At 35.3% G+C, this 68871-nt stretch overlaps 1 protein-coding gene and 1 long non-coding RNA gene across 2 annotated transcripts; both read right to left on the bottom strand.

Moving 5' to 3' along the window:
• Nucleotides 1–17132: 17132 nt before the first annotated feature.
• Nucleotides 17133–25282, bottom strand: LOC111813674. The gene is made up of 4 exons (XR_002818867.1): nt 25134–25282; nt 21432–21531; nt 20311–20444; nt 17133–18718 (listed from the first exon to the last, which is right to left on the bottom strand). It is a non-coding gene; the product is annotated as an uncharacterized LOC111813674 (long non-coding RNA).
• Ubqln2 (ubiquilin 2) lies at nt 21943–25261 on the bottom strand. The gene has a single exon (XM_023705030.1). The coding sequence runs from the start codon at nt 25012–25014 to the stop codon at nt 23137–23139; it is 1878 nt and encodes a 625-aa protein (XP_023560798.1). The 5' UTR covers nt 25015–25261; the 3' UTR covers nt 21943–23136.
• Nucleotides 25283–68871: the final 43589 nt, after the last annotated feature.

Raw genomic sequence — 68871 nt, 5'->3', positions numbered from 1 at the left:
TATTTATTTATTTATTTTTGCGGAACCGGGGATTGAACTCAGGCCCTTGCGCTTGCCAGGGAAGCGCTTATTCCACTGAGCCATCTCCCCAGCCCCGACAAATCTTAATAGACATTAAGAATCTAATATCCAATATCACAATCTTAACAAGAGACTTTAACACTCCCGTATCCCAAAAACAAAGGTCAAGTAGGCAAATAGTCAGCAAAGAAGTAACACAGCTAAATGAGAACATGAAACAAATGGACATAGTGGACATGTATAAGTGTTCCACCCAACCATATCTGAACACATATTTTTCAGCTGCACATGTCACATTTTCTAAAATAGATCACATAAGTGTCCATAGGTCATGCTTAAGTATATGAGAGAAAACAGAAATTATTCCATGCATATTAACTGCCCACAGTGCAATGAAACTGAAAATAAATGACAAAACAAAGTAGAAAAAAACATAAATACATGGAACTTGAAGAGCACCCTCCTCAGCAAACAATGCATTATACATGAAATTAAACAAGAAATTAAACAATATCTACAATTCAATGAAAATTCAAGCACAACATATTGGAATTTATGGGATTCTGTGAAAGCAGTTATTCAAGGGAAACTTATAGCTGTGAACTCACATATTAGGATGACAGAACAGGAACAAATAAATACCCTCATGCTCCACCTCAAACATCTGGAAAAGGAAGAGCAAACCAAACCCAAATGCCAAAAATGGAGAAAAATATAAAGATAACAGAAGAAACTAATTCATTCAAGACAAAGAAAATGACTCAAGGAATTAACAAACAAAAAGCTGGTTCTTGAAAGATTTTAAAAAAATTGATAAGCCCCTTGGTAACTTCATCAAAATGAGGAAAGAAAAAACTCAAATGCAAGCAATAAGGCATGGAAAGGGTGAAATTATCACAGACTTAGGGCAATTAAGAAGATCTCAATAGCTACTTTGAGAACCTGTACTCTCACAGTACAGAAGAAACAGAAGAAATGGACAGATTCCTAGAAAGGTACAAATTACAAAAAATGAATCAATAAGATATAAGAATTCTCAATAACTGAATAACTGCCAATGAAATTCAAAATGTAATAAGAAATGTACTGACAGGGAAAAGTCCTGGTCCTCATGGATTCATAGCCTCTAGAAAAAATATAAAGTAGATATAATCCCAATACTCCCCAAAATCTTCAATTAAATTGAAAAAGTAACATCCCTCCCAAAATCATTCCTGGAGGCAAGTATACTGATACCAAAACTAAACTAGAGAAAGATGCAACTAAAAGTGGGAACTAAGGGCCAATCTCCTTCATGAACAAAAAATCCTTAATAAAATCCTAGAAAATGGAATACAGCAAATCATCAAGAAGACTATGCACCATAACCAGGTAGCATTCATCCCAGAGACATAAGGATGGTTCAATATACACAAATCTATAAATGTACTACACTATGTCAATAGAGCAAAATCCAGAAACCACATGATCCTGTCAAGTGATGAAGAAAAGGCTTTTTGACAAAGTTTAACACTCATTTATGTTCAAAGCCTCAGAGAAAATTGGAAAAGGTGGACTCTACCTTAATCAGATGAAAGCCATCTATGACAATCCAACTGCTAACATAATTCTAAATGGGTAAAAAGTAAAATCTTTAATATCAGATCCAGTACAAGACAAGGATGTCCTCTATTACTACTCCTATTCAATATACTTCTGGAATCATTAGCAAGAGCCATTAAACATGAGAGAGAAATAAAAAGAATAAGACTAGATAAAGAAGAATTTAAAATTATTTGCAGATGACATGATACTCTACCTGGAAGGCCCAAAAACTCCACCAAGAAGCTACTAGAATTAATACACAAATGCAGTAGCATAGCAGGATACAAACTCAATACCCAAAAGTCAATAGCATTCATCTACACAGATAACAAGCACACTAGAGGGAAATTAATGACACTTTATCTTTTACAATAGCACCGTAGAAAATGAAATACTTTGAAATTAATCTAAGAAAGTAAAAGATCTGTTCAATAAAAATTACAATACTATGAGAAAAAGAGATCTTGGAGCATTTCAGAAAATGGAAAGATATTCCATGATCCTGTATAGGAAGAAGAAACATTATAAGATGGCCATAGTCCCAAAATTGTTATACAGATTTAATGCAATCCCTATGAAAATACCACCAACATACCTCACAGACCTAGAGAAATCATTCCTAAAATTTATCTGGAACCGGAAAAGACCTAGAATAGCAAAGTCTATCCTGGGTAACATAGACAAAGCAGGAAATACTACATTTCCTGACGTGAACTTATACTACAAAGATTTTGTGATAAAATCAGCATGATATTAGCAAAAAAAAAAACAGACCTACGTCTCACTAGAATAAATTAAAAGATGCATGTGCAACTACAAACACACTGAGCCATATTATCTTCGATAAAGTGGTCAAACATGCTTACTGAAAGATAGATAGCCTCTTTACTCAATAGTGCTAGAAAAACTCGCTCTCTACATGCCAAAAACTAAAACTTGACCCAGATTTAGCACCATGCACTAAACTAAAGTCAAAATGATTCAAAGATCTAAACATTGAAGCAGAAATACTAAATCTCCTGGAAGAGAAAGTGAGAGGAAATCTCGAAGACATAAGAGTAGGTAAATCATTCATGGAAAAAATCAGGCTGCGTGGGACATACTTGAAAGAATTAAGAACTGGGACCTCCTCTTTTGAGAAATTTTGCATGTCAAAAGAAATTACCAACAGAGTGAAAAACAACCCACAAATTTGTAGAAATTCTTAACTAATAAGCACTAAGACAAAAGTCTTCTATTTCAAATTTATAAAGAACTAAAAATATTAGAATCCCAAAATTTAAAGACCAAGTCCAGAAATGGGAATCCGAGTTGAACACATATTTCTCAGAGGAAGAAATTTAAGAAGCTTATAGGGGCCAGGGAGATGGCTCAATAGAATAAGTGCTTGCCTGGCAAGCATGAGGGCCTGAGTTCAATCCCTGGTTCCAGAAAAAAAAAGGCGAAGAAGTTTATAAATACATGAAAAAATGCTGCACATCATAGCCACTGGTGAAATTCAGTAAATGTTGGAGAGGCTGTGGGGAAAATGATACTCTTGTCCCCTGCTAGTGGGAATATAGACTGGTGCAACCATTATGGAAATCAGTGTGGAGACTCCTCAAAAAACTATCACTGGAAACCCTAATTCAATCCAGCATTCACCCTTTTGGGAATTTTCCCAAAAGATCTGAAAACATCATATCATTGTGATATATGTGCACCTATGTTTATAAGTAGCACAATTTGTGATAGCAAAATATTGGAAACAACCAAGGAATGGATGAAAACACTGTGGTGATTTTATATAATGGAATATTACTCAGCTATAAAGAATAAACTTGAAGCTTTCATATGTAATTTGATACAACTTGAAGGTATACTCATAAGTGAAATATGCCAGACACACATGTGTAAATATCATATTGTCTCCCTAGTGTAAGATCTCTAAGAAGAAATAAAAATTGAAGGTATAACACAGCTAAATGGAAAGTGACAACTGAAGGATTAAACAATAAAGAGAGAGCAAGGAGAAAAGTTAGGAAATATGACAGGAGTCAAATCATACCTTTATATAAACAATATGGTTAAGACAATGGTCCTAAGAATCACCATCATATTCTTGAAAATAGAAGTTAATTGGGACAATTCTCACCCTGACCAACTCTATATGCTTATATCTGTGAACTAAGCAACTATACTGAAGATAATAGGATAATAATACGTAACACTAAAACCATGTTTGAAGTGCCTATCATTTTGGTCTTCTAAATGCATACTGTTTCTAATGTTATATCAATTTTTACTATACTCTCTTTAAAGTAAGTATTTATAAAAAGAAAAAAGATAATAAAAGAAAACAAGAGACAAGAACAAAAATGTCATAAGACTGTCCTGTTACAATGTTATATGTGGTTTACATACGCCTACTTTCTTTTAGTGCAATGAGAGGAAAGATTTGTACTAATATTTTTTAGACAAGAGATCATCTATACATCTTGTGCCATGAATAACTACTACAAAGGCAACAATATGCAATGTATTAATAATTGTAACAGTCCTACTAACCTGTTTTGAAACTGTCTCATTGCTATTTCTTTCACATTAAAGTTAATTTTTTAAAAGATACACTCAAAAATTGAGAGAAATTAGTAGCACAATCATAAATGCTTTCATGTGTACATACTTACATGATATTTTCCCATTCCTATCTGTTTCCAATCTTTTTTTCTTTTCTGTATCTCCACTTGCTATTTCTCTGGTTCAGTTTCCTTTTGTTTTACTATACCTATGGTAACTTTGAGATTTTATTTAGTCTCTTAGGTCCTTACATCAGGGAGATAATATAATGTTTACACATGGGGATCTGATTTATATCACCTATGAGAATAGCTCTATTTGCATCAATTTTCCTATAAAAGCTTCAAGTTTATATTTCTTTATAGCTGAGTAATACTACATTGTATAAAAATAACACATCTTTTTAAATCATTCCCCCAGGGATGGGTGTTTGTGTTTTTTCCAAGATTTAGTTATGACAAATTGTGCTGCACATATATCACTATGTTATGATCCTTTCAGTTCTTTTGGGAAAATACCCATACAGGGAACACCTGGGTTGAATGGAACTTCTAATCTTAGGTTACTGAGGAGCCTCCAAACTGATTCCCATAGTGGTAATAATAGTCTACACTCCTAACAACAGTGAAGAAGGGTTCTTTTTCCCCACAACCTCTCCAGAATCTGTTATTACTGGATTTCTTTATAATAGCCATTCTTTCTTGACTGAGATGGTATCTCAGTGCTGTTTTAATTTGCATTTCTTGAATAAAGAGTGCTGTGCAACATTTAATCACATATTTTTTTGCCATTTGTATTTCTTTGAGAAGTTAAAATTCGTATGAGATGCCCATTTTTGATTGTGTTTTTGAATTTTGGGGTTTTGAGTGTTTAGTTCTTTATATGTTCTGGGTAGAACTCCTTTATCTGAGTGACTAAAGAGGATTTCAGAAAGTGGAAAGATATTCTTTGTGCCTGAATAGGAAGAACCAACACTATGAAAATGGTCATTGTTCCAAAATTGATATACAGATTTAAATAAAGCTCAATTAAAATACCATTAGTATACCTCACAGATCTAGGAAAATTATTCTTAAAATTTATGTGGAACCAGAAGAAACCGAGAATACCGAAAGCAATCCTGGGTAACAAAGGAAGGGCTGGAGGAATCACGATCCCTGACTACTGTGGTAAAATCAGCATGATACTGGTATAAAGGCAGACATGAGTATCTTTGGAACAGATTAGGAGATATAGAAACAACTAAAAATGCACTCAGTACCTTATTTTTGACAAAGAGGCCAAACATGTTCACTGTAAGAAACATAGCCTCTTTAATGAATGGTGTTGGAAAAACTGGCTTTCCACATACCACAGGCTAAAAGTACACCCATGTCTATCACTACAGTAAAAGTAGGTCAAATATTTAAACTTTCAAAGAGAAACACTAAATATCCTGAAGGAAAATGTAGGTAGAAATCTTAAAGACATAGGGATAGGTAGAGAATTCATGAACAAAAAGCAAACTGCACAGGAAATACTTTAAAAAAAAAAAACAACAACAACTGGTATCTCATGTTTTTGAAAAGTTCCTGCACTCCAAAAGAAATCAAGAGCAGAATAAATGAAAAACCCATGAATTGGAAAAAATTATAGCTCACAGTCCCTTGGACAATTGTCTTCTCTCTGGAACACATAAAAAATAAAAAAATAAAAAAATCAGGCCTCCAAAGTTCAGAGACTCAATCCAGAAAAGGGCATCTCAGTTTAATGTACACTTCTCAGAGGAAAAAATACAAATGGCAAACAAAAGAAAAAATGTCCAACATCATTGGGCATTCAACAAATGCAAACTGAAACAACACTGAGATTCCATCTCACCCCAGAAAGAATGCCTAGCATCAAGTCAACCAATAACAAATGCTTAAGGGACTTTGGAGGAAAGAAATTCTCTTAAGGGACTTTGGAGGAAAGAAATTCACTGTTGGTGGGAGTGCAGACTGGTAGGACCACTATGGAAATCAGTGTAGAGACTGATCAAAAAACTAGGATAAGGATTCCCATTCAAAGCCCAGCCAAATAGCTCAGCGGATTAAAGCACTTGCTTAGGCAGATGCAGGGGCAGGGAGTGAGGTTCCACTGCCTGCAGTGCTGGCCCCACCTCTGAGGCATGCTGAGATAGCGATTGACATTGGGTGTGGTGGCACGTGCCTGTAATGCCAGAACTTGGGAGGCTGAAAACAGGAGAATCCCTGTGAGTCTGATGTATGCAATGAGACCCTGAAGACCCTGCAGACCCTATCCTAAATACTAAATAAATAAATAATAGAGAAGAGGGGGCATTCAACTCAGGTATTGTACTTCTGGGTATTTTTTCATAACTGAAAACATCATATCACTGTGACTTTTGTGCACCTGTGTTTTTATAGTAGCACAGTATCATACCTAAATCTGGAAAGAAAACCAAATGCCCATCAACTGAGGAATACGTAAAGATGATGTGGTAGTTTTACACAATGGAGTATTATTCAACTATAAAAACAAATATATATGAGGCTTTTATTAGTAAATGGATGTAACTAGAGACCATACTCTTAAGTGAAATAAATCAGACCTGCATGTGCAAACATCACACTGTCTCCTTAGTGTAAGAACCAGAAAGATTAAATAAAATCTGAAGGGTGTAATAAATACTGAGAAAAGGAAATCAACCTGCTCAAAAGGAAGGAATTACTAAAATGTGAAGGTCAATAGACTAAAGGGGGGAGATATATCTATGTATGGAAGCAAGATGGCTTGGATAATTGTACTGTGGATTTCTACTGGTTTATGGAAAGAAGCAATTAATGCTTAATTTTTTGTTTGTTTTCTTGCCTTCTTTCATCACTTTTCTCCCCTATTTCTCCCTTTTTAATTTCTTCCAACTTTGTTTTCATTTTTCCCAGTTTCTTTTTCTCTTTTGCATGCATATATTTGGTAATCTAAACATCTGATCTGAAGACACTATGAAATGCAACAAACACTCAAATTCATATTATTTTGTTTGGTGAAGTTCTGTATGATTTCTATTTTTTTGTCTTTTATATTACTATTCCGTATTGCTTACAGAATAAAAATTAACATAAAAATTCACAAAAAATTACCAGGATTTGAAAGCAAATAAGACAGAGAGAGAGAGAGAGAGAGAGAGAGAGAGAGAGAGAGAGAGAGAGAGAGAGAAGAAATAAACAAGCAATCTCCTGGATTTCTTTGGTCAGCTCAGCCCATTCTGAGGGTGGGGCTGGCAAGGCATGTGGTACTGGGAATCAAACCACGGTTTCCCACATGTACCTAAGATTGCCTAAGCAGGTGTTTCAGACCGCTGAGCTATCTTGCCAGTCCCTCATCTGTTCTTTTGCTTTGTTCTGATAATCCTTCACTAACACTGCTTTCTCAGAGGCTATACATCACTCTAGGCTGAAGGTTTACTGTAATTTCAGAACTTTTTGCAGTATAAAACTTGTTTTTCTTTTGTTTTTGTTTTGTTCGCAGAACAGAGGATTGAACTCAGGCCCTTGTGCTTGCCAGGGAAGTGCTTATTCTACTGAGCCATTTCCCTGGCCCCTGAGCCATCTCTCCAGCCCCAATATACAACTTCTTAATCATGTAGGTGGCCTGCAAGTTTTTTTTCCCACAAATTGTATGTTTTCTGTGCTGTATGGCCATTGAAGTTTGTTTCAACATCACACTTATTATTTTGACAGTATAGTCAAAATAGTAAATCTAAAGTCTCTGGGGTCAAAAATAAAGAAGAAAAAGATTAAAAAAGGAAAAAAGGACACTCTCCCAGTCTTTGCATATTGGCTATACTTACAACTTCACTTGTAATGTTTCCTACATTTTCACATTACACATGCCTGAATCTAAGGGCCTGTTACAGATAAAGGATGAAGTTTTCTCAGGACTTTTTGTGATTAGGTATCCAACTATGAGCATGTCTGTGACTCTTATTATTTACAAAATTTTCAAAATTGTCTTCCCCCAGAAAAGTCTTCTAATTTTTATTGTTCAGAATTTTTTTAATTTGTCTATTTATTCTCTTGAACGTTATCTGTGGTCCCACTTTGCTGGGGTCAGTAGAGGTCAATCCTTTTTCCTTTAAATGATTTCAGCAAGGATTTCCTAGAAATTTACTCCATTCTTTGGAATATTGAAGAGGCAGAATGAAGGTGAACTCCTGTCCTGGGATTATTGATTTTCACCCAATAAACCAAAACTGTCAACTTGAATTTCTTGAGAATGAAGTCTGTATTACTTTTTTGGCAATACAAACCTGGACCATCCGATAATTTCATAGTACCAATCTGAGAATAGAGGATGGTTGGCTTGTAATCTTATTTTCTTTTATGTATTTTGTACAGGGTCTCACTATGCAACTTGGACTCATAGCGATCCTGCTGTTTTCAGCCTCCCCAGCCCTGGGATTATAAGCATACACCTCCATGCCCAGACTTGGTCACCAGTTCAGTGTGCCTGGGGGCAGGGCCAGCAGAGCATGTAGTACTGGGGGTCATATAATGTAAAAATGACAAAATACAGAGTTACCACTATGCACCAACTTTTGTTTTCAACAGGCTTTCCCTTGCATGTTATAATTTTTTACTAGATTATAGTTTTGCAAAAGCCAAACCTGACTATATTTTTTCTCAGCCTACTAATTATTGTTATAGATGATCAGAACTCTATAGTTCCCTACACTGCTTATTTGAGACCTTACTTCCTAGAATTCACTGCCTTTTAAAACATTTTTATTAAAATGCTTTTCCTAATGCTACATTTAAATTGGTTTTGTGGATTTGCATAACACATCCATTTCTCCTATTTATATAAAATAAATCTGACTGTGCCTGACAGCTTTTCTGATTTTTAAAGTCTGTACTATGTCCTTGTTGGAATTTCAATACTATAGCTTAAGTAATTTCTAGGTTCTTTCACTGTCTCTTCCAGATGTGTGATTTTTGATGTATTTCTATCCTGTTTATGTACTTCCTACTTCTTTTTCCTGTAGTACCTGAAAGTTACATCCTCAGAACCTCCCTTTAATTTTGAGGTATTTTCTATTCCTTCAGTTTTCCTTCACTATTTAGTGCTTTAGCAGAATTAATGATCAGCAGCTTCTATAGAGTCTAATTTAACTGTTCTGTGGTGTTTTTCAATTTTTTAAAATGTGCTTCAATCAATTTCAATTTAGATAAGATTCATTTCCTATAAGGAAAGCAAAACTATACTGATTTATCATATCACAAACACCGAGAGCATAAAAAAACCCAGCAATTGTTGGCAAGGAATGTAGAAGAATTAAAGTGCTCTCACATTGCTAATGCAAATATAAAAGGGTGCAAACAATGTGGAATAATATGGCAGCTCTTAAAAGTTATATGTGGAACTGAAACCAGGATAAAAATACTTTCTGCATAAATGGCTGTAGAAGCACTTCTTGCAATAAGTAAAAAGTGGAAAAATCCAAGTGCCCACTAAGTTAATTTACAAACAACATGCCATATATCTACATACTGCAGAATATTATTCAGACATGAAAAATGTTATAACATTGATGAATTTCAACAATATGCTGAATGAAAGAGACCACATATAATTCCATTGATATGCAATACCCAGAATAAAGAAATCCCTGGAGGTGGAATGTATGTTAATAAATATCTGTCAGTCATAAAGGGGTGGAGTTGTGGGCAAAGGAGCAAGGTTGTCTCATGGATACAGAACTTCCTTTGGGATTATAAGAATGTTTTTTTCTTTTTTTTCTCCAAAGAAATATTTTATTAGAGTACATAATAATTAATTATATATTTTATAATACATAATATTCATTTGATAAAATTGGTATCTTATACATGATATTTTGATAATTTTTGGTACCCTTTTCTCCCAGAATACTTTTCTTTTTTTTCTTTTTCTTTTCTTTTACTGTAATTTTTTCATAATTTTATTGAGAAACAAATAGCAATGAGACAGTTTCAAATCAAATTGGTAGGACAGTTTCAATAATTAACACATTGCATAGCACATTAACCTTTTTCCTAGTGGTTAATTGCTGTACAAGATGCGGACATGATATCCTATTTACAAACACCATTAGAACAAATCCCTCTATTCATTAAGAGAATGTAACTATATATCTATCCTAACCACTCTGAATAAAGAATGTTTTGAAATAGATAGAAGTTGTCATTTTATAACAATGAAGATATTAAATGCTGCTAGATTTAATAATTTGAGAGGTGAAGTTTTATGTTACTTAAAATATGAATTCCATGTTAAAAATGAAGGCAGCAAATTCTAACATGTAAAAAGTTCATAAATATAGTGGTGACTCAGTGAAACAAAACACAGAACACATAAATGATTTTTTGTTTATATGAAGCTCAAAACTGTAAATCTTCTATTTGTGGAAATTAGGACACTCATTTTCCTAGAAGAAAGCACTAAGATACTTGTGGGCGACCTGTAATGTTTCATTGCTTTAACTGAGTAACAATTACAAGTGTCTACATACTCCTCAAAAATTCAATGACATAGAACCATGATGTGTATACTTTTCAACAACAAAAAGTTACACAGGACAGAAAATGGCAAAATAAAAACTCTTACTTTAATTTCTACTGAAAAAAATGCAGAATGCAAAGTAGAGAGAAAAATTACATCCACTTATCTGTGGAAGACAATAAATGAACATGTACTGATTTCCCCTGAAAGGGGAAAGAACTAGTAGCATGAATGAATACCAGAAATATAAGGAATACCTGATTTGATACCTAACAAAGTCTCTCCTATGTAGGGACCAAAAATATATTCCAACAAAAATTAGGATACAGGGTAGACAAAAAGTTGGAAAGTAAAGCAGTTTGATAAGCAGTGCCATATTGTTTCTTTTCTGCAATTAGGATAAGAAAAATCTCAGGACATAAGGAACAGCATTAAAGCACCTCATACAATCAGGCATGATGGTGTGTCCCTTTTCCCCCAGCTACACAGAAAATTAAGTAGGCAGGATCACTTCATCCCATGTGTTTAAGAGTAGTTTGAGTAATATAGGGAGACCTCATAAAAAAATAAAAATAAATAAAACATGACAGTATAGTGGGTCATGAAACTCTTCCATTGGTCTCAATTATTTAAGAAATGTTTGCTGTGACACTCCTGCCTAGATCAATTGGCTGAAATTTAGTGAAGAAGGGTAATTAGTATTCACTTTTATGATTTCTGTGTTCCTCATATGAGCTATATACTTATCAGACTTGAAGAATAAGTATAAATAATTGATTTAAAAACCACTGGATATTTGAAGAAAATTACAAGCTAAACAAAAATTCCAAAAGCACAAATTCCAAATGAAATGAGAAAAGTATACTCTGAAAACCTTCAAATTAATAAATACATTCTGATAATGAATAGAATGATTTGTTCTAATGGTGTTTGTAAATAGGATCTCAAGTCCGCATCTTGTACAGCAATTAAGCACTAAGAATATATGCAGTGTGTTATTTGTTGAATCTGTACTTCCGATTTGATTTGAAACTGTCTCATTGCTATCTGTTTATCAATAAAATTTTGAAAAAAAACATATACATTCTGAGAAACTTCTCTCAAAGTCCAGGCAGATTTTGAAGATTATTTAATTTTAATTTTTTTGGAAGAAAAATGCAAAAGAATGGCAAAGGTTACTGTGGTTTGAACATGCTCCAAAGTTCATGCATTAGTAAATTAACTGCCAATGTAACAGCCAAGAGAAGGGACCTTTAAGAGGTGATTGAATCCTAAGGGCTTTGTCCTTCAGAACTGATTATGCCACTATCACTAGAATGGGTTTGTTATTACGGGAGCAGGTTCCTGATAAAAAGACAAATCTATTACACCTCCTCTGTTCTTGCCTTCTCCCAAGGTACAAAGCAATAGGCCAGTCTTTAACAGATACCAGCATCTTAATATTGAACTTTCTAGCTTCCAAAACCGTAACAAATAATCTGTAGTTGCTTTATAAACTATAGTTTCAAGTATTCTCCCACAACTCTATAAAATAAACTGATACAAAGACATAATGAAAGAATTAGCACTGAGAGGGAACTTCTACCAAATATTGTAACTACTGCTATAGTAATTAACATAATGTGTAACCAAAAGAATAGAAAAATATGTCACAAGAGCAAAGGAGGGATTTAAGAAAGAGATGCATGTATATACAACAATTTATTATAAAACTAATACAGGAAAGGTGGGCTATACAATAAATTTTAGGAAACCTGGCTATCCATTTGAGATAAAAATTAATTTCTCACCTCTAACCATACACAAAAAAATACAGATGTAGTAAAATTTCAAAAAAGAAAAATAGTGCTAAATTAAAATGCAGGTTATTTTACAAGTTGGAGTGGAAAGGGTTTTAATTTGTGTAACATACTAAAAAGCAGGTTCTACATTTCTTGTATATTTTTAAAAAGTACTAGAAAATGGAGCTGCAAATGTGATAGTTTGGAAATAGTTGGTTTCCTTCAAAACTCATATTGGAATTTGTTCCTCAGTGCAACAGTGCTAAGAAATGATGATATCTCATGAGAGTGAGTCAGTTCATTTTTGTAAAACTAGATTAGTTACCATGAAATTGGATTTTATAAAATGTGCTTTGTCTTCTGAGTATGCCCTCACCTCTTTGTCAGTCATGGTTACCTGATCTTGGGCTTTCCAGAACTATAAGCTAAAAGTATCTCTATTCTTTATAAATTATTTAGTCTCTGTTACATTGTCATTGCAATAGAAAATGAACTGTACAGCTAATTTACATGAAATTAATAGTCAAATGATAAATTACAGAAAATAAGGTATGGGCAAATGAGAAAGCAATAAATAATATTCTTAATGAAAGATATATTTATCATGGTGGAAGTCAAAAGTAGTGACTTATCAGGAATTTGGAATGCTAAACAACTTATTTATATGAGAAATATGCCAATAAACATAAAATATTAATCTCACACTTTATCAACACATGGTGCGGGGCCAGCCAAACAGCTCAGCAGATTAAAGCACCTCCTTAGGCAGATGCGGGGCCAGGAGTTCGATACCTGGGCCTGCTCTTCTAGCTCTGTCCCTGGGGCATGATGAGACCTCAATTGAAATGGGGCGGCGGCGCCTGCCTGTAATCCCAGCACTTGGGAGCCTGTAAACAGGAAGAGCACTATAAGTCGAATTTACACAGAGAGACCTTATAGACCCTGTCTTAAAAAAATCATGAAACAAAACTATATTTTTAATGATTAAAAGTCAAAACTTGGTATTGAAACAATACTGAAAAAGAAATAGGCTACATTTTTGGAAGGAATACAGTCTTTCAAGGGAACAAATTAGTATTATCCATTTAAATTTTAAATGTATGAACTTTTTATTCCACCTAGTAATTCTATTTCTATGAATTTAACTTCAAAATAACTGAGTGTATCAAACACCTATAATTCTAGCACTGGGGAGGCTGAGGAAGGATTGTTAAGAGTTCAAGGCTAGTCTGGGCTACAAAGTGAGTCCAAGGCCAGCCTGAACTACATAGTGAGACTACAACTCAAACAAAGCAAAACTGTAATGAAAAAAATCATCACAGTTAAATGTATAAGTATGGCTGCCAAAGCAATGCTTGTATGGAAAAACTAAGACCTAAAGTTCTATTAATTATGAATAAATAACATTCATATAGTGAAATACTTTGAACATTGTAATATTACAGAATTTTTGATAGAAGTGAGATAATCTCCATTTATTAACTTGGAAAAATATCCTTACAAATTAATGAGTGTTATTATGTTTCCCCCAAACTAAGAATTTTATGTGTGTGGAAAAAGGACTTTAATAGCTATAGACTTTGGAAATGATTTCATAATTGAAAGATATGCCATTTTAAAAATATAAAAATAAAACACTGAGATTAAATAATAGTTGTGGGCTGAGGAGATAGCTCAGTGGTCTAAACACCTGCCTGGCAAACACAAGGACCCACGTTCAATCCCCTGTACTACATGCCATGCTGGCCTTGGAACTCCAGTAGTGCAGTTCAGGCCACCAAAACCAGGTGTGGTAATGCATGCCTGTAATCCTAGTACTGGGGTAGCTGAGACAGGAGGATGACTATGAGTCCAAGCTGCATAGAAAAACTCTGTATCAAATACATAAAAATAAAAAATTTAAAAATAATTAGACCATAAGATTAAATTTAAGTGACACATAAAACCCTGTGCTTTACATATATTATATTTACAAATGCATATATTAAAGTGTGTAAAACTGTGGAAAAACCATCAAATTTATAATAGTGCTTATCTCTGGTTGCGAATACATTATCTTATATATTTAAATTTTATTTTATAAGTACATATTTTTTCTATAATAAAGTCATTTTTTAATTTTTTTAATTTTTTAATTTTTTTTTTTGGCTGGAACTGGGGATTGAACTCAGGCCCTTGGGCTTGCCAGGCAAGTGTTTACTCAACTGAGCTATCTCCCTGGCCCCCTAAAGTCATTTTTTTTTTAAGAATAGAGTGTAAACATGAATTCGCAAAGCGGCACATCAAATCAGAGGGGCAGACCTGCCAGATTGCTCAGCGATGTAACGTGCCCATTTAGGAGGATGCAGGGACCTGGATTTGATCGCTCGTGTAACGTGCACCACAGGGCGCACTGAGACAGAGACTGAGACTGGGTGTGGTGGTGTGCATCTGTAATCCCAGAGCTTGGGAGGCTGAAAACAGGAAGATCACAATGAATGCTACCTGTGCAGTGACACCCTTTTGACCCTGCACTAAACACACACACATTAAAAAAAAAAATCAAAGGGGTAACCTACACAGGCTTAAAGCAGTTTTATTCATAATCACAAAAACTGGAAGTAGTGTCTTTCATCAAGTGAATGCATAAATAAATTAAGGTTTTTCAAGGGAATGTTGTGCAGTAATTAAAAAGCAGAAATTGAGTTACAAGGCAATGGATGAATCTAAACTGCCAATTGTTAAGTAAACGAAGCAACTTTGAAAAGGTCACAATGTATGAGCCAGATTATATGAATTTCTAGAAAAGTAAAAGTAATGATAAAGTGTTAAATGGTTTCCAGAGTTTCAATATGTTCAACAGGTGAAGCACAACACAGGGAAATTGAGGGAAGGGTGAAGTTATTCTGTAACAGAAATTATAATATACATTTGTCAAAACAAAATTTAAAGCTTGATGTATACACATTTGAAAATTATCATTTAGGGAGATGGACTATGGAATGTGGCAAAGCAATGTAACTATACTAAAATGTACAAAACAATAGTTATATGAAACAACAGTCTAAGACTAAAAGCAAAAATAATATATATGAGCACTCAACTATATTTGATAAGGTTGTTTTTCATAGGGATACAGGTTAACAATTCTGATATTGATAAACATGTATACTGGAACTGAACAATTAAATAAATGGATGGATGGTTATAGACCCCAAATTCTCACTATTGGGGTGAGAGATTACAGATCAGTAGAGGGAGGAGGCTTGAATGCTGAATAAAGCTTATTAATGGTCCAGTTGCTAACTGATAAAAATTGGGACAATAATACAATCTCATGTTTAATTTAGTATAAGAAAACTGTGTACAGAAAATATTTGTAGAAATGTATATATATATATATATATATATATATATATATAATATACATACATAGGCAAAGAAACGCATATATCTTGCATGTGTCAGCTAAGAAGGACTAGGGGAAACAGAAACATCTCAGTAGCAGCAAACACACAGCATTCAAATCTTGGCTTCTGATACAAATCTGTAATAAACAGAGTTGGACTCCTAGAAGGGGGCCAAGAACTCTTCTTGGTCAAAACAGAGATACTTTAAAAGGCTTTACAAATCAACCCAAAAGGCACTCAGTGGCTGAACCTGGAAAATTTTACTGACAAAATGGTATTGAGTTTTATCTAAAACTGCTAAATAAACATTCATGAATCCATATTGATATAAGTAAAACAGGGAAACAAATCTCCTATACTGAATAACACTGAATGGAACATAATTAATTTTTTATTGTGGGCTTCACATAAACTTCCTTTAAATGAAAGTAAAGAATTGAAATAAGGAAATAAAAGGTAACTTCATAGTAGATAAAATTGATCCATCCTGCCTCTAACTAGGTTATTAAAGTCAACATCAACAATCAGTCATATTTAAAGTATGTATGCTTGAAATATTGTGATACAAATGATCTTTTACTTCTGTGGTGTTCTCCCAAAATCTATAACTCCAGTTCAATCATGAGAAAAATACCAGAAAATGTTCCAACTGCTTCATTAATTGTAACAAATATATAAATCAATGTTATGTATCAGTAATAGGGGAAGAGTTTATATAGGGTATATGGGGACTGCATATTGTGTTAAACATTTTTCTGGAAATTGAAAACTTTATAAATTAAAAAATGTTTATAAATAAATAAAATGAACTTAAGCCATTTATATATAGGAACATATAGAGAAATGGAAGCAAAACTATGAATGAAGAAAGCAAGCAATACGATTACCCCATAGAGTCTGGCCACATGATATGTGGTTCACCTAGGTCAAAGCTCATGCAGAAGCCCAACATGTACAGGGGAAGTGTATAAGGATAGTACATTAATATAAAAGTATGTGGATAGAATCCTCCTTTAGTTGGTAAAACCAAAGTTTGGCATACACATAGACACAGGTATCTGAGAATTACAGAACAAAATATTCCTTCTTTATTCTGGGCACCATGACTATACTAATGAAGCCTAAGGTTCAATTATGTACATGCACTGAAACCCGAACTAGCTCATGCTGAACTTAAAGTAAATTAAAACTGGCATTCTTCACATATGTAGTTGTACCACATAACCACATGGCCTTGGTAACTGAATTTTTGGAGAAAAAGATGTAATAATTCATATTTAATTGTATTCAATTTAAATTCTACTAGATTTGGTTATTTTTTCCAAACCTCTAAGAACATTGGAATATTGCTAATATTTTGTATATTCTGTCTTCTAATTGCATATTATTTGCAATAATATAGGCATGTTATTTAATACTGTCATGCTAGTCATTAAAAAGAACTTCAGTGGAATAGAACTAAAGTTAGAAAACAGTCTACATTGATTTGCACATTTTTTAACACTGTTATTTTAAATTACTAGCCTATCTGCCATGTGACAATTGTCATCTAGCTCTCTTTACTCTGTTTTGCTCTCAAGGACACTTTGAAAAAATGTCAAATTCCTTGGTGAGGTGCACACTGTTTATTGACTCCTGAGATTTCTGGGAAGTAGTTCAACAAAAAGTAGACATCCTCCACAGCACCTGAAGCACAAATACCCCATGCAATCATGAACCTGGAGGCACATCAAATATATTAGGCCACTGTGAACAGAGGTATAGAAGGAGAGATTCAAATATTGGGCTAAATTTACAAGTCAGAAAGAGTAGCCTCTAAATTTCAATTATTGTGACAGAGCTAATTTTTATATGTGTGTTTTTATGTAACCTGTTCCAGAATAAATAGCAAAGATATACTTTATCAAATAAGAACTAATGTGCTTCCTGCACAACACCAAGGGAGCTAGAGAATACATGACTACTTATAAAATATCAAGATAGATTAAGAGAAAAGCCAGTAAAGTTTAATACACTTAGGAAGAGGAAGTATAGTGTGCTGGTTAATAATAACATAATTTGGAATCTCAGAATTGGCTTCAAGTCTTCACTGTCAATAACAATATGACATTGTGGAAGTTACTTAACTTTGTTTACTTTATCTCCTTATCTGTAAACTAGGGTATTGTTACCTTATAAAGCTGTTATGAAAACTGAACATAACAATGACTGTTTGCAATTTTTATTTTCTTAACCTAAGAGAAATTAATTTACACTGACAAGACTAACAGTCATGTGAGTGTGGTCCATGCAAAGGCTAAGCAGTGATCTTTCATTCATGATCATTAACAATTCTTTAAATAATGAATTACTGAATTTTTCTTAAAATTACCTTATGTGAGCAAATCTGTAAATTAGGCCAGGATGATTTGAAATTGTACTCTGAAAGAGCTACTTTTGAGAGCCCCAGTTTGTGTTCAGGAACCACAATAGAAATAGTTATATGCCTTAACTCATGTCCATTTGATGAATAATATTGTCCTTATATACTGGCACACAAAATTCGTATTTCTAAGGTTGGATTTCCCAAATTTTTGAGACTGTTGGTTTCAAGCACATTTTGCCAAGCCTTTTTATACATCAAGAAAGTAACTAAAGTCTAGGCAAATATGTACATCACCGGATAAAGCTTGGTCTTCAGTGTGATTTCAGACTGGTATATGCCAAATCATGTTTTCCCTTTTTAGTTTTACAAACTTGCTTTTTCTCAAGTCTAACAGATTACTGGGAATAAGATATCATGAGAATAGGTTCATAAGTCTTGCCCCTCCACTTGCAATTCAACTGACATAGGAAACGCTGGCAAAAAAAATTGAGCAAAACCTATAGGAAGATCGAGGAAAGAACTCGTAAAATGCTGGTAGAACAATATTGAAAGATATCATTGAAAGAAGGAAATGCTGTAATAACCCAATAAATCAAGAAAATCAAGTTGGAAACTTGAAAATACATTCAAGTTTAAAAGAATAAAGATGGGGCCGGGGAGATGGCTCAGTGGAATAAGCACTTCCCTGGCAAGCTCAAGGACCTGAGTTCAATCCCTGGTTCTGCCAAAAAAAAAAAAAAAAGAATAAAGATGATAAGAGGTATGAGGGATAAAGTATAGAGGATAGGGCAAATGAGATAGCTCAGCAAACTACATGCTTAGGCAAGCACAGGCACCACGGTTTGATCCCTGGCACCACATGCCATACTGGCCCCACCCCCAGGTATGCTGAGCTGGTCACAGAGACCAGGCGTGGTGGCACACACCTGTAATCCCAGTGCTGGGGAGGCTGAAAACAGGAGGATCACTACAAGTCTGAGCTATGCTGCGAGACTCTGTACTAAATATATAAAAAAGAAAAAGATAAGGATAGAGAGAGAGGATAGAGGAATAAAGTGGATATGAAGATAAAGGTATGAAACAGAAGACTGAATGTGAAACTCTTAGAAGTTGAGAGGGTATTTTATAATCTCCCATTTTTTATGACTCTTGGTATATCTTTAAAATAACACCAAATTATCAAACATCAAATATTTATGTTTAGGAAAATAAGCTACACAGGAAAGAAGGAAAGAAAGGAAGGAAGGAAGGAAGGAAGGAAGGAAGGAAGGAAGGAAGGAAGGAAGAAAAGAAAGAAAGAAAGAAAGAAAGAAAGAAAGAAAGAAAGAAAGAAAGAAAGAAAGAAAGAAAGAAAGAAAAGAATTGAATTTATCTTTTAAAAGAGCTGGGCATGGTAACACACAGTTGTGATCCCAGGTTGAATGAACTGCACTTGAGACCCTGTCTTAAAAATTGAAAACAAAACAAAAAAGTAAGCTATGTTATGTACATTTACCATCAGGTCAATGTGGCTCTTTGGCTAGAGTTATCAATTATTTGAGGAGAATATCAAAAGTCTGAATTTGAGACCCTTCAGTATAGTGAGAAGAGCCAAATGCCTCTTCTAAAACTGGGTTAGCTCCTGACAGTAATTATTTCATTTTGTCCTGTTTTCATAATAAGTATCATAGAAATTAAAGTAGCCTACCCTTTCTTAAACAATAAGATCAGTTATACCCAAACAGTGTGTACTGATCACAGTTTATCACCAAACATTGGGATCTCAACTTGATACGAGAGTCCCCTTTAATGAACCCCCAAGTTTTGTTTCAATGTTGTATATCTGTCCTCTACTGCCACTCTTTACCCACCAGAAAAGTGGGGTAAAGAGTGGGGAAAGTATGTATGATACCAGCTTGTACCTAAATTAAAAGGTCAAAACAGCAAAGGAAGAAAGCTGTCTTGATGGTAAAATTCTACTGTTTAAATTATCTGTCTTACCTCCATCTTACAGTGTCATCCTACTGATTCACAAAGCCTGTAATACAAACATTCACCACACAACATGTTTAAGGTGAGAATGATAACCCAGTGAACAATAAAAGGATACAAGCATCACTCTACTCTTATTGGATGTAGAGGGATAACAAGTCAGCATTCATTCAATGATGAATAAGTGGATAAATCATTGATCAACAGTAGATGAAGGAAATTCAAATCAAAAATAGAACCTGTAAGAAGAAACTTTAATAGGAGAAAATTGCATCATGTAAGAGATAAAAACAAAATTAATGAAAGGCAAAATAAAGTTATTTGAAAAATTAGTGAGCCAGAAGGCAGAGTAGTATAACTTAAAAACTTAAATTTTTTCAGAGAGAAAACAAAATATTTTAAAAACACAGAAGCATTTAACAAAGCTATCTAAGAATTTTCTGTTCTTTGAATGTTTGAAACAAATTTGTCTGCCAAACTGTCAGGTCTGGATTTCTCCTATGGTTAATCACTTAATAGTCTTCTTATACTTTCAGTTTTAGCATATATTTCTGTATAAAATCATTCATGACATTAAAATACTTAAATTATAGCCAGCTGTGATCATCTCAATGTCCAACATTATATAGCAATAAAATAATAAATCATTATTTCCTAAGGTTTTCTGAGAAAAACTAATAAGCCATGTGCTATTAGGCATGCTTAAAAGAACTTACCCATTTTAAAAGAATACTAGCCAACATTTACTGCATGATCAGTCTCCCAAAGGGACTAGAGTGCACAGCATTCTGCAAACTTATTTTCCTGTCTTTCAAAAGAATGTCTTTCCATTAAATACAATTTAAAATTGCAGCAGCAAACATAATCTTGTTAAAATATGGAACAACACAATAATATTTTTGCTATCTTCTTTAACACAGCTATAGAATATTTAGTTCATGTGGTCAGAAACTGATATAAATTCTGAAAAAATATATTAATTATTACTTCTTGATATGATAGATTGGTAAGAAAAACTCAAAAGAATCAATTATAAATATCTAAAATTTATGAATTCTGAAAAATCATTAATTTAAAATGATCTATGAAAATAATTCTATGCAGCAAAAATGAACACAATGGCCATTATCAGTATCATTGTGTTTCCTTTATGTTTGAACTATCTAGCAATATATTTATCATACATTATATAAGATTTAAATGAAATAGTCTTAAAGGATATAAAATGTGTCAACATACCATGTTTTTAGAAAGCAATGCAGTTCTGAAGTACTCAGCAATGTATCAATTTAAAACAATCCCAGCTCAATTCCAACTTACTTCTGGAGAAACCTATTAACTGTAATGTTCATATGACAAAACAGAAATATAAGCATAACTGGAAAATATGGTTAAAAATAAACATAATAACATCAATAAAAGGACTCACTCTAACAGATAGGAAGCCTTATTTGTAATTCAACAACAGCAGGCTGGTATACTTGGCTTAAGGCACAGGGAGAATCTAAACACAGAACAAAGTATGATTTTGTACACTTCAAATGTAGGCAGGAGACAAATAGCAGCTAAAGCTACCTAACGTTTTTGGGAAAATAAATACATCTAAATCTGTATAGCAAAATATTTTCATATAGGGAAATATTTTAAAAATAAAACCATAAAAAGGAAAATAAGATAAGCTTTACATAATATTGGGATATGCTAACCCATCTAAACATGACATTAGGACCAGAAGGCAAAAAGAAAAAGCTTTTTCCATTTTCAAATTTTTTATTTTTAATTAGTTTTAATGCATTTTTCCCTATGCACAAGAGAAATAACTGAGAAAATCAAAAAGATACACTTTTCTTTATACATAGCAGTTAAAAGTAATGCAAACACCACATGACACTTTCATTTAAAGTTACATTTCCAATTACAAATCAAAATGCATATTAAGGTCTCTTTATGAGAGAAGCTGAGAAGGAAGTCTTAGGTAAAATGCACTTCTTGGCATTACTACACCGATCCTTCAGGCTGCACAAATATTAAGGTCTTATACAGTCAACCTGCAAATTTTGACACAATATTACACTGTAAGATTTCTGTACAATTAAATGTATACTTAGAGATACCAGGATAAACATTTCTACTATATTTTAACTTAACTTGCCTAGTCAACATTTTCACTGAGTAATTTATCAAATATGCTGTAAGGTTCTACACAATTGTGAAGACATACCAAGCTCCAGAAATATTTCTTGCATTCTTTCTTATTTTGGGTACACATATTCTGCTCAGAAATTCTACTGCAATACTTCTAGATGTACAGTTCCAATTGTGCTTGCTGTATTGTGTACAAATATAGCAAAACAATCAATGAATAGTACAAATCTTACAGCATTTTGCTAGGTAAAATACATGCCAAAATCACAATAAGCAATATTGTACCACAAATTAGAGAGCTTCAAATAATTTGCTTCTGTTTTTAGTATCTTCATTCTACATTAAATTACTATCATAGTCTAATGTTTAAAATGCAAATAAATTGGACATCTGTAGCACAAAACTTGTTCACCCAACTGTGAAGGCTGATACCTGAATCCAAAAGTCACAACAAATGCTAAATAAAGAGAAGTGTTTGCATGCAACACCTATGAGTGAAACAGCATTGATTTCCACCATTCAAAACAGAGAAGGTAACCAAAAGATGAAAAGGTAGAAAAAAAAAAGTGGAAAATGCAGTTGGGGAAAGGGGAGGACTGGTGAAAGGATGCAGGGAGGAAAAGGAAAGGATAGAAAAGGAAAGGAGGGATTCCAATTTAAAATACATCATCATTAGATTTATAACTAGACAGATTTAAAACAATTAAAATGAAAGTAAAGCACAATTTTGTGTGTGTTTAAAGATTTCAGAGCCATTATCAAAAATAAGATACATTTTTTTCAAGGTACAGAAATGTGATTACGATGGCTGCGAGCCCAGCAGCCTCTCAATAGCTGCATTGATGTCACCTCCTGTTGCTATTAGGGCCTGCAAGTTTGCTTCACGGTTTAAGAACCCCATGGCGTTGAGCTGTTCCAGTTGCTGCTGAAATCTGACTTCTGGATTGGGCAGCTGCGGAGGATTTGCTCCAGCCAGAGCCTGCACCATCTGCTGAATGAATTGCTGGTTGGGTCCAGATTCTGATGTTGGACTTGTGGTTTCACTGGGTGCAGAGCTGGACACAGTGGGTGCAGTGGGGCCACCAGAGCCTGTAGAGCCAGTAGGGCCTGCAGGGCCAGGGGGTCCTATGGGCCCAATGGGGCCTATTGGGGTAAAAGGGACTATAGGGCCTATGGGGCCAATGGGAGTGACTGGGCCTACAGGGCCTATGGCGGTTCCCAGCACCCCAACACCCACACCTGGAGTGAAGCTTGGAATCAGGCCAGGTGCTTCAGTGGCTAATGTCTGTAGCCCCTGCTGTATTTGCATTAAAGCCTGCATTGCTCTTGGGTTTGACATAGCTGATATTGTGTCTGGATTCTGCATCTGCTGCAAGAAAGTCGGGAGCTGTGGACGCATCTGCTCCTGCAGCTGAGGATTTGCAGTGAACAGCGGGCTATTCAGCATCATCTGTGCAGCCAAATCTGGATTCTGGCTTAGAGACTGCATCATGCTTCTCATGTAGGGTGCAGACAGCATATTCTGAATCAACTGAGGGTTTTCAGTTATCTGTTGCAACAAGCTCTGCATTCCTGGGGTACTAAAGATGCTAGCAACATAACTAGCTGCAGCCATAGTGCTTCCAGTAGCATTACTGGAGCCACTGCCAGATCCATTGCCACTGCTTGTGGCTGTGAGGATGGGGGCAGAATTCTGGGTGGCTGGCGGTGGGGCCCACGGATTGGGCAATGGATCCCGATTTTCTGTGCGGGAAGGCTGAGTACCTTCCCCAGAGGAGGAACTGCTCCCCACTGAGGCAAATGGATTGCCCCCAAACTGCTCTTGTGCAGCATTCAGCATTGGTTCTTGAATGTCAGTGTACATGCGCCTTAGAGCATTGTAGCCACCTGGGATGCTTTCGAGATTGCTGAGAGCCAGGTCTTGATTTCTCATCATCTCTTGCATCATGGCTGGATTCCTGGCGATTTCAAGAGTCTGCCTCATTATATCTGGATTGTTGAGCAAGTGACTGATTTCTGGGTTTCTCTGAATCAATTGTTGCATTTGTGGATTGGCCATAATGAGCTGCCTCATCAGATCAGGATTTGAAAGCATGCTCTGAACAAAGGGATTTTCCATGATTTGGATCATCATCTCAGGGCTGGCCATGAGCTGTTGCTGCATCTGGTTCTGGAGCTCAGAGAAACTAGTAGAGCTTAAACCCAAGCTGCTAAGGCCTGCAAGTCCTCCCAGGCTCCCCAACCCAAAAGGGTTGCTATTTGTGGAAATAGGCGTGGAGTTACTCCTGGGAGTCGACGCAGTGGTAGTATTAGTTCCCGCGGCATTGCTAGGCTGTGTGGTAGACTGGCCCTGAGGTCTATTCTGGCTTTTAATGACTAGATGAACAGTCAGTCCATCATGGATGCCGTGCTGAAGCAAGGTATCTTGATCTTTTAAGATTTTTCCGGCAAAAATCAGCACTAGCTGATCGGTTTGGGATTTGAAGCGTTTGGAAATTGCTTCCTTAAATTGCTGGACTGAGCTGTTTTCAGGCACCGCGAACTCCTCTTTCTCTTTTGGGGTCTTCACAGTGACTTTGATGATTTTGGGCTCAGTCGGGGCAGTGGCCGAACCTTGGGCCGCAGCAGGGCCGCGGGAGGGGCGCGGGGGGCCGCTGCTCTCGCCATTCTCAGCCATGGCGGCCGCGGTGACGCAGGCGGGCAGGGAAGCCGCGAGCGAGCGAGACAGCGAGGGAAGGAAGGAAGCGCCGCAGCAGGGGACTGGGCCGGCTGGGCGAGGAAAGCGGAGCACCGTACCTCTGTGTGGCGGCTCCCTGGTCCTCCGGTGGCGTGAAGATTCAGAGAAGGCCTTGGGCCGAGGTCTTGACGATCGGAGCTCTGGGCCTCCGCAGCTGCGTTGTGATCAGACAGCGCGCACTCCCAGCAACTCCTGCTCTGACCGCTCCTCCCCGCCCTTTCCCCTCCCCCAGTTCCTTGCTTTCCTCCCCGCCCTGCTCTGCTGACGTGTCGCCAGGCCTTGATTGATAGATTTGACTCTTAAAATAAAAAACTTCTATAGGGGGTTGGGGATGGAGGGAGGGGATAGGGTGAGAGAAACAAAGAGCGAGAAGGGAAGGGACTAGACTAGGAGAGAAATAAGACTGGAGAAGAGAGAAAAGGCGAGGCAGGATGGGAAGGAGGAAATGAGGGAGGAGGGAAGGGAAATCAGCTTCTGTAAAGGATACTGAAAGACAAATGGAGACTGTGTGTTAGCAATCTGCAAGGCAAAATGAATGCCTGAATCGAATTGATACCATGTAAAAGACGAGAAACGAATAATAAAGAACTCTGACAAAGCAAAAAGGGAAGAGGGCATTTCACATCCCAAATGAGGCAATGAAAGAAGACTGCGAAGGAGCACACATTTTTCAAAAGCAGTGTAAATGACCAATAGATAGATATATAAAAAATGATTAAGCTGGAGTACTTAAAGAAATTCACATCGAATGAGATTCTTCTGCTTTTCACTAATCACACTAGCAAAGAGGAAAATACTGATAAACCTTGTCGATAAGGAGCTGAGAAAATGCACTCTCATGCTAAAGTGTCACTTGTTATAGGAATAAGACCTTTAAGAGATTTTCAGCTTTATTTAGCATCAGATAAGGCTGCAAAAATGTATGTTTACAAAATTTAGATACACTGTGCATTGTTTAAACAATATTTAAAGGTGTGTTTGCATCTCAGACATACTAGATTATTATCATACAATAAAATACTACGCACTACATTTGAAAATAAGTGGTTAATTTATGTAAGATAAATGAATACATGAAGTATACTGTAATTACAAAGAAATAGAATATTTTCACTTTTGATTTTATATATTTTTGTACAACTAGAATCTATACAGGCATGCAATTTTCAGTATCAAAATACAATTTTGAAATTAATTTTTAACAACTTCTGTATGTAGACTATGTTTATGTAAAAATATCCAGAAAGCTATGCAGCAGTGTGACACTTACTGCTGATTAACAGTGCCTACTGAAATTGTAAATAATTCTTCTTTTCTGTTTTAATGAGATTGTGAATTTTCTGATGAGATTTTAAAGTGTACACAAAAATGAAGTGTGTGCAGCATTATAATTTTTTAAAAAATTGTGAATGTATTTTGGGAGGAGTGGACTAGTAGAAATTGAAAGACATACAGTAGTAGTAGCACACAATATGTTTAATGACTTTACTGCAGATTAAAATGAGAAAGATGTAGCAGCACTAAAAGAAAATGTGAATAATACAGAAAATACTTCAAATTTTTGAATATGTTTTTAGCATTTATTTAGACCACACAGCATATCAAAATCATGAGATCAAAAACACCTCAATATATTTCAAGATAAAACGACATCAATAGATTAAAATATGAACATGTAGTGTAATTAACATGATTAATATAATACAGAGGCAAAAATTGTTTTAAAAGCATTGATATATGTAGGTAACAAAAATGTAATTAGCACATGCCAAACAGCATTCTGTGGTCCTGATAGGTACATTCATATATACATGAAATGTTCTATTAGAAATATACTAGACAAGGTGAGGATGCATCTACGTAATGCAGCACTTGTGTAGAATATGTGAGGCCCTGTTTTCAATTCCTAACAAAAAGAAAGAGGGAGAAGGGGGAGGTAGCAAAGAGATGACAAGAAGAGAAGAAAAGGGAGGGGCAGAAAAGGGGTGATAAGGGAGAGGAGGGAAAATACTAAAATGATAGAATAATTCATATGAAATTTTATTTGAAGACAATATGCAGTACAATAAATGTTGTGAAATTCATATTACTTTTAATGAACTTCTGTATCATTTGTAATTTTTCTATTTCAATACTATTTTGTATTCTCTTTTAAAAATAAAATTTAAAAAATATAAATAAATTTCCAGATTAAAATAAAATAAAATTTGTATATGAGAAAGAAGGTCATTAAGAGAGCTCAATGAACTAAAGTACCTGCAATGAACAGAGTGCAGGGACCAGGGTTCCATCCCTGGTACCACAATCCATGCCAGCCCAGCCACCCAGGCGAATGAAACTGGGTGTGGTGGTACACACCTGTAATCTTAGCTCTTCAGAGAATGAAAACAGGAGGATCAGTGTGAGTCCAATCTGTGTAGTGAGACCTTGTAAATCCTGTACTGGATACATTTTTTAAAAGAGAAAATAGTATATAAATTGAAACAAATCTGAAAAGCTGTATTTTTATCTCTAAAACTGAAAAAAAAATTGCCAAAATATCCATAAATTAATTCCAGGTGATGGGGAATCCTACCTTTATTTATTATGATATTGTTAAATTTTTGTATTTTATTTTTTCCAAGAAACATGGAATGAAGAAAATATGTAGATATGAATGATGATGATGGAAAAAGTCAACCATTTGAAAACTGAAACAACCTTTGAAATAAATATAAACTGAAATTCTTATTAGAATGAATTCACAAATATAATGGGAAAATATATATCAATGAATACCATACGATTTTCCTTTTTGCTAGCTGAGGAACTTACTAAGAATGAAGTATTCTAACACATATCCAAAATCTGCAGAAATATGTACTGCAGAAGAATTTGCATTCTTATCAAGATCAAATATAATGATACTCATTTATGAGATACTATGTGGATGAATTCAGAGTGAGATTTACAGGCTTGAGGAATTAAATGCCAAACAATAGTGAAAATATGTGAGTTAGATACCCAAATAGTGAGTAAAACAAAAAGTAAAAGCAGAAAAATGAACTTTAAATACAAGATAATTAAGTCAAATATTAATAAGCAAACAAGAAAAATAGTTTGTTTAAAAAATACAATATATGTTCTTTTTAAAATTAATTTTATTGAGAAACAGCAATGAGACAGTCTCAAAAGTACAGTTTCAATAATTAATAATACAGTTTCAATAATTAATACATTATATATTGTTATCTTCTTAGTGGTTATTCATAGTACAAGATGCAGACATGATATCTTATGAAGTAACTCAAATAGATAAATCATTATAAGTTCAGTGATTGTATTTTTAATTCCCTTACCAAAGTCCACAAGACAGGAGCAAAAATTTATTTACCCTTTGCCTTTTTCTGGAACATTCTATAAGTACGTGCATTTGAATTCTATTCCCTTATCATATATGTCATGTATTTGTGGCATTTTATTCAAAACATATAATATCATACCTTAAATTATTTATAATGGGATATATTATCATTTCAGCAATTGAAGTTACATGTATTCAGTAGTGAGAAGCACAGTATTACTGGTCTGAAACACAGAAGTATAGCAATGAGACAAATACATAAAAAGTACATAAAAAGTAGCATTATATGAGTATATTTAATCACAGAAGAAAGTAATATTTTTGAAAATTCTTAAGAAATAATTTGTGCCAATTATTAAGATATCATTTGGCCTAATAACAAAGAAAACCTAATGACAAACACTATTCTTGGAATACACATGACGAACTTTTAATAAGTAGAAAACCTTAATGAATCATGTAAGAGATATGTAAGGAAATGACCAAAAAATTAATTATTCATTGTTCAGTGTTGCAATTGACCTTATTTTTAACACCTCTCTTTACTAAATTTAATTGAAGTGGCCATGATAAGAGAAAAATAATAAATGTTAAGAGTGTTGAAAAATAGAAAGAATGACATCAATGAAATTTCATGTGAAATGCCAATATAAATTTTAGACTGTGAAGTCATGAAATTTGCAAGAAACAGTAAAGTAAGTCATTAAGTAATCTCACTCATATGACAGAATTTCTAAAACAACAAAAAAGACTATAAATGGAAATATTAATACATGTCATTGAATTAGAATTTTACCTTGGATTGGAACCTTCAAGTACCATAAAAAATTGAATTTATATATGTGAAAAACACAATAAAATTATAAAGTTAAAAGTAACATAAAAATCAATGACAATATGTGAAATATCTCTATGATATATATATGTTTCTCACAAATCAGTGTAAAACTAAACCAATTTTCCAAGAGAAAATAGTATTAATCACAATCTTACAAACTGAAAAAAAGAAGGAAAGAGGGAGGAAGTTAGGGAGTGAAAGAAGGAAGGAAGGAAGCAAGCAAAAGTTATTTTACATTTTTAAAACTAAAAAAAAAATAACTATAGGCTGGACATATAGCTCAGCTGTATAGTACCTGCCTGGTAAACACAAGGTCCTGAATTCAATTCCAAGTAAATAATAATAATAGTAATAATAATAATAAATAAACAAAATATGTTTTCTCAATAAAATTAAAAATATCAACATAATATCTAGTTTTTGCATAGTGAATCCAAAATGCCTAGGGCTACTAATAGTAAGCACTAAATTATTATTATTATTATTATTATTATTATTATTATTATTACTGTGTGCTAGGAATTAAAGTTTTACAGATATAATAAATTTTCGGCTGGACCCCTCCAGACAAAAACACAGGCACCTGCTTGAGTGAGACCATCTACTGCGCCATCAGGACCCCCGCAACCCTCCGGAGCCCCCATCCCCAAGCCTGCCCTGTGAGTGAGATCTTCTGTGACTCTCGCAAAACCCAGATTCAGCCAAGGCCCAGACCCAGCTAGTGTGTGGGAGAGCTTCTGCACTCCCCTGTGCTTTGTGGGCCAGGGAAACAACAAAGGGGCAGCACAGGTTCACTGTGGTGCCACAGGGGCACAACAGCTTCACTTCCAAGGGCAGCAGCTGGAGGCCAAACACAACAGATAGACCCAGGCCAGACATCACTGGATAAACTCAAATTTAACACATCTGCACCCAAATTTCAGTAGGTGCTAAGGTTACAACTGCACTAAAGATCTACACCAAAGTTCAGAGGTCAGGGTTTTATAAAATTATAAAGACAAGGAGCAAAGTGCAATCTCAGACCTCGAGCCCACCCATAACAAGTTCAGAGGACACAAGCTTACCTGAAATGAATGAATTAACAGTGTTGAAAGTAAAGAAACAACAGCAGAAAGTTATAGAGGTACTCAGGAGAATTAATTATTGAAATGAAAAAACAAATCTCTGAATTCATAGAATCTGAAGTAAATAATCTCATACAAAAAAATATGGGGAAAAACCAATGCCCACGCAGAAGAAGTGCAGAAGACACTAGTTCAGTAGAAATATATGAATTAACAGCACTGCGAGTAAAGAAACAACAGCAGAAAGGTAGAGAGGAGCTCAGAGCAGAATTAGTTTCTGAAATAAAAAAAAATCCTTGAATTCATACCATTTGCAGTAAAAAATCAAATAAAGAAACATATGGAGAAAATCCAATCTGAAAAAAAAAACTCTGCAGTAAAAGAATTAATAACTGCTTATAAAGAAAACATTGATAAAAAATAGAGGAGATTAGAAATATGACAGATTCCTTGAGTGAGCAATACAGAAAGGAAATAGATGGCATGAAGCAGAGTCAAAGAGATATAGAGGAACTTAAAATCTCAATCACAAGCCTGCAAAACCATTTGAGTGAAAGTGCAGACAGAGTTTCAGATGTTAAAAATGCTGGATCAGCTAGTGGAAAGGTAACAAAGAATCTCTTAAAAACTAGGATGCAGGAAAATATAATCCATCACCTGCAAGACGATGCACATATGAAAAATGTGAGGCTTCAGTGAGCAAGAAGGAGTCAATACAAATGATATAAAAAGAATATGGGCAGAAGTGATAGCAAAAAACTTCCCACATATGAGGAAACAATCTGACATTTAGGTAACTGAAGCATACAGAATGGGAAATAACTTCAACCCAATTAAAAACACACCAAGACATATAATAGTCAAGATCCCAGAAATCCAGCATAAGAATAATATTCTAAAAGCCACTAGAGAGAAGAAGCAGATCACACTCAAAGGAAAACCCATCAGAATTACCGTTGACTTCTCTTCACAAACCATGAAGGAAAGAACATGGAGTAGAGTCCTCTATGAAAACAAATTCCAGCCCAGACTACTATACCCTGCAAAACTCTCTTTCAAGTTTGATGGAGAAGTGAAATACATCCATGACAAAGAACAACTAAGAAATTTCATCATGACAACCCTACACACACTACTGAAAGATGTTCTAGAGAGGGACCAAAATGATTAGAACTCCCTTAATGAGAACAGAAGGAACCCAATAAATAGGGCAACCAATTAAACACAGGACAAAAAGGAGTAAATAACAGCAGGTAAATAACATGTCAGGCATAAGATGGATATCCTGATTTGTCAAACTCTACCAGGAGCACTTCATTCATTTTAGTATTTAACTGGCCTTATCCATTGGAATTGCTGATTCTTTTTTTTTTAAATTAATGTTATTGAGAAAGAAATAGCAATGAGACAGTTTCAAAACAAGATAGTAGGGCAGTTACAATAATTAATACATTGCATATTGTTATCTTCACAGTCATTCATAGCACAAGATGCAGACATGCATCTTGAAAATAGATAAACACTATTAGTACAAATCTTTCTTCTCATTGAACTAAGAGAAAGTAGCAGTATATCTATCCTAATTATTTTGTATATACATATGTATATATATTTTTCCACTGCAAAATGGTCCTTCATTTATATCCCCCTTTTTTATTTAGTTTTGTCAGAGATTGGTATTCCATTGCCATTCAAATATTGTAGGTGCGTGAATTCAGCAAAATAATCCCATATAGACAGATAGTGATGTTAAGCTCAACTGCCTATCTTAATAGGGGGGTTGCTGATTCTTTTAGGAAGAGTTTAATGTTTTCCTTTTGTCACATTATTTTCAGAAGCACTGCGGTGACTTGGAAAAGACTATGCACATAATTGGCACACTTTCCTCTAGGAAAAAAAAAATTGTTTACTTGAGGTAGGGTATGAATACATGTGTATTGAGGAAAACACGTTCTGCTATGACGGTGCTGCTGCTGCTGCTGCTGCTGCTGCTGCTGCTGCTGCTGCTGCTGCTGATGATGATGATGATGATGATGATGATGATGATGATAGCTTTCCATGTCTTTTACCACCAGAGCTGAAGAACTTCCAGTGGAAAACTGGGACTTGAAAAATATAAGAGATGTGAAAACAAGTTTGCTTTACCATGCCGTGTTATAGAGCAAAATTTTATATTATAAATTATATCAAAATATTTCACAAATAAAAAGTATCAGTTGTTTTAGAAAAAAACCAGTAAGGGAAGAGCTAGCTTGAATGAGACCTCCAAATCCAGCTTTTTAAGGAATCTCCATACTGATTTCCATAGTGGCTGCACTAGTCTGAATTCTCATCAACAGTGCAGAAAGGTTCGTTTTCTCCACAGCCTCTCCAGCATTTGTTATTGGATGACTTCTTGATTTTAGCCATTCTTTCATGGGTGAGATATAGTCTAAGTGTTGTTTTAATTTGCATTTCTTAAATAACCAATGACTTTGATTTTTTTCATATATTTAGCTTCCATTTGTATTTCTTCATCTGAAAAAATGTATATTCATCTCAGATGCCCATTTTTGGACTGGGTCTTTGTATTTTGGAAGGCTGGGTTTTTAAAAAAATCTTTTATCTATTGGACTTTATTTTAGGTCATGTTGATTAACATGTGTCCAATATTAGCCTTCTGCATATGAAAAGCTAGATTTTCCAGCACCATTTATTAAACAGACTGTCTTTCTTCCAGGGAACATGTTTGTCACCTATAAGGTAGCTGAGTGTGTTTTAAATTGTGCCTACATCTTCTCCTCTGTTCCATTGATCCTCAAGTCTCTTTTTTTGCCAGTGCCATGATAATTTTATAATAGTAGTTTTGTAATATAGTTTCAAGTCAGGGATTTTGATTCCTCCTACCTTTCCTTTGTTACCATGATTGTTTTTGCTATTCTAGGTCTATTCTAGCTCAAGATAAATTTTAGGAATGCTTTTCTCAATCTGTAAGGTATATTATTGTTATTTTAATTGGTATTGCATTGAATCTATATAGCATTTTCACAATTTTGGTTCTTCCTATCAAGGAGCAAGGAATATCTTTCCATATTCTCAAATCCTCTTCAATCTCTTTTCAGTGCATCAATCTTTTACTTCCTTTCTGAGATTGATTCCTAAGTATTTCTTTTTATTTTTCGACATTATTGTGAAAGGTCGAGTTTCCCTAATTTCTCTCTCAATGTGTTCGTTATTTGTATACAAAAGTGCTATACATCTTAGCCATCCAGCAGAAAGGTAAAAAAAAAGCGAGGTATAAGGGGTGAAGCCATGTTGGTATGTTGGGCTGTAAAGGGCTCAGGTTAACAACTTCTGACATTGACATTCCTGTGGATGCCCCACTACTATTATAGACTACTGGACTATATTGGAACATTTTGCTGAATTTGCACACCTACAATATTTAAATGACAATGGAAATACCCTTCTATGACAAAACTGAACAAAAAAGGGGAAATAAATGAATGACTATTTTGTATCTGTATATACAAAATAGGACAGATATATAGCTGCTTTCTCTTAATTCATTGAGAAGAAAGATTTGCTCTAATAGTGTTAGGATGGGATATCATGTCAGCATCTTGTACTATGAAAAACCACCTAGAAGATAACAGTATGTAATGTATTAATTATTGAACCTGTCCTACTGATCGGTTTTGGAACTGTCTCATTGACATTTGTTTTTCAACAACGTTAGTTAAAAATGCCATACATTTTTGGGTGTTGACTTTCTAGCCTGCTATTTTACTGAATTTGGTTGTTTAATCCAGAAGACTCATGGTGGCATTTTTGGGGTCCTCTATGTAGAGTACCATGTCATCTTAAATAATGATAATTTCACTTCTTTTCCAAATCTTTTTATTTTGCTCTCTTTTCTAATTGTTCTGACCAATGTTTCTAGATTTATATTGAATAGGAGTCCAAACAGTGGAATTCTTATCTTGTTCCTGATTTTACAGTGAAGTCTTTCAGTTTTTTTTTCATTTAGTATGATGTTTGTTGTTGGTTTCTCACATGCCTTTTAACAAATTGAGATATAAATGCTGTATTCTGATTTTTTTAGGTTTTTTTTATCATGAATGAGTGTTGGAGTTTGTCCAGAACAACTGAAAACATCATATCACAGTGATATATATCAACCCATGTTTATAGTAGCACAATTCATCATGCCTAAATCTTGGAAACAATTCAAATGTCCATCAACTAAGGAATGGATAAAGAAGAGGCGATATTTTTACACAATGGAGTATTATGTAATTGTAAAACTGGATACATTTGAGGATTTTATCGGTAATTGGATAGAACCAGAGACCATACTCTTAGGTAAAATAATTTGGACCTACATCTGCAAACATCATATTGTCTCAATGTAAGAATCCGAAAGACTAAATAAAATCTAAAAGGTACAATAGGTCCAGGAAATGGGAATGAACTTATTCAAAAGGAAGAAATTACTGAATTGAGAACAACAGTAGAGAGAGTGGGAGAAGAGGTATATCTATGTATGTAATCAGGATGATTTGGACAAACTGTATGATGTATTTATGATTGTGGAATTGAGCAGTTAATGCTTAATATGTTTTGTCTCCTTTTTTCAATTGTTTGTCCTTTTTCTCTTAATTATTTCTTATATATTTTTCTTTTTTCTTCCTCCAAATTTTCATCCATATATCTGATAAAATAAACAACTAGATGGAAGACAACACTATGAATTACAACAAATACTGTGAAATTCATATTATTTTATTAAGTGAAATTCTGTATCACTTGTTATTTTTCTGTGATAGTACCATTTCTTACTCTATTTAAAAATTTTAAAAAATGTGTCAGATGGTGGAGACTATCTTTACAGAGGTTATCAAGGCCTAATATATTTAATGGTTGTTGTGGTTTTTGTCTAAATGTCCCCCAAAGCCTCTTGTAATCCTAGGCTTTTATGGAGCAGAATTTTGGTGGCACTAAGGTTGTATTATTAGCTCACCATTTGGTTTGGTACCACTCTAATTGCAGCAGTCTAGGTAGAGTATTTTTAGAAATACACTGCTAAGGTCTGTTGTTGATTTTGATGTGTTATGCTGCCATAGACTGTTTCTCCTCTTGCATGCCCCTATGTTAAACCACTGCACCTTGGAACCAGTCCTTATGAACTGAAGCCCTTACAAACAGTGAGCCAAATAAACTTTACCTCCTTTAACATTGTGCATCCAGTATTTTGCTTCAGCAAGGAGAGCAAATTAAGAAACAATGAAGAAATGGTGGTCATACAGGGTTTTTTCACCATTAAAAACCTCTGAATTTGAGGCTGTATCTCAATGATAGAGCTCCTGTCTGGCATGCATAACTCCCAGGGTATGATCTCCAGCATCATGAAAAACAATGTCTTGTGACTGGTGCAAATATTTACTTAAAGCAGATGTTCAGTTTCTTGGACAACCTTATAAAACCACTAATATACATCATTTCTAGAAATCTCCAGAATCAATGCAAAAAGCTATAAATGAAATTACTGGAGCACTGACAAGATAGTTCAGTGTGTTAAAGCATCTGCTTAGGCAAATGTGAGGACCACAGTTCCATTCCCAGCACCACATGTGTGCCAGCCCGCCTCTGGGCAGGCTGAGCTGGCCAGAGTCTGGGCACAGTGGCACACATATGTAATCCCAACACTGGGGAGAATGAAAGCAAGTGGATCACCAGGAGTTTGAGCTGTGTAGTGAGACCCTGCAACAACAAATGCATTGAAAGAAAGAAAGAAAGAGAGAGAGAGAGAGAGAGAGAGAGAGAGAGAGAGAGAGAGAGAGAGAAAGAAAGAAAGAAAGAAAGAAAGAAAGAAAGAAAGAAAGAAAGAAAGAAAGAGAAAGAAAGAGAAAAATTGAATTTAGGAATTTCTGATGGAAGGAAAAAATAAATTAAGGGAGTTGAATTATAAGGCAAAGCACTTAAAGGTGACTGCATTTTGAAGACAATTTTAGGTATGAGGTAATTAAGAAGGCTGGTATTCATTTTTGTATAACCTCATTTGTTTTTTTTTTTTTTTTTTGGTACTGGGGATTGAACTCAGGACCCTGCACTTATCAGGCAAGTGCTTATTCTACTGAGCTATCTCCCCAGCCACCTCCTCATTTGTTTTGATTTGGCATCTGCAGTTGATACATTTTGGTAAATTATAAAGTTGAATATCAAATTTGTCTATTTAAAATACCTAGGTAGAAATCTAATGAGAATGCAGTGTTTATGGTAAAAGGTTTTTTCTTTTTTTTTTTTTTTTGTATTGTGTGTGGTAGAGGGTAAAATTAATTAAGATTTAAAAAGTAGAAACTCTGTTGTTGGGCATAGTTGAAAGCGCTAGCAGGATTCTCTAAAACAATAAACTTCTAGTAAATGTTCTGAGGTATATTTTCTTTGTTTTTATTTAGTACATGAAATTGAACTCAGAACCTTGTGCTTGCCAGGAAAGAAATTATGTCACTGAGATGTATCCCTAGGCTTGAAAAGCAGCAATATTCAAACTTGAATTAGTCTACAAACATTGTTTCAAACTTGTAGGAGAATAAAATACATTAAAAATAAATCAATTTCTCAACACTTGACTTCCACACATTTTCTTTCCTAAAACTAAATTATTAGAAAATACCTGGGTATCATTGTACCCCTATTTAGGAAAGACATTGGCTACTTAGCAAAGTAAGTTCATAAATTTTTATCAAGATTATGTGGACCATGTAGATATACATTATGATCATGTGCATCATAGATAATTTGTACCATTACATCATGTATCTTGATTTCTCTTTTTTCTCATTCTCATCCTCCCCATGCAACTCCTCTTTTCCTCCTTATTTACAAAGTTTCACTTCCATTTTATATTTCTTTTCTCATGTTCCTTATTCCCCTAACTTCCTTTTCATATCTTTAGCTCCTCTTTACTTTTAAACAATTTCTTTCCATTTGACAATATCTATTATACATATTGGCTTCATTTGCACTTTCAATTTACCACATCAGAAAGACAGTGATATTTATACATAAGTGTAAATTTTGATTTATTTCACTTAAGATTATGGTCTCAAGCTGAATCAATTAAGCTATAAATACCCAAAATTTATCTTGCTTTATGGTCAAATAATACTCCAATGCATAAAACAAACACATCCACATTTATGCATTCATTAGTTGAGGGACATTTAGCCTGTTTCCAAAATGTAGCTATTATACACTGTAATGTTTTAAACATGAATTTGCATTTGTGATATAATTATTTTATTCTTTTGGTCAGATACTAACAAGGAGAATAAATAATATTTTAAATCTACTTTTTGAGGAATCTCCACACTAATTTCCACAATGCTTATGCCAGCAATCATTCCCACCATCATGAAGATATGCTCCTTTTCCCCCACATCCTTGCCAGTGTTTGTTACTGTTTGACTTCTTGATGACAGCCTTTCTAATCTCAGCATTGTTGTAACTTGCATCTCTCAAATGACAAGGTATGTTGAACATTTTCTCGTATATTGATTTGCTATTTGTACAGCTTCATCTAAGAAAGGTGTATTCATCTCAGATATCTTTTAAAAAATTAGGTACTTAACTTAGATGGGGTGTCTGCCATTTTTAATTCTTTATATTTTACAAACATTAGTCTTTTATCTGAATTTTTCCCAGTCTTTTTGTTGTCTTTTTCACTGTTAGTGATTTCTTTTACTATACAAGAACTTCTAATAAGAGGAGGCTCCAGTAGGAGATTCTTTGTACTGTTTCACATGCAGTGGAGATTTTGTTCATGAAGACTTTGCTAACACTAATATCTTCAAGAGTTCTACATCCAGCTAGAACTACAGAGGGTATAAAAAAGAAGAAAAAGAAGGTTCCTGCTGTGCCAGAAACCCTTAAGTAAAAGCAGAGACATTTTGCAGAGTTGAAGATAAAGTGCCTGAGAAAGAAGTTTGTCCAGAAGATTCAGTGTTAGGCAAGAACAAAACTCATCTATGAGAAAACCATACACTATCATAAGGAGTACAGACAGATGTGCAGAACTGAGATCCAAATGGCTAAGATGGTGAGAAACGCTGACAACTTCTATGTCCCTGCAGAGCCCAAACTGATATTTGTCATCCGGATCAGGGGTATCAATGGTATGAGTCCAAAGGTCTACAGGGAGTTGCAGCTTCTTTGCCTTCACCAAATCTTCAATGGTACATTTGTTAAGCTCAACAAGACTTCAATTAACATGCTGAGAATTGTAGAGCCGTATATTGCATGGGTGTATCTAAAGCTGAAGTCAGTAAATGAACTAATTTACAAGAGTGGCTATGGCAAAATCAATAAGAAGTAAATTGCCTTGTCAGATAATTCATTGGTTGCTCAATCTCTTGGTAAATATGGCATCATCTGCATGGAGGATCTGATTTATGAGATCTATACTGTTGGAAAATACTTCAAAGAGTGAAATAACTTCTTGTGACTGTTCAAGTTATCATCTCCATGAGGTGAAATAAAGAAAAAGGTCACACAATTTGTGGAAGGTGGAGATGCTAGAAATACGGAAGACCAGATCAACAGGCTTATTAGAAGGATGAACTAAGGTATCTACCATGCTGCTTTTTATGATTTGGTCAGTTAATAAAATATCTGCTTCCAAATTGGAAAAAAAAAAGAATTCTACATATTGTCATTTCTACTATATTTAAAGTTTTTATCGAAGATAAAAATTTCAATTTTTGTTCAAAATGTGGTGATTGATATGGGTCTAGTTTTAGTCTTTCACATGCATAGAGACAGTATTTATACTACCATTCATTAAAGAGGATATCTTTATTCAAGTGAAGACATTTGGCCTCTATGTCAAAGACAAGGTGGATGAGTTTTTTAAAAGTGATGTCTGCATATTCTATTCTGTTTCACTGATCCTCAGGTGTGTTTGTTTCTTTTTACAATACTATGCTGATTTTATCATAGTAGCTACAAGGTATCATTTCAAGTCAGGGGTTGTAATGTCTCCTGCCTTGCATTTGTTGCCCAGAATTGCTTTTGTAACTGTAGGTCTCTTCTGCTTCCAAATGAATTTTAGGAATGTTTTCTCTAGTTCTGTGAGATACGCTAATGATATTTTGATCAGGATTGAATTAAATTTGTATAACAATTTAGGAAGTATGACTACTTGCACTATATTGATTCTCTCCATGAGAAGGGAAATCTTTGCATTTTACGATGTGCTGTTCAATCTCTTTTCTCAGAGTAATGTAATTTTCAGTATACAAATCTTTACTTCTTTTATGAAATTGATACCTACATATTTCATTTTATGGAATGTTGTCATATTTTGTGTCTAGGTGTCCTAAAAAAGGTTCATGCAGTCATTACGTTGGATTACTAGATTTTCTGGTTAATTCATGATCAAATGTGGGGATTATGGTTGTGAGTGCTGCACCCACCTTAGGGCAGATAGTCTGAATGCAGGAAAGGAAAGGAAAGGAAAGAGACTTGCCTCTGCCTCTGCCATCTCTGGTCCTCCCACTTGGCTCTTGCTATGTTGCTGTTTTCCACCACCTTGAACTGTTGCCTTCTGCCATGTACCATTGTGACTTTATGGATTACTCTAGTAATCCATGTACCATATGGACTGAAATCTCCACAAACTGTGAGATAAATACATCTTTTCTTCCTTAATTTTGGGTGTTGTTTATTTTGTCCTAACAATGACAGAAAAGTAACCAAGAAACAGTTAATGTGAAAGATGTGGTTTCCTTAATTTTTGCCTATGTCATCGTTGTTGGTCTACAAATATTTTATTGATTTTTAAATTCTGACATTGTATCCTGCTACAGTACTGAATTTGGTTGTTAAATCTACCTGTCTCTTGATGGAATTTTTGAGGTCTTCTATACAGTGTCATATCATCTGCAAATTATAATTTCACTTCTTCCTTTCCAACCTTTATTCTTTTTATTTCTAATTACTCTAGTTAATGTTTCCAGAATAATATTGCAAAGGACTGCTGAGAGTGAACATCGTGGTCTTTTTTCTAATTTTAAAGTGAATGCCTTCATTTTTCTCTTTTTTGTACAATGTTGGCTGTTAGTTTATTATATATGGCTTCTATCAGTCTGAGGTAAAGTTCATCTACTCCAAATCTTGGTAGGCTTTTATCATAAATGAGTGTGCAACTGTCAAAAGTTTTCTTTGCATCTAATGAACTCATCATGTGATTTTTGTCTTTATCTCTATTGATGTGATGTACTGTATTTTTGTATTTAAAAATACACTCCTGTATTCTTGGGATGAATCCCACTTGGTCAAGATGAATAATCTTCTTGATAATTTTCTACATTGTTTGCTAGCATTTCATTAAGGATATTTGCATCTGTGTTCATTGGAAAGATTGGCCTGTAGTACTTTTTTATGCATGGGCATATTTCAGGTTTTTGTGTCAGGTTAACATTTGCCTTCAGAGATGAATTTGGAAGGATATCTTCTCTTTATTTTATTGAAGAGTTTACAAAGAGATCATATTAGATCTTTAAATTTCTTGTAGAATTCAGCTGTGAATCCATGGGGACCTGGGCTTTCCTTTGTTGGTAGGTTTTTTATTATATTTTTAGTTTTATTGATGGGTATCATTATTCAGAATTTTGCAGTGTTCTTGATTCAGCTTTGGTAATTAATACACATTTAGGAAACTGTCAAGTTCTTCTGTGTTTTCTATCCTGTGTGAGTAGAGATTTTGGAAAAAGCTATTGATCATCTGCATTTCTACAGGATCTGTTCTGATATCACACCTATATTCTTCATAGCACAAAGTTGAATTTTTTCTCTATTTTTTTCTAGGAGCTTGAGATGCAGCAGGATATAACTTATTTGGGAAAATTCTGTTTTCTTGATGTCAAAATTTAACATTATAAATTTCCATTTTAAGACACCTTTCATTGCATGCCACAGGATTGGTAAGCTGTATCTGCATTTTTGGTTGGTTGTAAATATTGTTTAAATTATTCTTTAATTTCACTTGTGACCCATTGATTGCTCAGGAAGATGTTATTTAATTTCAATGTGTTTATGAAGTTTTTGCAATTTCATTTGATAGTTCTTCCCAGTTTCTTTGCACTATGGTCAGATGATATGTGTAGAATAATTGCAGTTCCTTTTCATTTACTTAAGCATGCTCTAATTGATGGTAGATGGTCTATTTTTGAGAATATCCAATGTGAAGCTGAGAACAATGTGTATTTTAAAGTTGGGTTTTTTAAAAATTTATTTTATTTTATTTTATTTTTTGGTGGAACCAGGGGTTGAACTCAGGCTCTTGTGCTTGCCAGGGAAGCACTTATTCCACTGAGACATGTCCCCGGCCCCTATTTTAATGTTATTGGGTGGAACACTCTATAAAGATCTACTAAGTCCATTTCTTTACAATTTTGGTTTAATTCTATTATTTATTTGCTTATTATTTTCCTAGTTGATCTATCTCCTTGTGACAGAAGCATGTTAAAGTGCTGTATATCAATCAGAGCCTCAAGAAGAACAGCAGCAATGGTGGATAAAATTAGCCACATGGGTCTCAATGAGATTACTCTCTCCTTAAGTGAGCCCAGAGCCAAGGAAACTTCTCACATTTATTGAGGGCTATAAACAGGCTAATGAGTGTGCATAACTAGTTTGGTGTAAGTAATTTGTTATTTACATTGCCTTCTGGCATCCTCTAATAAGTATATGTATCAATAGTTGGTAATATCCATTAAGGAGCAAAGAAAAGACAAGGTGCCTTCAGGAATTTGTGATTCCTGGCATCCCAGCTTGCCAGAATATCATGAGATGATGCATTTCCTCAGGCTCTTGTTCCTAGGCTCTTTTCTTTGTTCCTTGCTCCCTAGGGACTTCTGGCTTATACTGCTACCCTTCCACACTTCTATTTTTCTGCTGAGCTTTTACAAAGTGTCATCACAAGGAATGCAGCTTGTTGATCCAGGGCTTGTCGGCAGGCTCATGCTTGTAACCAGGCTAGGCTATATAAACAAACAATAAAGAAACAATATAGACTTATTGTTATTACACTCCTATTAAACCATGGAGTAGCATGAAAAAGATTAATGTTTTCAATGTCATTAGAGATACCTTGTCTGTGCCAGACAATTCTGACAATTGTTTTGGAAACGTATTATCAATATGCTGTTGAAGACACATAATATCCGAGATAATATTGCCATGATACAATAAAAGATTTTCTATGCTTTCCTATGGAAAATGAGCTTGATTCAATGAAATTGGAGTTATACAGAATTAAGAGGTATTCTAATAATATTTATTTTATTTTATTTATTTTTTTTGGCAGAACCGGGAATTGAACTCAGGCCCTTGCACTTGTCAGGGAAGCGCTTATTCCACTGAGCCATATCCCCGGCCCTTCTAATAACAATTTAAATGAAGTTGATGTTGTAGATAAAAAAATTATCTCCTAGAATTACAACAGCTTGTTCTGAATCATTTATATTTTTATTTAACTCTGAATCTATGTGCTTTTGTGAAGTCCTTAATTGTTTTGAGTCCTTATGCCACTGCTGCACAAAGTTAACAGATCAATCAGAGCCTTAAGAAGAGGCTTGTATAACTTGGCTGAATGCTACTCCAGCTATAGAAGTTGTGGCTGTGACTGCCATTATTCCTGAAATTATGGCTACCTAGTGTCCAATCATTCTTTTTGTTCACTTTTTTAGAGCCTCCAGCAAATATTGGAAAAACATTATGGAAGGAAGTTTTTTTTTTTAAGAAATGCAAATTGAACTCAGGCTCTTGCGCTTGTACTGAGCCATCTCCCCACCCCCAAGCAAGGAAGTTCTTGCCACTGGTGTAGTTGTACAGGAAGCCAAATTTTAGTCTTTTCCTTAAGAATGTAAATGCTATCCCTAGAAAAGTTAAGGCTAATAGGGGAATTTAGACATGTATATAAAGAACAATTATGACATGTAATGTGTCACTAGCAGGACTCTAAAAAGTAGTTCCTACAAATAACAGATAAGAGATGTGACCACATGCCTGTGTAAAGTGTGTGGTATTTCTTTTGAATTTTAGATATAAAGAATTGGAAGATTTTACCATATATAACCTTTCCATGCTGGCATATGTATTAAAGAGGTAACTAACTTCCAAAGATGATATTTAGTTGCTCCCCCAGGAACATGAGGGATGCTAGGGGACATTCCTCCTCCAGGCCACATTATTGTATCACTGAAATTTTTAGTGTTAGTATAAATCTCATCACTGTCATTCCATCCCCATCTTAATTCTTTTTCATCTGCTCTCTTGGCTGAGCCATAAGGGCTTCAATCTATGATGCTTCAAGTGGAAGTATTAACTAATACCTGGCTGCTTCTCCTCTACAGACTTCCCAATGTACCCAGTCACTGAAGTGAACAACATTGGTATTCGGACAAGGTGGCAGATCTGGTGGTGGAAACATTTCATCATTAGCTATATCATTAAAACTTTGTCCCTGTAGAAGAAAAAAAAATCCCCCTTTTCCTCCCTTGTTTCTGGTAGTATTTTTACTATACATAAGCAGACTCATGTGATTGCTTTTTAGCAATGAGATCCATTCCCAAAACAAATAGGCCAGTCTTTTACCCCAATCTCATAGAATGGAATTGTGGTTCCTTCTGCTGGCACTGCTGGTCCATGGGCATCATAGGTGCCAGGTAACCAGGAACTTTTCTTCACATATATGGATATAGTAGTATCCCACCAGTGAACTCCTCTATTGTGTCATGGATTTGGATTGTTAGTCCAATAACTAAATTACCTTTAATACTTACCAGCAGTGACCACAAAGCCACCATGGCAAGATACATGTTGACACAATTTTTCTTTCAAAGTATTTACATTTACTCATTTTCTAGATTTTATTTTTCAATTTGCCACCAAATCACTTATCCAGTATTTCTTTTGGCCAATGACAGTCTGCAGAAGATCCATCTGGCAGTCAATCTTAAAAATAACTTAATGTAAATAGAGCTTTTAGTGCAATTAATCTACATTTATTCATGTGTATTTTCAAGCCAATTCCCCTTTTTATTTTATAAGCATTGCAATTTTTAATTCATTTAAATGCAAAAAAAGATAAAATAGCAATGAAATAGTTTCAAAATGGTTAGTAGGATAGTTACAATAATTAATACACTGCATATTGTTGACTTTATAGTAATTATTCAAAGGACACGATGCAGATATAATGTCTTTGTTTAAACAATATTAGTACATATATATGTATAGCAAAACGGTCCTTTATACTTTTGCAAAGTTAGTACAATGTGACACTAGATTGCCTAGTGACTAATAACTGACCTTAACCAGACAGGATGTTTATATCAGGACTGAGGTAGCTTGTTTCCTTTAATCTTTGAGGCCTAGTCCCACCTGCACATATTTGATCAAATTCATAGCTTCGTGGATCCCAATATATCTCCCTTTTTTGGTTTGTTTTGTCACAGATGAGTGTTCCATTGCAGATAGAGAAGATGTATTTGGAGAAGTCTTTAAAAGACCTTTTCATACTTGAAGCTAGTCCAAAGACTGTTGGCACTTAAATTCAGCAAAACAGTCCAATAGAATCCAATAATGCATAAAAGTAGTGGGTTATCAGTACAACTGGCAATTGTCAGAAGTTTTTGACATGAGCCTTTTATAGCCAGTATATTAATATGGCACTATTTTTCATACCTTGTGGTTATATTTTTCTACTGGATGGTTAAGACAAAGTTAAAACAAGACCAGTGTAACTAAAAATGTAATTTTTGCAATCTTACATGTGTCAAATCCTCTCAGGATTTACCCTGAAACCATTTACAGCAGCTTGTAGATGTTTTGTCAGTGTCAGCCATCTGGATGAGTCACAGCCATTGCTTGACCAGTTTGCTCTCTGTGAAAGCCTGAGAGAACTATTTTTCTGTCTAGATGACTCTCCTTAGGCACACTATATTTCATTTATCACTTTACTCTGTGGCCCCATGGTCTCCTTGATCACAATTTTTGGGACAACATGAGGATACAGGATGTCACAGCAGAGCTTCTCTTATGTCCTGAGTCCTCACTGACCCTGAAGGGCTAGGGCCAAATATTTTTTATGTTTTTAGCCCATCTATCTGTCAATTTTTAGTCTGAAAACTTCAGTTGCTAATCATCTAGAAGAGAAGCTTAATGATTTTGTTACCCTGTAACAGAGGCAGTTAAGCTTAGCATGACTATCTCTGTGTATATCAAATGCCTTAGACATAAAATGGAACTGTTATTTTCCAACAACCATGGATATTCTAAAGCCTTTCTTTTAAGTTTCTATTGTTTTTTCTACTATTACCCTTGTGTATTCTAGTATTTAAATCCCTGTACAATATTAACACATAAATGTTACATATTTTTGCCTAGAAATTTAGAAATCAAAACCATATACAACACTTTAGTAAGACAATCCTGATATTTTATGTTATATTTAAATTTTCACTTTGATATAACAATTTTAACCAATCATCTCTGTCCAATACATAAAAAATTTTAATCAGTTAGTCACCCTTAAATGGAATATACATCATAAGTTTTTCTGTTAAAGGCAGAAGTTTGCATTGGAAAAAAGTCTCATCACAATAAGCAATCTTTGTTTTACCTTTTGAAAGACCTGTACAGCTAGAATCATAAATACACTTACTATACTCTAAGACTGACAGTAAAGCATTACCATATACATGTGAAAATCCTTAGTCCTTAATGCAATTTTTCTTACCAGAACAATATTTAAAGAGAAAATCTTATTGTAATTTTTTTCTGACCAACTTTATGTTGTTAACCTTTGACCAAATTATTGAGGGTGTCTCCTGAGACTTTTGACATTACTGGGAGCTCCTCATTAATGAATAAAAAGGATGGTCACACCTCTTATACATCAATTGGACTCCTCTCTAATAAATCTTTTGATGAGCTGTATAAACCAATTTCAAAATCACTTTTACTACCTGGTAATTTAGAAAAAGTATGCTTTTAAGTTTATATCTCAAATTATACTTAGAACAAATCATGAAAACAACAACAACAGAGGAACAACTGTTCATTGATTTTTGCATAAACAGACAAACACAGAATACTCAAATGTATTTATAATATCGAGTGCACTAAAATAAAACCTTGACCAAATTAAATCATAATAACTCTATTACAATTTAGAGAAAGTGTCAGATTTTGTTATTTTTCAATTGTTAGACATCTCTTATTAGAAAGATTTGCAAGGAATAAAATGTTTTATCCATAATTATTATGAATGATTGTATTTTTTGCCTTAATACTGGAAAAATTTAGCTCAATTATTTTTACATATTTTATCACCCATTTAGACCTTATAGTTCTATTTGGTCAGTTTCTTGAATAGGCCCCAGGCTGGATTTAGTCTCATTACTGTTAACTTCTTTTCCAGGTGCTTTGGTACCCAAATAGCTTGTTTAGTATTCTTTGGAAAAACACAAGCATGCCCTTTGCCCTAGGTTAGTAGTGCACCGAGTCCACTCCATTATCCAGTATGGAGATTTCTCCGAAGAGCCTTTTTAGCTTTCTTTTTTTTCCCCCTCTTATCTGGTTTGTCTCTTCGTTGCTGTAGTTTTCTCTTTTGTGACTCTTTAAAGAAAAAGAGGGACAGCCAAATAGCTCAGAGGATTAAAGCGCCTGCAAGCAGGTGCAGGTTCCTAGGCTGGGGCGACGGTGGGGTTGGGGAGTGTGGGGCTTGGGGGAGTGTTCAATCCCTGGGCTTGCTGTGCTGGCCCCGCCCCAGGGGGAAATGCTCAGATTGCACGAGAGACTGGCTGACTGGGTGTGGTGGCACGCCCCTGTAATCTGAGCTCCTGCAAACAGAGGGATCACTACCTCTGATATAGTAGTGAGAACCTGAATACCCTGTCACCATTCCCTAAAATACAGGAAAAAAAAAGTAATAGTATATATTGACAAGCGAATTTGCAGGGATTCTATCTCCTTTTGCTTTAATAGAATTTGTGATCATATGGTGAGAAATCTATATTTTGGAAGAGGAAGCCATACATTTTCTCACTTAACCTGATATGGCTTATCTTTTTTTTTTTTTAAAGCAAATTAATTCTAGATGGAGCCAATTAACATTATGAAACAAATTCTGAAAAACAGGAATGGTGGTTCTGAACAATTTGAGGCACATTATCTTTCTTGCATATATTGACCCAAATATGAAGAAATTATCATAGCCTGTATCCCTTAGGAGTCCACCACTAAGCCTTTAACTATTTAAAAGGGATGTCAAAATCATGTGACTGTTTAAATCCCATGGGTTTTACACTTTATTAAAAACCTTTATATTTATTTGTAAAATACCAGAGCCCTATTTTTAATGTCATTTTTAATTTAGGATGGTAGAACAAGCAATGAAACTTACTAAGAAATAAAAGAATTTTGATTAATTTTAAAAATATCCCCATTGTTGTAAATTTATGAAATGTGGGTTTTTTTTCTTTAGAGCAAACTGGTTTTGTTTTTAGAATGAAAACAACCTTTTAATTTAATAACTTAAGAGGAAAATGTTAAAGCTTTTCCTAAATGTCAATTTTAATGGAGAGTAAGAACCACTCTTATTTCTTGCTTTTATGCTAACTTATATTCTTGGGTAATGGCCCTTTTCCTTTGTAGCTGTCCTACCTGGAGGCCATCCACACTTGCATTTGGAAAACCTTTAAAATGTTTTTCATTTAGTTATTTTCTTTTTATTTTTGGCCCAATATTTATTTTTAATAAATTTATTCCTTTGTAAAAAAACAAAACAAAACAAAACAAAAAAACAAATGACCAAATAGGCAATATAAGAATCTGATGTGGTTTAACCAATGGTTCGGTTGGATAGAATTATAACTTCTTTCCCCTGTTTAAACAACATTGATTACACCAAACAAAACCTGCAGACCATTTAGTACCAGGGCTCTGTCTTTGGTTGAGTTTATTCCATAGCTGTACTGGGTGAGCTGCTAGCATCAGCTTAATGATTTTGGTACCTAGAAAGTGTTTTCTCTCATCCACATTACCTCTTAAAGCTTTAAGGGAGCTATTAATATAGGGAGAAAAACTGATATATGATGAGTGACCTTCAAATGATACAGGGAATTTCCAAATGACAAAGGGGCAAAATGATCTCTCAAATTTACATGGACAAGTTTGTGTTCTCTAAAACTGAAGAATAAATTTTAGGAACAAACGGAGGTTATGAGCAGAATATATTTATTGAGAGAAAAATAGGTCCTGTCAAAGAGAGGGACAGGAGGGGTCCTGAGCAGGTTGTCCCTGGGAAGCTGTCTCTTCCAGGGAATTTTATAGTGTAAAACCATTTGGGGCTAAAATGGAGAAAATGAGAACTTACTTAGGTAGATGTGGGGTGGGACAAAACTATGGTCAACCAATGGGATAATAAGCACTATTGCTCAGGTAAAATTGATTAAATCCAGGACCAAATGGGGGAGTCATGCAGCAAGTGGGCATGAATGTAAAACAGGATGTTATCTTGTAGCCATCAGATAATGAGTCTTGCTGGGTATATCATGAAGATCAATCCCTGGTGCTAATCTTTATGGAAGTTAGCATTTGTTTGATCTTTGGTCTTTAGGTCTGGCTCATAGCAGGAGCATCCATCCCTCCCACAGTTGTGAGGTATCTTGTCTTCTGTTTTATCTCCTTCAAGGGCCTGACCCTATCTGAATGTTTCTAGGCATTTGGCTGCCTAAAACATTCCCCCCTCTGAAGAAGTAACCAGAACTGCCATGAGGCCCAACCATGGGGGATGATATCTCTAGCTTCTTCAGTCTAAAATGGGTCATAGTTATTGACTGGCTGTCAGAGATACTCTCCAAAAGTTCTATTTAAAGGCCCTCAATAGGCACCAGGGATTTTTATCTTGGGCAGGTGGAATAGATTTAAATCTGGGGGAGACAAAGCCAAAGAAACTATTAAACATGCATGGGCAAAATAATATCAAAGGATAATTATGAATATAGTAAAAAATGATTTTCACCAAGGACACAATAATGACTTCCCATAAAGATGATAAAGATAGGGTCCAGGGGACCTCAGCATCTCATGTGCCATTTATTTGATATATTTTGAACAACTATTGAGACATTAGTAGAAGGATTCGGAATATAATAACCTTTTTTACTAGTTAGGACTTTTTGTAGATCCATTAGCAGAAATCTCTTAAGTGTGAGGTTTATTCTCATCTTTTCATTGACTCTATTACTACTGGGTGCACACGTATTTCCAGACCTAGGGAGAATACTGAGTACTCTCCACTTGGCAAGTGGGGCCACTGGCTGAGTAACTACTAATAAATCTGTATGAGAATCTATCAAACTCCAACAGGATTTTTTCTTATATTGGCAGTTAACATGGGTCCCTATAGGCTGAGAGGTGAAGACTCATGATTCTATCCATCTGAAAATTTCTCTGATTACATAATGAACACTTTTTTCTTCTCTAGCAGCTTTGGACATTTTTTTTGCTTGAAATGTACCTTTTCTTTGTCTGGATCCAGGGAAGCATAACCTTTTCTCTGTTTCCTGACTAGCCTTCATACCTGTAAGCTACTAGTATCATTATTTTCATTGTCTGTCCATAATTTTATTCTGTATTCTTTTTACTATAAAACACATTCTGAGCAATTTACCTGGGGCCAACTAGGCAAAATATAACTTTTTAGTTTTAAGGCCTCCTGAAGACAGCCCTGCCCAAGGAATATGAGAGCAACTTCTCTTATAATAAGGCAGGAAACCCAGAGAAGGCTCAGCTCTCCTGGGCTGTATGAGGTAGATAGACAGTTATGGCCTTAATATGTTTTTCTATATACAAAATCAAGGGGATCCCTGTTAAAGGAATCTTAATCTAGCATATTTGTTATAAATTTTATCTGCACAATTACCTGGGTTTTGGTATCTTCTAGGAAAGAACAAATTTTCTGTGAGAGTACAGCTTCAATGTTACTTTTGAGAAATATAATAATTTGAAAGGTAACACCTGTATTTACTATCAACATGAAAAAACTGAGTTACATCAGAAGTCAACCAGACTAAGTTATCCACATCATGAAATACATAGCATTCAGTCAAATTAAACCAATGAAATACCTTTTAAGTCCTGTACATGAACAACAACATATAACATTGTAAAAACTAGTCTTAGCATAATTTTGATTAGTTAGCAACCTGAATATATTGCAGTATCTCAGTTATAGCTAAAGCAATATATCTTCTAAAGTCTGTTTCTATTGAGTTATGATGACTGGAATGAAGGTCAGGGTTGGAAAAGGACAAAGAGACATGTTCCAGTATTCAGCAACAGGCTGGGTTTTCCTCTAGTCATGATTACTCAAGGCTCCTACATGGAAATGACAGGTAGAAATAACAGTCTGGCTAGAGGGAGGAGGCAAACCCAGGGCCCTTCATTCCTCATGGACCATTTGGGAAGCTGAGTGTGAGCTCTGGGCCCTCTGCCTCAGAGTGCAGTCTCACTTTTAGTGGCTGCCTTGGCAGTCAGGTCATGGCTTGTTGGCCTTCTAAGGCAGTCCCTTTTATTCTGGCCTGGCTTCTGATGGTAGTAACAGATGAACCTCATTGTCACTGAGCTCTTTTTAGAGACCAGGGGATCAGATTTAGGGTCTGTTTTGATACCACAACAAAGGCAGATATTTTTATTTCATTGCTTTCTCTCCCTGATTTTTTCCCTGTTTCAATTACAGGACATCAAACAGTTTTTACCCAAGTATCAAATGAGGTGTCTGGAGCAAAAGCTATCTTTTATAGCTCTCTTCTAATATCAGGAGCTGATTGAATAATGAACTTATCTGTAAGAGTAATCTGTCCCTCTATTGAATAAAATCTCATAAAGTATGCTTTACCAGTGTATAAATTAAATATGCTAAAGAAATCAGAATTGTGTTCATCTTTCTTCTGGTAAATAGCTAAAATTTAAAATAATTAGAAGGTTTAGTTTTAGTTTTTTCTTAGACATTCAAGAATGCACACTTGAAATAAAATGTCTAGAACCAGACCAAACCCAGGCCTGGCTAGTGTATGGGAGGGCTTCTGCGCTCCTCTGCACCCCCTGGACCCCTCTGGACCCAACACAGTCCTGGCACACGAGTGAGAACTTCCACCAGGCTCTCAGAACACCTTAACCCTTCCGAACACAGGCCATGCCTGGCATGTGAATGAGAATTTCCACTCACTCTCAGTGCCCCTCCAAACCCAGCACAAGCCCCTGCCCAGTTAGTGTGTGGGAGAGCTTCAGTTCTCCCAGGTGCCCGCTGCACACTTCCAGAAAAAGCCCAAACCCAGCTTGTGAGTGACAACCTCCACTGTGCTCTCTAGAATGGCCCAGACCCAGTTAAAGCCTGGCACACAGGCCTGGGGGGAAACTGAAGCTGCAGTCTGTGCAGAGAGGCTAGGGGCAAGAACTACCCAGGTAATCCAATAGCAGAACATCTTGCCACAGGAGCACAACAGGTTCACTTCCAACGGATACAGCAGGAGGAAGCTGAGCACAGCAACCAGACCCAAGTCAGTCAAAACTGGATGAATTCAAACGTCGTACAACTACACCCAAATTTCAAGAGCTGATAAGGTTATAACTGCACCAAAGCTGTACAACAAAGGTAAGAGGACAGTGCTATACAAAATGACAAAGAGAAGGAGCAAATTGTAATCAAGGGCCCCAACTCAACCAAAACAAGTGCAGAAGACACTAGCAAAAAAAGATATTTGAAATCACAAAACTGAAATGTGTGAATTAATAGTGTCTGAACTAAAGAAACAATTGCAGAAACAAAATCCAACAATGTGCTGTATACAAAAAACACACTTAACTCATAAAGAAATTCATATGCTGAAAGTCATAGGATGGAAGAAAATACTACACACTCAGGCACCATGGAAACAAACAGGGGTAGAAATCCTGTTCTCAAACAATCTCAATTTCAAACCAAGAATGATCAAATGAAATAAAGAAAGCTGCTACATAGTGGTTTGGTGAAAAATTTAAAGAGTAAGAAATAACATTTAGAAACATGTACTCACAAAGCACTGGAGAACCATACTATAAAAGACAAATTTAGTGGACATGAAAAATCTAATATCCAATACCACAATCTTAACAGGAGAACTTAACACCCCCTTATCCCAAAATGATAGGCCAACCAGACAAAAAATTAGCAAAGAAATAACAGATTTGAACCAGAGCTTGAAACAAATGGATGCAGTGGACAAATACAGAGTGCTCCACCCAACCACAGGGGAATACACATTTATTTCAACTGCACATTGGTCATTTTCTATAAAGACCACATAGTAGTTCATGGGTTATGCTTAAGTATATGCAAGAAAACAGAAATTATCCCATGCATATTATCAGAGCACAGTGCAATGATAGTGGAAAGAAACCAGAAAACTACCATAAATACATGGAAGTTAAACACCCTCCTCACCAACCAATGCGTCACAGATGAAATTAAACAAGAGGTTTAACAATATCTACAATTCAATGAAAATTCAATCACACCTTATTAGAATTTATGGGATGTGATGCAAGCAATTCTTAGAGGGAAATTTATACCTGCGAACTCACACATTAGGAAAATAGAATGGGAGCAAATAGACATCCTAATGTTGCACCTCTAACATCTAGTAAAGGAAGAGCAAGCAAAACTCAAAGGCCAAAGATGGTAAGAAATAAAAAGATCACAGCAGAAATTAATTCAATAGAGATGAACAAAACATTTCAAAGAATTAACAAATCAAAAAGCTGGTTCTTTGAAAGTTTAAATCAAATTGATAAGCCCCTAGGTAACCTCATCAAAAAGAGGAAAGAAAAAATTCAAGTACAAATGATAAGGAATGAAAAATGTGTAATTACCACAGTTCCAGTGAAACTTAGATTATCAATACCTACTTTGAGAATGTTTATTCCCACAGAACAGAAAAGACATAAGAAATGGACAGATTCCAAGGAAAGGACAGATTACCAAAAGTGAATCAAGAAAATATAGGAAATCTGAACAAAAAATAGCAGTTAAAGAAGCAGGAAATATAATTTTAAAAACATACCAACAAAGAAAACTCCAGGTCCTGATGGATTCACAGCTGAATTGCACAAGAAATTTACCTAACATATAATCCCTATGCTCCTGAAATTCTTCTATGAAATCCTCTCAAAAATCATTCCTGGAGACAAATATTATACTGATACCAAAGTCAAGGAAAGCCAGAACTAAAAAGGAGAACTACAGTCCCATCTCTCTCATAAAAATACATGAGAACATTCTAAAAAAATGCTAGCAAATGGAATACAGCAAATCATTAAGAAGATTACACACCATGAGCAGATAGGATTCATCCCAGCTATGCAAGGATGGTTCAATATGTGAAAATTCATAAATGTAATACACTATAACAATAGAGCCAAATCTAAAAACCACATGATCATCTCAATTGATGCAGAAAAGGCTTTTGAAAAAGTCCAACACTCATTCTTCATGTTCAAAGTCCTACAGAAAATTGGAATGGATGACCTCTATCTCAGTCTGATGATAGCCATCTATGACAACCCAAAGGCTAATATAATATTAAATGGGAAAAAACTGAAATAGTTTGCTCTCTGATCTGGTACAAGACAAAGATGGCCTCTATCATCACTCCTCTTCAATATAGTTCTGGAATCATTAGCTAGAGCCATTAGACAAAAGAGAGACATAAATGGAATTAGAGCAGGTAAATAAGAAGTTAAGCTATCATTATTTGCAGATGACCTGATAACTCTACTTGCAAAAGCCTAAAGACTCCACCAAGAAGCTACTGGAATTGATACACTAAAAGGAGCATAGCATGATGCAAAATCAATACACAGAAGTTAGTAGCATTCTTCTACAAGGACAACAAACACACCAAGAGGGAAATTACAGAAACAATACGTTTTACAATTGCACCACAGAAAATGAAATAACTTGGAATTAAGCTAACTAAAGAAATCAAAGATATTTTCAAGGAAAATTACAGTATTCTGAAAAAAGAAATCTTAGACTATTTCAAAAAATGGAAAGATATTCCCTGCTTCTGGTTAGGGTGAACCAACATTGTGCAGATGGTCATACTCCCAAAATTGCTGTACAGATGTAATGCGATTCTTCTCCAACTACCACCAATGTACCTCAGAGACTTAGAAAAATCCTTCCTAAAATTTATTTGGATAACAAAAAGACCTAGAATTGCAAAGGCAACCCTGGGAAAGAAAGAGAAGGCAGGAGGCATAACAATTCCTGATTTGAAATTATACTACAAAGCTACTGTGATAAAATCAGCAGGCTGTTGGCAACTAAATAGACCTGAGTATGAATGGAATAGATTTGAAGATGTAGAAGCCTCTATGAACACACTCAACCACCTTACTTTTGACAAAGGGGATAAACAAGCTTACTGGAAGAAAGATAGTCTCTTTAAAAAATGGAGTTGGGAAAACTGGCTATCTACATGCCAAAAACTGAAACATGACCCAGGACTATCACCATACACTAAAGTCAAAATAAGTTAAAAATCTAAACATCAAAACAGAAACATTAAATCTTCTTCAAAAGAAAGTAGCAGGAACTCTTGATGACAAAAGGGATAGGAAAAGATTTCATAAACAATCAAATCGCATGGGTAAAACTTGAAAGAATTAACAAATAGGACGTCCTCTTACTAAGAAGTTTTTTCATGAAAAAGGAAATTACCAACAAAGTGAAAAGACAGCCCACAAATATGGAAAAACTCTTGACAAATAAGAACTCAGACAAAGGTCTGCTCTCTAGAATTTATAAAGAACTAAAAAAGATTAGTGCCCCAAAATTTAAAGACCCAATCCAGAAATGGGCATCCGAGATGAACACACACTTCTCAGAGGATGAAATTAAAGAAGTGAATAAATATATGAAAAAATTCTCCACATCACTACCCATCTGTAAAATGCAAATTAAAACAATATTGCGATATCATTTCACACCCAAAAGAATGGATATCATAAACAAATCAAATAACAACAAATGTTGGAGAGGCTGTGGGGAAAAGGAAACACTTCTTCACTGTTGGTGGGAATATGGACTGCTGCAACCATTACGGAAATCGGTGTGGAGACTCCTTAAATAACGTGGACTGGAACTCCCATTCAAATCAGCTATCCTCCTCCTCGGTATTTTCCTGGAGGAACTGAAAACGTCATACCATGGTCATATATGTGTACCTATGTTTATAGCATCACAATTTGTAATACCCAAATATTAGAAACAACCAAGATGCCCGTCACCTGAAGCATGGATGAAAAAGATGTGGTATTTTTATAAAATGGAGTATTACTCAAGTGTAAAGAATGATAAACCAGAAGCCTTTGCGTTTAAGTGGATGCTACTTGAAGATATAATCATAAGTTAAAACTGGGGCTGGCAAGATAGCTCAGTGGTCTAAAGTGCCCGCTTAGGCAAGCTTAGGTAAAATCGCAGCTACTGAGGTTCAATTCCCAGCCAAACCTGCCACACTAACCCCACCCCCAGAGTGGGCTGGGCTGGCCACAAAAATAAATAAATAAATAAATAAATAAATAAATAAATAAACAAATAAACATAGATTAAATAAACCAGACCCACATGTGTAAATATCATATACTCTCCTTAATATTAGAACTCAAGGGCTGGAGAGATGGCTCAGTGGTCTAGAGCACCTACTTAGAACAAGCTTAGCAAAAGCATCAGGGACCACGGTTCAATCCCCCAGCACCACATGCCAGCCAGCCCTGCCCCCTGGTGGGCTGAGCTGGCCTCTCTCTCTCTCTCTCTCTCTCTCTCTCTCTCTCAAATAAATAAATAAATAAAATTTAAAAAAAATATTAGAACTCAAAAGAAAAAAATACAAATAGAAAGGTATAACACAATTAAAAGTAATGCGAAAACTTTAGGATTAGACAAGTAAAAGAGGGCAAGGAGAAAAGCTAGGAAACATGACAGGGGCAAAGCCATACATTTATATGTACAAGATGGGTAAAGCAATGATCCTGAGAACTGTCAGCAGATTGTTTAATCTAGCAGTTACTGGGTGGGATTCTCACCATGACTTACTATATATGCTGATCCATGTCAACAGAGTGACTGCACAGAAGATAGCAATGTGTAGTAGTGGGGTCATGCTTAGAATGCTTGTCATTATGATCTTCTCAATATGCACTGCTTGTCATGACTTGCCAATTATGTCCAGACTGTATCTCAAGTAATTTTTGTTCTAAATATGTTCCATCTTATGCCTTAGATGTTTGTTATTCAGACAGATAGTGAGGTTAAAACCACCTGAATATAATATAGGGCAATAATAAGCTTCTCTTCTGGAGTGTTAACAACCTAAGTTTGCAGAAAAAAAATTAGAGAAAAAGAAGGGCTGCAAGGACAGCCAGCATTTTGGCCCTCACTTTCAAAGTCAGTGAGGACTCAGGAGAACCTGTACTTTAACACTATGTAACTCAGTTGTACCCCAAATTTTCTGATCAAGGAGATTATGGGTCCAAAGACGAATGTGAACAATGATGTAGTGTGTGCCTAAAGAGAGTCACATGGTGAGAAAACATTCTCTCAGACTTTCTCGGAGATCAAACTGATCAAACAATGGCCTTGACTCATCCACATGGCTGACACTGACAAATGACCTACAAAGTGTGGTACAAGGTTTCAGGATAAGTCCTGAGGGGATTTGACTGACCGTGTCAGATACAAAAGTTACATTTTTTGTTATATAAGTCTTGCTTTATCTTGGTCATAATTATCTAGCAGAAAAGTTTAGAAATGAAGTATGAAAAATGAAGCCATGTTAACATGCTGAGCTGTGGAAGGCTCAAGTCATCAGATTTGGCCATTGCCAGTCCTGTGAATAACCCACTACTATTGTGGAGTACTGGACTATTTTGGAATATTTTGCTGAATTCATGCACCTACAATACTTGGATGTAAATGGAATACTGATCTTTGACAAAACTCAACATAAAAGGTGATATAAACCTGCATCTGTATATACAAAATAGGATAGATATATTTTGAAGCTGTCGTATTACATTTTTTCTCAAAAAAATTAATAAAAAATAAGTGGATACCACTTCAAAATATCCTCATAAGTGAAATAAGCCAGGACCACATGTGTAAATATCATATACTCTCCCTAGTGTAAGAACTCAAAGGAAGAAATAAAAATAAAAAGGTATAATACAATTAAAAGAAAAGTGAGGACTTAAGGATTAGATAGTGAAGAGAGGGCAAGGAGAAAAGCTAGAAACGTGAAAGGTGCAAAGCCATACATTCACATGAATAAGATGGTTAAGATAATGTTGTTGAGAATCTTCAGCAGGTTTTTGAAACTAGCAGTTAATTAGTAAGATTCTCTTCCTGACTAACTATATATGCTGATACCTGTGAACTAAGCAACTGCACTGAAGATAGCAATGTGTAATACCAGGGTGATGCTTGGAATAATTATCATTCTGGTCTTTGGAATATGTACTGCTTCTCATGTCATGCCTATTACTGCCATACTGTCTCTCATAGTAAATGCTTTTTTTTTTTTTTTTTAAAAAAAGGGGGGTAATAAATGAAAATAAGATACAAGAAAAAAAGTCATAGAAGTGCCCAAAGTTATTTTGTATATGGTTACATTTCTAAATTTCTGTATGAAAATATGTAGTTGCTTATTCCTATTTCTTAAATTTTTTAAAATTTTTTAATTTTTTTTCTTCATACTCTGTAGGGACTTAAAGTTTAAAATATCAATACTTGATGTAAAATATCTGTTCCGTATTATGTCTGTGATGCTTGATATTCAGACATATTGAGATAAAGCACAACTGCTTATGTTGTAGAGTATTAATAATAATCTTCTCTTCTGAATGGTTTAGAACTTAATTCTGCAGACCAAAAATCAGAGAAAGAGAATGGCTGAAAGGAGAGCCAACATTTTGGCCCTAGCTTTTCAAGGTCAGTGAGGATTGAGGATATAGGAGAACATGTACTCTAGCATCCTGTAACTCAGTAGTGTCCTAAATTTTCTGATCAAGGTGTTTATGGGGCCACAGAGAAAAGTGATCAACGATGTAAAGTGTGCCTAAGGAGAGTCACATGGAGAGAAAACATTCTCTCAGGATTTCTCAAAGAGCAAATGAGTCAAGCAATGACCGTGACTCATCCACATGAATGACATTAACAAAGGATGCACAAAGTGTGGTACAGTGTTTCAGGTTAAATCCTGAGGGGATTTGACTGACCTTGTCAGGTAAGAAAATACATTTCTTGTTATATCAGTTTTTTTATCTTGGTATTAATCATCAAGCAGAAAACTATAATAATGACGCATGAAAAGTAAAGTTATATTAATATACTGAGCTGTAAAGGCTCAAGTCATCAGATTTGGACATTGCCAGTCCTGTGGATAACTCACTACTATTATGGACTACTGGACTATATTTGATTATTTTGCTGAATTCATGAACCTACTATATTTCTGTGGCAATGGAATACGCATCTCTGATAAAACTAAACATAAAAAGTGGATACAAATGATGGACCATTTTGTATTTGTATGTAGAATATAGTTATGATTGTTATACAGCTACTTTCTCTTAATTCAATGAGAAGATAGATTTGTACTAATAGTCCTGGGACAGGATATCATATCTGCATCTTGTGCTATGAATAATCTCTACAGAGAAAACAATATGCAATGCATTAATTATTGAAACTGTCCTATTTGGTAAAAAATGAATTACTTTATAATTCTTTTATATATGTGAATTACAACATATAATTTTGCTCTCCCTAATCTAATGTAATTTTTAAAACTTTTTTCTGGGGAACAGGATATGCTGTCACTAAATATTTCAGGATGGCTTTGAACTCACTATGCAGTGTGAGTTGGCCTCAATCTCATGGCAATCCTGCCTCAGCCTCCTAAGTGTTAGGATTACAGGGATGTGCCAGTAGGCTTGGCTCAGATGGCTAGTTTATAGTTATACACAATTTTACCCAATCTGGTGGTGTATTACTTACTTTTTTCTCATTGCTGAGAGAAAATATTCTCCACCCAAAACTGAGGAAGAAAAGTTTTATTTAGCTCACAGTTTGTTGAGGTTTCATCCATACTCAGATGGCTCCAAGGCAGGAGAGAGGAGCTGTTGTTCAAGCCAGCAGAACCCAGCAAAAGCAACAAGAGCAGAAGGGAGCAAAGCAAGTCTCTTTCCCTCCTGTACATTGTAAGCATGCTATCCCCCACTGTGGGGCTGGTGTAGCACTCTCACCTCTCTTGCATAGGATGAAGATGTTTTCAAAATTAGGACCCTGGCCCCCTTCTGAGTCACTTAGTTAAACTTCTAAACTTCTCAGTCTACATAATATCTCAGCCATTACAGGTGGTTTTTCTTTCTTTCTTTTCTTTCTTTTTTTTTTTTTTTTTGCAGAACTGGGGTTTGAACTCAGGCCCCTGAGATTACCAGGCAAGTACTTATTCCACTGAGCCATCTCCCTGGCCCCAGGTGGTTTTTCTTTATCCTCAATTTTTCATTTTTTCCTTTCTTTTTTTTATTTTTTAGAGAACAAAAAATGATAAAAAATTAGAAATGATACAAAATTTCACTAAACAATAGGAATTTGATAATTGTTATTGTACTTTATAATGTTATCTTAAAATTAGTTATCCGATATAAACCGCAAAATTGGTTTTAAAAGTGATAATAGTGTTTGGACAGGATATTGTGCCTACAGCTTGTACTATGAAAAACTATTATGAAGACACCAATATGCAATGTGTTAATTATTATAACTGTACTACTAACCTGTTTTGAAACTATCTCATTGCTACTTCTCTCTCAATAAAATTATCAAAATAAAAAAAGAAAGAAAATGTGTTTTCCAATCTCCTGCCTCACTATTAGGCCAGCAGGGCTCTGACTTCTTGGACTCCAGTGGGAACAGGTAATTCCATAGGTTGTCTATCTTTTGACTCTTTAAAATTGACAGTATAATATTCCTCTCCAAATGTAATATCAGCTTATATTGCTGCCCATATTTTCATAGAAGTCAAAGCTTGTTTTAAGATTAACATTACATTTTTTCCATGTAGTTCAAAAGTCCAGACTGAGGCCTCTAATGACATCAATGTACTTGTCGGAGTCATTCAAGGCACATGAACTCTGGAAGTTCCAAACTGTCTCTTCTTTCTTTAAAGGGTATTGTCCTTGAGGAGTATGCATAAACTCAGCTGACTTTGGATGTAGACCTGTAGAGGCCTGGAATTTAGCTCTTTTGGAAGTCCACTCTTTAGAAAGGCAAATAGGGGAAACCTTACTTTCCATAATGGTGGGTGAGGTCGAACTGCCTGGTGCTCCTGATGCTCACATCTACATTTTAAAACTTAAAACAACAATAACTTTAATGCAAAAAAAGTCTGAACATAAGATATTTTTACCATCTTTCTTTTTACATCATCTTTTTAGTTATGAAATAGCATCATAATTGATACTTTCTTCTGCATTTCATTTGGATTAAAAAGCTCTTTTTCGGCATGTAAAGATTAAATGTCTTCTGGTGCCTAATGAACCACTCTAAAGAAATAAGAGACTTTGACTGTGAGATAATCTAGAATACAACAGAAATTACCTTTTTGGGCATCCCCACATTATTTCTAATTGATTCCTCCATGTGGGCATCCCTGAGTAGACCTCTCCAGAGTAGTGGATGCTCCTTTTGGAGAGAAGGGAGACAAGATCCCACCAGCCTATCCATCCTCAAACTGGTGTGACTCCTATCTCCTGAAACATCTCAGAAAGACTTCACTTACTCTCATTGAATATTTATGAATACAAGTTACAGTTTGTCTGGTGACTTGAATGTCTACAGAAGCAAGCATAGCTACTGCATAAAAAGGTCAACCCTTCTCAGGTTACAAGGGTCACTGATAGAGATAGATAGAACAGTTAACTGGAGGGATTTGTCCCCATGCACTCAACCAACTCTCCAGACACTTGTTTTCCATCTAATCACTTAGTTAAACATTTTTAGTAACTGGATAAGAGTTAACCTTGAAGCTCACAGGTGAAACATTTATCACCTAACTATAACACTTTACATGTTGGTAAAAACATAATAGAGCTGGCAAAAATTTCTTACCCTTAGTTAATGTATAAAGCACAGATTAAGCATTCCTCTGACAGCTGCCATAGAACGCAAACTATTGCAAGCTGTTTCAGCCTAATTCTGAAGAAGTGACTCATTAAGTTGTTCTAATGAAAATCTCAGGTAGAATTCCAAGTTTACTAGCAAAAAGAGAGAAAAAATGTTCAATAGGTACATGGAGATCTTTCAGTGGTCAAGAGCCAGTTTCCATGAAGCACTTTTAGGTATCCACCAAAGAGTAGCCCTGACCATGACCCCTCAGTAATTCTCAGTTTCTGTTGACTCATACAACCAGAGATGTCTCCAGAAAGGAATCCAGCAGTTTCTCTGGTCCACATTCAATCAGCCAAAGGGTTCAATGCAGATTCACCAGAGAACACCTGGGGAAACCTGTCCTCTGCTTCAAAGAGTGGCAGCTGCTCTAAGAGCATTTACTAACTTGGAGAATAATCACTATTTGTCTAAGTTCCATAAGGGATAGTTAAAAGCCTGAACAAGAATACCTAGTACTTTACAGTAAAGGTTTTAAAGTCTACAACTTATCTCTTATGCACCTAAATATTTAGACCTATGAGAAATGGTTGAGATCTTTGGTCACACTTAATGTGTTTTGGTCCTATAAGCATGCTACTTTTGGAGATAGCCCCTTCTGGTGTCACCTAGAAGCTGGTTCTCTCCACTGTGTCTCAGGTTGAGCCTCCTGAATGAGACCTGACCAGAACACTAAGCCAGGACATGACTTTTATATATGCCCTCATGGATGGACACAGTTCCTCTTGGTCTTATCTGACCCAGAGACTTGGTATGTGTCCTTTTTAAAATAACTTCCCTGTCTTCAGCATTAACAATCGCTCATTATCTAAAGGCTTCACTTAGTTGTAACAGTCTATAGAGTTTTTCCAATTTTACATGCCTCTAAAAAGGAAAGTACAAAGAGGTGGGAAAATTAGGCGTAAGATCAAAGTAAAGAAACTGAAACAGAGCAGGCCTGACATTTTCTCTGGCATATAGAAGGGGAAGAGAGCCAGTGTGTCCCCGTGAAACCTGTCCTCCAAGTCTTTAAAAATGGTTGCCGACTTAATGCCATTTAGTTGGCAAAAGGAGCCCCATATTTAATATACAGGCATGTATATTTTCTAAGTCTGAGTTAGATTTAAAAGTTCTATTTTATAGAAGATTACAAAAAGTTCACTAGGAGGCTTACTAACATTACTCTCTCTAGGGCTATTGTCTAAAATCAAGCAAGGAATATTAGTACATTTAGTAACTAGTTCAAATGCAACATATACAAGTACATAACAGTCATAAAATGTCTCATTAAAGAAATATCATAAACTTGTAACATTTCCACGTTTTAACTTAGATTTACCAACATTTTGTCCAACATTTTAACAAAACCATATAAAGACAAAGCATAAGAAATTATAAGCAATTTTAACAGAACGATATGAGATAAAACTGTATGAGGCAAAGCATGAACAATTACGAGTAATGATCAAAGAGCCAACATTTGAAGCATAAAAAATTGTTACCAGAGCAAGTCCTAATCCAGAATCTACGAAAGAAAAGCAAACTCATACCTTTGTCCAATGATCATGCTGGATGACCTCCAAATGATATAGGGGAGAAAAACTGATATAGGGTGGGTGAACTCCAAATGATACAGATTTCCTTCAAATAACATAGGGTAAAATGATCTACCAACCTTACATGGACAAGTTTTTGTTCTCTAAAACTGAAGAATTAATTTTATGAACAGACAGAGATAATGAGCAGAATATATTTATTGAGGGAAAGAAAACTCCTGTCCAAGAGAGGGACAGGAGAGGTCCTGAGCAGGTTGTCCCTGGGAAGCTGTCCCTTCCAGTGAATTTTATAGTGTAAAACCATTTGGGGCTAAGATGGAGAAAATGGGAACTCACTTAGGTAGAATTGGGGTGGGACAAAACTATGGTCAACCAATGGGATAACAAGCACTATTACTCAGGTAAAATTGATTAAATCCAGGACCAAATGGGGAAGGCAGTCATGTAGCAAGTGGGCATGAATGTAAAACAGGATCTTATCTTGTAGCCATCAAGTAAAAAGTCTTGCTGTCTATATCATGGCAAAGATCAATTCCTGATGTTAATCTTTATGGAGCTTAGCATTTGTTTGATCTTTGGTCGTTAGGTCTGGCTCACAGCAGGAGCATCCATCCCTCCCACAGTTGTGAGGCATCTTGTCTTCTGTGTTATCTCCTTTGAGGGCCTAGCTTTGTCTGACTGCCTATAATATTTCTATTTAATTTGGCTGCCTGCAACACTATGAAACTGTAGCTATGGCCTCTATGCACAGCCACTGTGTGTGCCCACTGTCCTTCTGGCTCTGACCACTGTATGCTTTATTTTTGCCCAGATTTTAAACATGGATTCTATCTTCAGACTTAAGAATTTTTGAAGCTAGCCACATGCACAGCCAACTTTAGAGCCATAGCATGTCATAGCCATGACTACCTACTTAGCACCAGGAACACAGGCCTCTGTGGCTGAACCTATCTTGTAGATGCCTATCTTTGTCAGTCTAGGATTGGAGTGAATGGGAACATGGGACACTCCCTGATCTCAGTTTCTGCTCCTCTCCTGGAAGTGCTCGACCACATGGAAACAATGATTTGCAATTTAAAAGAACTTTTTTAAAAATCTAATTGAACAGTTAGGTTTAAACTCTATCTGCTATAAGTTTGCTCTAAGCTCCTTGTTCACTTAGGACTTGATTTTAAACCAGTTCTTCAAAGTGTGTCCTTTATGCTGGTCTTAGAAATAACATATACGCAGGAACCAAGAAAAAAAAATCATTTTTCTTTACACATACATACATCTATAAACATTTCGGTTTTTGAGACTATCTGTCATATTTTAACTCACTCTAACTTTTTTTTCTTTTTGGCTTTTGCACATTTAACAATTATTTGACCTTGGGGATTATAAGGAATTTCTTTGGTAAAGAATGTATGAAAAGTTTAACAAAACTTTTAGAAGACGTTTTGAACATTACCTATAAGTAATAATCTATCCAGATATTTCCTGCTGACAATAGGGTCAGGTAATGCAGTATGAGTTATAATAAGTATAATAAAGAGAAACTAAAGTTTTAATTTGAAAAGGCTTACTAGGGGCTGGGGAGATGGCTCAGTGGAATAAGAGCTTCCCTGGCAAACACAAGGGCATGAGTTCAATCTCCAGTTCTGAAAAAAAAATAAAAAGAATATAGAAAAGGCTTATTAGTAGATATCAAACATAAGATTTATCCTTTATATTTACTATAAGTAATTACCAAATGTACAAATATATTTTGGCTAGTAAAATCACTCCTTTCTACATTAAAATCTACATTTTGTTTTGGATTAGGGCTGAAAACTCCAATATGAATTTTGTAAATTCCATAAACTGGGAGCAAAGGTTGATTTTCTGCACCCATCCTATCTAAACCTGTGCTTCTGCGTGTTGCATGGCAAACACATATGACCCTTCATTTGGTTGAAATTTGGGCTGGCCAATAGAAATGGTGATTATCTTGTATTGTTTATCTTGTAGCCCCGGGTTGTTGGGCCCATTCTCCTGTTTCCCTGAGGTTGTAAGGGTTGGCCATTCTTATCAAGTTTGGAGCTACATTCATTAGACAAATGTTTAATATTTACACCTCATGGACAAAGTCCAGGAGCACTCTTGTTACTCTTATCTCCTTTTTTTCCTTTTATCTTATCCTTTTCTGCAACATTTTTCATATGATCCATTTTCCACAGTTAAAACATTTGGTATGAATTTGTTATTTTTTTAAAGACTGTAAGGCAGCTGCCAACACATTAGCTTTGTATGACTCTGAACCAATATCAGAGCATGTCTTAATATAATCTTCCAGGGCCAATGTAGAGTGTGCCTAAGGATAGTCACATTGAGAGAAAACATTCTCTAAGGCTTTCACAGGGAGTAAATTGTAAACTGGTTAAACAACAGCCATGACTCATCCACATGGCTGACACTGACAAAGGATCTACAAACTGTGGTACAGGGTCTCAGGGTAAATCCTGAGGGGATTTGACTGACCTTGTCAGATACAAAAGTTACATTTCTTGTTATATAGGCCTTGCTTTATATTGGTCTTAACCATCCAGCAGAAAACTTTAAAAAAGATGTAGAAAATGCAAATCCACCCTGTGCCTTTAAGGGATGCAGAACCTTTGGACATTCCGTATTCAGATCTCAAAAGACAAAGTTTGCAACAATAACTCCCTCAAATCTCGTAGTCTCACTGTTCTGTGTTATAGCTCCCTTAATCAGGAGACAAAATCTAAATATCGTTCCTTATTAGATTTGAAAACTTCAGCAAATAATTTCTGAGTATCCCTTGGCCTTTCCACTTTTTCCCACACCCTCAAGCAACAAGTATGAGTTTGCACAATAGCCACATCATCATATTGCATTTGGGCTTGGATAACAAGCCAGGCTCCCGATCCAGTGAGTTGATCTGATGAAATGTTAACCAGGGGATTTTGTCCCCTGCTAAACCTCTCATGGATATCTGTTTCATCTTTCCACCAAGTTCAAAGATGCAAACATTGACTTGGCTGCAAAATCATACATCATGAAACTTTCCAATCATGAGGAATTAATCTATGTTTATTTGCTCATCCTTGCATTAATCCAATCACATATAAGACCATAGGTCATAACAGCCTGCTTTGAATCTTTAATAACCTTGAATGCCAGCGGTTGTGTTCCCATTTTATGTATCTCTGAGGAAATTGAGCATTTGGTGGGTTTTGTTGAACTACCAGAGGGAAAAGTACCCAAAGGGTCAAAATAAGCTTCAGGGTCTCCCTGTTGCCTCCCTTGCATAAGAATATGAAATATCACACTTTATGAACACTTTGAAGGCTACTTTCTCCTCATATGGAAGAGTATAAGAGTTAAAAGATGCAAGTAGGGGTTGAATTTTTGTGAATCAAGACAGAGGAACTACAGGGGTAGAGACCTCCATTTTTTCCATCAATTTATAAAGTAATTGTGATAATTACCTTACCTCACCTTGCAGCTTACATATCTCATACTTACTTTCAGTTTGTTCTGGGTCCTCTAAATCAGATTCCAAGGAGGTGGATTGCAATGCCATAAATGTCCCTTTAGTATTTAGTTTGTCAACTCATCCCCACTATAGAGATTCAAGAAATTAAAAGAACTGACAATCTCATTATGTCAGGGAGCACCTTCATGTACGGGGTCTTCAGGGGGCGAAACGCTATCATAATTATGCACCACGGAGGACCCCTGCTCTATTTTTGTCCTTTTTGGTATGCTAGCATCTGCATTTGAGTTTGAGGGAGGCAGAGGTCTTACAAAGTTCTCATGTGCAGATTCATATCTGTGTGGAAGCTGCTCTTGATGTTTAGCAATATCAACACCTGAAGCTGACCTTTCAAAATATTTCTTAGACTATTCTGAGTCTGATTGCAATGGTTCCAAAGCTAAGGAAATTTAATTACAAAGAGACTATATATGATGGGGAACCGGTTCCCAATTTTGGTGAACACGATGCAGTGCTCTCATAACTTCCTTCCACACTTTTAAATTAAAAGGAGCCTTTCCCAATGGCTTGAACAAGTAACAGTGTTGCCAGACCAGTTCAAACAATGCCTCAAAACTTTTTACCTTCCTTACTCCTACTGATCCCTTAAGCAGTGTCTGAATAAGATGGACATATTCAATTTCTATTGAAAGGAGTTTCCCATTACCCTGAGCTTCTGCCCTTGGTCTCCACCTGCTCTGGACGTATCATACCCCAACCATCCAACCAACTTTATTCTTACAATTAGTCATCCCTCATCTGTCCAATGTCTAGGCACTAATTGTTGTAGATCAACAAGAAGAATGAGAGCAACACTGGATGAAATCAGCCACAGGGGTCTCACTGAAATTAGTCTCTCCTTTAAGTGAGCCCAGAGCCAAGGAAAATTCTCACATTTATTGAGGGCTACAAACAGGCTAAGGAATGTGCATAACTAACTTGGTGTAGGCAATCTGTTACTTACATTGCCTTCTGTTATTCACTAATAAGTTTGCATATCAATAGTCAGTATTATCCCAAGTAAAGAAACAGAGAACAGAAAAGGTGCCTCTGAGAACTTGTGGTTCTCTGTATCTAAGCTTGCTAGAATAACAAGGGATAACACATTTCCCCAGGGTATTGTTCCTAGCCTCTGTTCTTTTTTTTAATTTTGTATTTTTTTGTATCTCTTTTTATTTTATTTTATTTTATTTTTTAAATATTTTATTGAGAAACAAATAGCAATAAGACAGTTTCACAACCAATTACTAGTACATTTTCAATAATTAATACATTGTATATTGTTGTCTTAGTGCTTATATATTGTACAAGGTGCAGACCTGATATCTTGTCTCAAACACTATTAGAACAAACCTCTCTATTTATTGAATTAAGAGAATGGAGCTGTATATCTATCCTAACTATTTTGAGTATACAGATACAAAATGGTCATTCATTTGTATCCCCCTTTTCTGGTTAGTTATGTCAGAGAAGGACATTCCACTGTCATTTAAATACTGTAGGTGCATGAATTCAACAAAATATCCCAATATAGTCAAAGAGTCCATAATAGTAGTGGGTTTTCTATAAGACTGTCAATGTCTCAAATTGTTGACTTGAGCATTTTATAGCTCATCATATTAATATACCTTTACTTTTTTTACTTCATTTTTATACTTTTCTGCTGGATGGTTAAGATCAAGAAAGAGCAATACCAATATAACAAGAAATATCACTTTTGTATCTGATAAGGTCAATAAAATCCCCTCAGGATTTAACCTGAAACCCTATACCACAGTTTGTACATCCTTTGTCAGTGTCAGCCATATGGATGAGTCACAGCCATTGCTTGACGAATTTGCTCTCTGAAAGCTTGAGGGAATGATTATCTCTCCATGTGACTCTCCTTAGGCACGCTCTACAGCATCGATCACTTTCCTCTGTGGCCCCAAATTCACTTTGATCAGAAAATTTGGGACAAAATTGAGTTACAGGATGTTACAGTACAGTACAGGTTCTCCTATTTCCTGAGTCCTTACTGACCTTCAAAGGCTAGGGCCAAAATGTTGGCTCTCCTTGTAGCCCTTCTCTTTTTAAATTTTTGGTCTGCAAACTTAAGTTGTTAACCCTCCAGAAGAGAAGCTTAATGATATTATTACCCTATAACAGGCAGTTGAGCTTAACCTCACTATCTGTCTGA

Source organism: Octodon degus, unplaced genomic scaffold (assembly GCF_000260255.1).
Source record: "Octodon degus isolate 3935 unplaced genomic scaffold, OctDeg1.0 scaffold00211, whole genome shotgun sequence".
Classification (NCBI taxonomy): domain Eukaryota; kingdom Metazoa; phylum Chordata; class Mammalia; order Rodentia; family Octodontidae; genus Octodon; species Octodon degus.
This window is presented reverse-complemented; position numbering and strand designations above follow the sequence as displayed.

What these genes read in the sequence shown, in the direction of transcription:
- Ubqln2 (XM_023705030.1), bottom strand. Translation starts at nt 25,014, where the DNA reads ATGGCTGAGAATGGCGAGAGCAGCGGCCCCCCGCGCCCCTCCCGCGGC.